This window comes from Delphinus delphis, chromosome 4 (genome assembly GCF_949987515.2).
Source record: "Delphinus delphis chromosome 4, mDelDel1.2, whole genome shotgun sequence".
Lineage (NCBI taxonomy): Eukaryota > Metazoa > Chordata > Mammalia > Artiodactyla > Delphinidae > Delphinus > Delphinus delphis.
In genome coordinates, this window is record NC_082686.1 from 103269264 (window position 1) to 103341352 (window position 72089).

At 37.8% G+C, this 72089-nt stretch overlaps 1 protein-coding gene across 1 annotated transcript; it reads right to left on the bottom strand.

Moving 5' to 3' along the window:
- Positions 1-6186: 6186 nt before the first annotated feature.
- Positions 6187-46010, bottom strand: NMD3 (NMD3 ribosome export adaptor). The gene is made up of 16 exons (XM_060011189.1): positions 45908-46010; positions 45295-45351; positions 44621-44755; positions 42390-42486; positions 38066-38146; positions 35305-35433; positions 34937-35027; positions 27372-27450; positions 26571-26667; positions 23630-23747; positions 17464-17609; positions 11130-11242; positions 10250-10322; positions 8880-8986; positions 7881-7951; positions 6187-7557 (listed from the first exon to the last, which is right to left on the bottom strand). The coding sequence occupies exons 2-16, from the start codon at positions 45336-45338 to the stop codon at positions 7427-7429; spliced, it is 1512 nt and encodes a 503-aa protein (XP_059867172.1). The 5' UTR covers positions 45339-45351; positions 45908-46010; the 3' UTR covers positions 6187-7426.
- Between the last annotated feature and the right edge of the window lie 26079 nt (positions 46011-72089).

Genomic DNA, 72089 nt, shown 5'->3' on the forward strand with positions numbered 1-72089 from the left:
ACAAGCCCAGTAGGGTTATGTCAAAGGAGCACAGGAGCCAACCAAAAGAGCTCCCAATGACCAAATCTAGAACAATTCAAAGAGCAAAGTAAAATAGTATTAGCTAATAACCCAAAATATAAAATAAGTACTCATGAGTCCATGTTGCTTTAAATAAATGATTGAACAAACTAGTACAGTTGTCCCTCAGAGTCTGCAGGGGATTAGTTCCAGGACTCTCCATAAGTACCAAAATCTGAGGATGCTCAAGCCCCTTATGTAAAAGGGCACAGTATTTGCATATTGGACACACCCCGCTATATACTTCAAATCATCTCTAGATTACTTAAAATACCTAATATAATATAAATGCTATGTAAATAGTTGCAAATACAATGTAAATAGTTGCTGGCATTTGGCAAATTCAAGTTTTGCTTTTTTTGGAACTTACTGGAACTTTTGTCCCAAATACTTCTTTTAAATTGAAGTATAGTTGATTTACAATGTTAATTTCTATTGTACAGCAACTGATTCAATTATACATGTATATACACTCTTTTTTTTTTCCCCAAATATTTTTAATCTGAGGTTGGTTAAATCAGTGGATGCAGAACCCAAAGATATGGAGGGATGACTGCAAATGGGAAAAAAGAGACACATCTCCCATATAGAGGAATTCAAAATAATTTATGTAGATATCCCACCCTCAAGAAAAAGCAGCATGACTCACTACTTCGTAGGTGTGGAGTGTGCATAGTGACTTCCTTCCAAAGTGTACATTATGCAAAGGGGAAAAATAAGAGTAACTCTACAGTGGAGAAACCTGACAAACACTATCTCAGTCAGATGACCATGACCAACATCAACAGCGATAAATCATGCTAACAGTATATACCCTTGATAATGTCATGGAAATAGCACTTTGCATGTGGTCTTCCTCCCAATAACCCATAATCCCATTCTTATCATGAGAAAAACATCAGACAAACCTCAATAGTGGGGCATCCTACAAAATCTGTGCCCAGTACTCCTCAAAACTGTTAAGTTCATCAAAAAAAAAGAAATTCAGAGAAATTGCCCCTGCCAAGAGGAGCCTAAGGAAACAGGACAACCAAATGTAACATGGTATCCTGGATAGGATTTCAGAAAAGAACAAGTACATTACATAAGAACTAAGGAAATCAAATCAACTATGGACTTAGCTAATAACAATATATCAATATTGGTTTATTAAGCATAACAAAGTATATAAAATGTTAAAATGTAAAATGTTAAAAACAGGAGAAGCTGGGTTTGATATACTCAGTACTATCTTCTCACTTTTTCTGAAGATCTGAAACTATTAAAAATTAATGTCTATTAAAAAAGAAAAAACAGCCAAGTGTTAAATGATAGATCTCTCTCTACTGGAAATATGGGCAATTTATTATTTGTCTTTATAGTTCTCTGTGCCATACACATTTTCTAGAATAAGCACTATGTTGCTCTAAAACATATAAGCATACAAGATTTGTTTGCTCAACTTAAATACTAAACACTAGAACTGTGATTATAAATTTTAAAAGCAGATACTATTTATTGAAAAATTACAACTTGTTGCATATTGATTGTGCTAAGAATTTTTTTCTTTTTTTTTTTTGCAGGACGCGGGCCTCTCACTGTTGTGGCCTCTCCCGCTGCGGAGCACAGGCTCCGGATGCACAGGCTCAGCGGCCATGGCTAACGGGCCCAGCCACTCCACGGCATGTGGGATCTTCCCAGACCGGGGCACGAACCTGTGTCCCCTGCATTGCCAGGCAGACTCTCAACCACTGTGCCACCAGGGAAGCCCTGCTAAGAATTTTATCAATACTCTGTGAACACTACTATTCCGTTTTAAAAGAACACCACTGTGCCTTTTTAAAAGATAAGGAACTAGAGGTTCAGAAATTTTAGGCCACAGAGCTAACAGATGGCAGATAAGCTGACTTCAAACATGCTTTTATTTTTAGATAATATAGCTTCCCTAGAATTACTCGTTCACTAGTGCCATATATTATCTTAAAGTACTTCACAACAACACTATGAAGTCAGTTTTAAATAACCGTATTTATGTGAAACTGTGTTAGAATAAAAATGTGACAGGCACCATTGCAGTGCCAACTCCACCAAAGACAAAACAAAACCTCCATCAGATAAAACAATGGGTTTAGGTCCTGATAAACACATCATAAATTGAAAATATCATTAGGTTGAAAATGCATTTAAATACACCTAACCTATCAAACATCACAGATTAGCCTAGCCTACCTTAATGTTCATAATACTTAATTAGCCTACAGTGGACAAAATCATCTAACACAAAGCCTATTTTATAATAAAGTGTTGAACACCTCATGTAATTTAATGAACACTGTACTGAAAGTGAAAAACAGAACCGTTATATGTGTACAGAATGACCGTAAGTACCTTGACTGTTTACTCCCTCATGGCACTGGGAGCTATGCTCTCTGCCACTGACCAACATCACAAGAGAGTATCGTACTGCATATTCCTAGCCTGGGAAAAGATCAAAATTCAAGGACTGCCCTGGTGGTCCAGTGGTTAAGACCCCGTGTTTCCACTGCAGGGAGCGTGGGTTCAATCCCTGGTCGGGGAACTAAGATCCTGCTTGCCGCGTAGCGCAGCCAAAGGAGGAAAAAAAGAAAGAGGAAAAAAAAGAGAGAGAAAAAAAAAGATAAAAATTCAAAGTATGGTTTCTATTGAATGCGTATCATTTTCACACCATGGTAAAGGTGAAAAATCCTAAGTTGAACTATCGTAAGTCAGTGAGCAACTGTACAAGCAGCACTGCTACAGAAACACAGTGACTGCCAAACCTACTTCTAATAACTTTAAAATACTTAGATCTTGTTTTACCAGGAGGCATCCTCAAGCATGCCTCTTTCCTAGGCAATAAGGTGGTTCTTTCAAAATGTATCAAATCAATTATTCTCCTTACACTACTGTTAAGTTCAAAGAGATATTGAGACTGATTTCTTGCCTTCATCAAGGCTCACCACCCTACTGCTCAAGCTATTTTAACATGTGACAGAATTGATAAACTGAGAATGAATAGCCTATATCTGTGTTTCTTATGATGCTATTTCATGATTCCTTAATTCACAGGCTGACTCAACTAAGGCTGGCTTATTTTTAAGAAAATTGGTCTATTTTTAGGAAAATTGGTCCCATCATGAAAATAAGCCAAGAGGAGACTGCACACATGTCCTGAACAAGGGAAATCCAAAACCTACTCAAAGAGTTACATTATCAGCATCCATGAATAAACTCAAATATATGGAGAAGAACCTGGCAAAAGGGCACAGGAGCCACACTGATGGGGCACCCATTAGCCAATTCTGGGATAATGTGAGCAACGAAAGAAAAGATTAACGAAAAGAAAACAAACAATCTGATTTTTAAAAGTAGGCAAAGGTTTTGAACGGCCATTTTACCAGTGAAGATATACGGATAACAAATAAGCATATGAAAAGATGCTCAACATGATAAGCCATTAGGGAAATGTAAATTAAAACCACAAAGGACACAACCAACCACCTATTAGGATGGTTTTAAAAAAATGACAACATCAAGTGGTGGTGAGGATGCACAGTTACTGAGATGCTGATACACTTCTGGTGGGAAAGCAAAAAGGCACAAACCACTTGGAAAACAAATATACAAATACTATAAGGATCCAACAATCGCATCCTTAGTTATTTATCCAAATAAAATGAAACCTGTATACAAATATTCAAAGCAGCTTTACTCCTAATCATCAAAACCTGGAAATTCAAATGTGCCTCACCAGAGGAATGAATAAAATGTGGTACATCCATACAATGCAATATTATTCAAAATAAAAAGTAACAAACTCTTGATATATACCACACCTTAGATGAATCTCAAGTGTACCACGCTAAGTGAAAAAAAACCACACTCAAATGGTCACATACTGTATGACTGCATTTACATATTTTGGAAAAAGCAAACCATAAGGTTAGAAAACAGATTGGAAGTTGGCAGGAGTTAAGGATGGGTGAAGGGTTTGAAAACAAAGGGAATTTAGGGGGACTGGGGAGGATGATAGAATTTTTTTTGTATTTTAATTGTAGGGGCGATTACATGAATATACACATGTTAAAATTCAAAGAACTGTAAATCAAAGCATAAGCTTCACCATCTATAAGTTAATGAATTTAAAAAGAAAAATCAAGTTAAAATAACAATTGCAAAGGATTAAATCCTTTAATCCCTTTAAACAGAAAACCAACTAATATAACCCAAAAACATTTGGGAACATCTGGACTAATCGACAGCATACGTCTCCTGATGCAATGCATTGAGAATTTAGCATTACGTCTGGGGAAGTCCTGCTAAAAGGGCTTAACATAAATTTAATCAAGAGGAAAGTCAGACAAGCCTAAGCTGAGGTCACTCTATAAAACAACTGGTTTGGACTCTTCAAAAATGTCAATTACGGGCTTCCCTGGTGACGCAGTGGTTGAGAGTTCGCCTGCCGATGCAGGGGACAAGGGTCTGTGCCCCGGTCCGGGAAGATCCCACATGCCGTGGAGTGGCTGGGCCCGTGAGCCATGGCCGCTGAGCCTGCATGTCCGGAGCCTGTGCTCCGCAGTGGGAGAGGCCACAACAGTGAGAGGCCCGCGTACGGTAAAAAAAAAAAAAAAAAAAAAAAAAATGTCAATTACATTAAAAAAAATCAGGAATGGATCCAGATGAAAGAAGTCTAAAGACATAAGAGAACCCAATGCAACATACAATCTTAGATATTTATTTTTTCCATAAAAGACTTTACGGTTGGGATAACTGACAAAATCTCAATGTGGTTCATCAATTGGATAACAGTATTGTGTCAATGTTAATTTTCTGATTTTGATCATTACACTGTGATTATGTAAGAAAATTCCTGGTTTTGGAGGGGAAAAATCAAATATTTAGGGGGGTTACTCTTAAATGGCTCAGGAAAAAAATAATTAAAAAGAGGAAGAAAGAATATAAGGTTATGTTCACGTTTGGCAAATCCGAGTGAAGGGTATCAAGGAATTCTCCGTACTATTTTGCAACTTTTGTCTGAAATTATGTCAAAATTTAAAATAAATTACTTTTTAAAGTAAACGTCCTCTGGGCTAAAAATAACAGATCAAGTTGTCTAAAGGATGGGAATCGGACTTCTCTGGTGGCATCCAGAGAAGAATCCACCTGCCAGGTTTGATCTCTGGTCCGGGAAGATCCCACATGTTGCGGAGCAGCTAAGCCCGTGCGCCACAACTACTGAGCCTGAGCTCTAGAGCCTGGAAGCCACAATTACTGAGCCCATGCATATAGAGCCCGTGCTCCACAACAAGAGAAGCCATCGCAATGAGAAGCCCACGTACCACAACGAAGAGCAGCCCCCACTCGCCGCCACTAGAGAAAGCCCGCGTGCAGCAATGAACCCAACGCAGCCAAAAATAAGTAAAATAAATAAATAAACTTATTTTAAAAAAAATAAAGGATGGGACTCAACATGAACACATTTACTAAAATTTTAAGAGTCATGGGAAAGCTGGCACTTACTCAGAACTGATCAGAGAAGTGTGCTCTAGCACAAAGTCTACAATTCTGGGTTCCACTGCGGCAAGGAATTAGCTTGATGCTGTTAAACATCTAACCACACAAGCAACTCTCTCCCCTCAACTGTTTCCTTGCTCATCAAGTGCCCCTTGCCAATAAAACAGCAGCTTCAAATGCAGATTTGGCCACAAAAAAATAATCAATCATACTGACTTAGAATATTTATAAATTGGGTTATAAATCAGGTTCCTGTTATTCTGATTAATACCAGCATCCTCAAGTTGTATCAACTCTGGGACATAAGCCTGGAAATTATCCTCTAAAATGGTAGATTTATCAAGGCTATATAACTGTGTGCACTCTTGGCTAACAGCTTTTCTTTTAGCTATACTCCCTCATCTTGTCACAGCCTTCTTTCAACCAACAGATTTCATTACTCATAAAGACACAACATGAAAACAAGAAAGACTAAATAAGGTTAGTGAGAAATTACATGTTTTAGTGGGAAAGCCATATGACAATACTTAAATAACATTAATTCTACTTCAGAAACCTGCATGAAATTTAAATATGACACCCACATAATCACTTCAAGGACACAAAAAAGGGGGAGAACGTTTTTATTTTCATGCTTTTTAAAGTCTTGACATAGAAGAGGTAAACACAGACCACAGGTAAAAACTTTAAATATGCAGACAGAAGCCACTTTAGAAAGCACAGGCCTTTATTCAAAACTTCAGAATTAGGGAGTCTGATCTTAAAAAAAGGAAAATGTTCCATTCAGCACTTACTCAATTTCCTTATATAGTGGTATGTATAGAATTTATGAATTAGCGCTTAGTAAGTCTGATCTTGCTTATAGAAATAGGATCTTAATACTTCATTTTCAGAACACTTTAAAACCCAAGCCAATGTTTATCCTTCAAGGATGTGGAAGGCATTCCTCATTCAAATCTGATTCGTGGTTTTATAAAGCATGAAGATCATTTTCATTACTTCATCAACTATATGCTGGATTCTAATATTCTTTTTGATAGTGATGTGTTCAGTGATAGAAACTTATAAAAAGAGAATTCTTTCTCAATTTGTAAACCAAAATTTTAAAAGTAAAATCCCTGAAGTGATAGGAAGACATTTTTATGACATAAGTAGCTACTTCACTAAGCTGCTGGCACAAGCCAAAACAACAAAGGTACAAATTGTTATTTAACCTTTAAATACTGTTTGCTACAAATCTACAAATATTTTAAATATACTTTCTTCTTCAATGAAAATTAAGATAATCTCCAGCTTAACAGCTTTTGAAGATGTAAATATTACAAATAAAAAAGACAGCTTTCCTACTGAATGTCCAACGATAAACTGAACCCCAAGTTTTCTATCCCAAAGACATAAAAATGATCTAAAGTGGACTAAGTGCATGGCAAGTTCTTATTAAAAATGATTCTTCATATGCTCTTCTACTAAAGCAATCAATATAAAAAGAGTATGAAAGCTTGTTTTCTGCTTGAAGATTTAGGTAACCTCCAAGGAATCAGAACTTGTGAGCTTTTAAACCCAGAGCTATCGTATGTGAAAATACTAGTGTCTGATAAAAAAGCAAACCAATAAAATTCCATATGTAAAATGGCCTAAATATCAGTAATAATTACATTCTGCATTTTTAATCTAAAACTTCAAAGCCATCAACCTTTATCAGTGCTTCAAGTGAACAATCAAAATAGTCATATTCAGGTTTAAAACTAAATTTCTCTTCTCTCAATATGAAGGCATAGACAGAATAGACAGTAAAAATTATTTTGTCCAACATCCTGAGCCTACGGATGTGGAAACCATCTACAACATGATCTCATTATGTCATCATCGATTCACCTTCTTCACCAGTAGCATCTTGGGAAATGTGAAGGTCTTCAAGCATCTCAGCCAGACTAATTCGAGGTGCTCCTTCATCATCTGTGTCACCTTCCACAGGAATAGTTGAATCTAAGAAAAAATACAAAGAGGATTTCAAATACAACTATGGAAATATACAAATATATTTGTATAGGGGTCAGCAAATTAAGGAAGGGATCATGCTAGGATGCAAATGATATCAAATGTGGTATAGTAAACAACATTTTAATAAGTTTTACTGTTGTGCAAGTTTGGGATTTTTTTGGGGGGGGTAAATGTTTACAGTAGTTTTAAAGACATATGACAAAAGTCATTTATGGAATCAGAGTTTAAGATACCAAAATACTCATACTGGGTTAATATATTTATTTACAGAAGCTACAACTTAAATCAAATACTCCTAATTCACCAACCTCTATAAATGTTCACATTTTTTCTAATTGCCTCATCTTCTTCAAGATCTTCAAGGAAATCTTGGTATTGCCTATAGAAGGGTAAAGAAACATTTAAGTATTTCACCTTTACCAAGAAAGTATGAAGTTAATGTTTTCTTCATTTTCAGCATTGTAAGTGTGTTCCAATTATTAAAATCTTTAAAAATAGTAACTGAAGGTCAAGTATGGATGTTAATTAAATACTAACAGGTTTTTAAAAATTCTTTTCTTTCAAAATTACATTATTAAAAAAACACACACCTGAATATAGGTGACATTAAATATAAGACAATAACAAGACCCCTTCATACTTTACCCTCCCCCCAAAAAATGTATGGCCAAGTTGAAATACACACACTTTAAGACTATAGATGAAATAGTCAAATATGTACTTACAATATCTACTTAACATTATATACTTATATATACGTATTTTAAATTATACTATGAGACTATATTTTAGAAATATTGCTGTTTCGCACTCACATTTCATGACACAACTTTATTTAAACTTTTTGGTTTTTTATACATCAGTGTCATTAATGTCATCATTAAGGCCACTTTTCCAATCATCCAATAAACTTTTCTAGAACACAGTATCTTCATTTCTCCTTAAGTTGTATGAAAAACAGCATATTTGATATCAATGTGGTATTTTCTTTTTATGCTAAATCATAAGTAATACTTTGCTATTTGTGATATCCACAAGGTAATTGCTCATTATATTTTCAAATGAATCATCAATAATAACACTGCAATTGTCAGGTCATAACCCAAGAAATAATAACTAAATCTGTGTTAAATGTCATTACATCTGTTCATACTGATCCAAACAACATATTGATAAGAACAGAAAATTAATACTGAGTGCAAGGAGCAAGTATGTGGTGACTATTTCTTTATGATAAAATAAACCCATAAAGATTTATCATAAGAATTTCCTTTGAGACAACATATAAAATATAAAGAAAGTGGGACCTTTCATCATCTGTATCCATGTTTTCTCTATCTCTTGCAAGCTCTTTCAGTTTCCAGTTTCTACGACGCTGACGTTTGGTACGGTCATAGCTCTTTTTGATTAACACCTAAAAGTAAGAGAAATATTTGCAAAGTTACAATAAATGGGAACTAGGACACAGGACCTCAAAATCCAACAAAATTTTTAAAATGAAAGCTTATGGGAATGCCAGGAAGACACTAAACTAATGACAGTGGTTATACCTTAAGGGAAAGGAGTAGGGATCAAGAAGTGGTGTCAAGAGAACTTTTAACATTTTTATTAATGTACTTAATATTTTATGAGAATTCATTTAGCCATTATTTGTATAACTGTTAAAATTTACTAACTGAAATTTTCCAGTGACTGAAAATTAAAATTTTTTATACCAAAAATTTCATTTCTGGTGGTTTTTTTTCTTCCTTTATACCAAAGTTCCCTTTTCAGCTACCATTCACATAAATCACTCTGAAACATTATTACAGGCAGACATTTTTCTCCCTTTCATTCCTACTAATAAGCACTTATAGAATTATATATATATATTTTCACAACTGTATATCCTAGAACAATTTAATAGTGTGGAATAAATGAAAATAACTTTATAATACAAAATCTATGTAAGACCATTTGATCTTCTCTTATGACCTTTTTGAAAAACACCTATTTAGAATTACACCGAAACCATGCTCCTATTTCCTAATTTATTAATTAATAAAAGCACAACTGGGTGGTGAGGAGGGGAGCCTTTCTTACACCATGACTTTATTTTTGCCCACAGCTAAAGAGATCAATGTTTATTTTAAAAGATTAAGTAAAGCAAACAGGAGATAGGGTCTTTCATATTTCACATTCACTGTTACTCAGGATTCTGATAAACTCATGTTAGAATTTAACAGATTTTTTTCAGAAGTAACATTCTTTCTCTAAGACCTAACACTGTGAAGATTATTTTCAACTACAATTATATTCAAACCTGAATGATGGTTTTAACTCTAAATGCCTTCTTAACAATACATGGAATAAGCTGAGCCTAAAAGAATGAACAGGGATAAATTCTAAAGGTCATCATTTTTAGCTGCAAATTTATTTTTACTCTAAAGATACTATCAAGTATTTTGACAGAATGAAAATTTGATTATAAGAGCAACCAAAAAACTCAATAAATCTTGGATTTTATCCACTAAGAATAATTATCTTAAATGAAGGTTTTGCTATTATACCTTAACTGCAATTTCAAAAGAAACCTCTAAATTGATTACTTTCAAAAATGTGAACTCATGCATCTTACTCATAAGAGTTACATCAATCGTCTTCAACACATGAGAAAGAGGAAAATCTAAAGCCTTACCACATCTGGGACTCTATCTGATTTCATTTTGTTGACATGCTCATCATTTAAGTTACAGTTGGCCAAATCAAACCTGAAATGAAAACAATGAAACACTTAATGACAAAAACACTTACTCTTTCCATGTAACTTTTTAGTTTATAGATGATCACCTAACAGTTCCTCCTAAGATCAAACATTTAATACGCTTTCCCATTTTAGAAGTTTTGCAGTGTACTATACAGTGAACAGGCTTCTACAGACCTGGTAAAGATAATAATGCACTCTATCTTTCAGTTTCACATGTCATCCATTATTGTCCACCTTACTATACTCTTGTAAAAGAAGCAAAACAGACTTATGTATCAGTCTAACATTAGGATTCAGTTACATGGTTCCATTCAGTTTATAGACAACAAAAACAAAACACCCCTCATTCTCTAGTAAAAGGAACTGAAACCCTAAGAGCAAAAATAACGTTTAAGGCATGCTTATAAGCTCTGCATCAGAATGGACTATCCTATGCCTATAAAGACCCGTTACATATATAGCTGCCATATTTTAAAAGTGAAATATTTTAACAACAGCATATGCATAATAAAAAACTACCTGCTCCCCCCCAAAACTACAAACATAATCTAATCATACTACTTCAGGGTTCAATTACTCAAAATCTTGTAATAAATGACTCTTTAAGATGATGGCCAAAATGGAATAACTATGGGTTTCTGTCCAATTAATAATTTCATTTAGTTATCAATAATAAAGTGAGCTATATGGTTCCTAAGAACTCTTAAATTCTTTTTAAGATAAACAACTTTATTTTAGATAGCTTTGCTGGCTCCCAGAGAAAATCTGCAATGCTAGTCGGCAGTTTAAAATAATATAAAATAATACAAACCCCAACACCAGGTCTCCAGGATTCAGAAGATGTCCCAAATGAGTGCGACAAAAATACTGCTTATCTGTATTCATTTCAGACGTTTTCTGTACCCAGACTTCCCCGAGGGTATGCTTAACAGGAAAGAAAATGAACTCTTCAATAATCTAGGCATAACTTAAAAAGCATCTCATAGAATAGTTAAATACAATGTTGATTTTGGTTTTCTGATTTTCGTTTTAAAGACAGAAATTGTTTTATTTTCCAGATCTCTGAAACACTGTCAAAATTAACAGATTACTGAATTATGAGTACAGAAAAAGACTCATAAGTAATTCATAAAATAAATATTTTTGTTAAGATTTTATTCAAGGCTTTTATAAAACATTAACATTGTCACCTAAAAACAGACACATATGTAGAATTTTCAAAAGAAATGTTCTCACAGGGAGATGGGCCAACACAGACTGAGCAAAAAGAATAACTAAAAAAGTAGGGGAATCTTAAATCCAGAAAATAACTTAAGCAACCCCTTGTTTTACACATAAGGTTAAAAAAAACAGCCTTCAGAGAAAATAATCTAGCAATCCCAGCAGCACCACGACCACCACAACAGGTTAACCCAAATCTTCATCAGTTTTTTGAATGTCTACTATTTTGAGGTATAACTTTTTTTTTAACTATTTACCATGGAAACATCATCTCAAGTTTGAACTTTTAAAGCAGAAAACCATTAATGTCCCTTTCCAACATGGAATTTTAATTTTACAAGCAATTGTAACTGACATTTCCAACTTCCCGGCTGAATGAAGTATAGCACATGCCAATACCTTTTACTAACAAAAACAGAACCAAGTAAAATGGGATCAAGAGCAAAATACTAAGAATTATAGATAGAATTAAGGATCTCAAAGAGGTGAAAAGAAGAGGTAGAGAGAGGGGAAGAAACTGAAATAACAGACAGGTCCCAGATTTAGGAAAAAACTGGAAAAAAAATCGAATTACCAGGGAAACACTAAATTCTAGCTAAATGCATTTTTTGAAAGCAAAGAAAGTAGCTTGTTTTTTGGGGGGTTTTTTTGCAGTACGCAGGCCTCTCGCTGTTGTGGCCTCTCCCGTTGCGGAGCACAGGCTCCGGATGCGCAGGCTCAGCGGCCATGGCTCACAGGCCCAGCCGCTCCGCAGCATGTGGGATCTTCCCGGACCGGGGCACGAACCCGTGTCCCCTGCATCGGCAGGCGGACTCTCAACCACTGTGCCACCAGGGAAGCCCAAGAAAGTAGTTTTATATATGCCTGAGGGGAAGTGGTGGTGCTTAAATGATAAACATTTCTTTTTTTTTTTATAACTTTATTAATTTGTTTTTACTTTCGGCTGTATTGGGTCTTTGTTGCTGCTCATGGGCTTTCTCTAGTTGATGCAAGCGGACGCTACTCTTTGTTGCGGTACGCGGGCTTCTCATTGTCTTGGCTTCTCTTGTTGCAGAGCACAGGCTCTAGAGCGCAGGCTCAGTTGCTCCGCAGCATGTGGGATCTTCCTGGGCCAGGGCTCGAACCCGTGTCTCCTGCATTGGCAGGCAGATTCTTAACCACTGTGCCACCAGGGAAACCCTAAACGTTTGTTCTTAATCATATCATCAAATTTTTTATTTTAAAAATATGAAAAGTAATTCTTCCATTCCCATTGATTTTCTCAAGTTACTGGAAGTTATTTTTGTCTCAGGACACAATATTACCTCAATAGAAATAGCACTCAATAGAAATGAGCACTGCTACTATACAGTTTGGGGGGGGCCTCTAAATACTATTTTATAGTAGAAGAAATCAGACTTACATCCTTGAAGAAACACCTGATTTCAGATATGGGGTAGGAATTATGTGATTTTGTGATTTTGGAACACCGAAATGTTGTGGTGTTGTCCCACCAAGTAAGGATGCTTTCAAAGACTAGGAAAGTCATGTCAAAAGAACAAAGGAATAGACCTATATCTATTAAAGAAATTGAGTCAATAATTAGTAATCTTCCAAAATAGAAAGCACCAGGCCCTGATGGATTCACTGGTGAATTCTAGCAAACATTTAAGGTAGAAATTATACAATTCCTCTAGAATCTTTTCCCAAAGGCAGAAACAGAGGGAATACTTCCTAACTCATTTACAAGGTCAACATTACCTTATAACCAATACCAGACAAAGACATTACAAGGAAAGCAATCTACAGACCAATCTCTCATGAACACAGATTCAAAAATCCTCAACAAAGCATAAAAGAACTGTACACCATTACCAAGTGGGATTTAACCCATGTATGCAAGGCTGGTTCAACATGTGAAAATCAAATTAATGTAGCCCATTAATCAATCAACAAGTTAAAAAGGAAAAAAAATCACATGATGATATCAATAAAGAAAAAGCATTTGACAAAATCCAACACCCATTCATGATTAAAAAAACCTCTCAGTAAACTAGAAATAGAGGGGAACTTCCGCTACCTGATAAAGCATATCTATTAAAAAAAACCTTAAACCTAACATTATACTTAATGGTGAGAAACTTGCAGCTTTCCCACTAAGATCCGGTACAAGGCAAGAATGTTCCCTCTCACTACTCATTTTCAATATCTTACTGGAAACCCTAGCTAATACAAAAGATAAGAAAAGGAAATGAAAGGTATATATAAATTGGAACGGTAAAAATAAACTTATCTTTGCAGATGACATGGTCATCTACATAGAAAATGTAAACGGACCAAAGAGCTCCCGGAATATAGCAAGGTTATAGGATACAGGGTTATAAACGAAAGTCACTTTCCTATATACCAACATAAAAAAGTGGAATTTGAATTTTAAAAATACCTTTTACATTAGCACCCCCCCAAAAATGAAATACTTAGGTGTATTTCATTAACAAAATATGTATAAGATCTGTATGAGGAAAACTACAAAACTCTGATGAACAAAATCAAAATCAAATCATGTTCATGGACAGGAAAACTCAATATTGTCAAGATGTAAGTTCTGCCCAACTTGACCTACAGATTCATGCAATTCCAATCAAAATCCCAACAAGTTTAGCCACAGAGGCATAATATACAGCATAAGGAATATGGTCAGTAATACTGTAGTAACTTTGTATGGAGACAGATGGTAACTAGACTTATCATGGTGATCATTTCATAATGCATGAAAATATCAAATCACTTGTATAGTACACCTGAAAATAACATACTGTTGTATGTCAAGTATGTTTCAATTTAAAAAAATTTCCAATAAGGTATTCTGTGGATATCGACAACTGCTTTTAAAGTTATACCAAGACAAAAGATCCTGAACAGTCAACACAATTTTAAAGGAGAAGAACAAAGTTGTAGGACTGACACTACCCAACTTGAAGACTTACTATAATGCTACAGTAATCATGACAGTGTGGTACTGACAAAAGAATAAACAAATATTATACATCAGTGGAACAAAATAAGAGAGCCCAGAAATATACCCAAATAAATACAGTCAACTGATCTTTGACAAGGGACCCAAATAAATACAGTCAACTGATCTTTGACAATGGAACAAAGACAGTCTTTTCAACTAATGGTGCTAGAATAATTGGACATTGACATGCAAAACAAAAAAAAGTCAATCTGGACACAAACCTTACACCCTTCATAAAAATTAACTCAAAATGGATCATAGACCTTAGTGTACAACATACAACTATGAGACTCCTAGAAGATAACAAAGGAGAAAATCTAGCTGACCTTGGGTTTGGCAATGACTTTTTCAATACAATAACAAAGGCAGGATCCATGAAAGAATAGTTGATAACCTGGACTTCATTAAAATTAGAAACTTCTGCTTTATGAAAGACAATATCAAGAGAATAAGATGATAAACCACACTGGGAGAAAATATTTGCAAAAAACATATCTAACAAAGGACTTTTAACCAAAATACACAAATAACCCTTAAAACTCAAAAATAAGAAAACAACCTGATTAAAAAATGGGCCAAAGACCTTAACAGACACCTCACCAAAAAAGACATACAGATGGCAAATAAGCATGAGAAAATACTCCTCATCACGTGTCATCAGGGAAATACAAATTAAAATGACAATGAGATACTACTATATACCTATTAGGAAGGCCCTAAACACTGACAAATCCAAAATCCTGACATCAAATGTTGGTGAAGATGTGGAGCAACAGGAACTCTCATACATTACTGGTGGGAATGCAAGATGATACCACCACTATGGAAGACAGTTTGGCAGTTTCTTACAAAACTAAACATACTCTTACCCAATGCTCCTTGGTATTTACACAAAGAAGCTGAAAGCTCATGTCCACACAAAAACATGCAAAAGAATGTTTATAGCAACTTTATTGATAACTGCCAAAACTTGGAAGCAACCAATATGTTCTTCAGTAGGTGAATGAGTAAACTGTGGTACATCAAAACAATACTATTTGGCACTTAAAACAAAAAGAGCTATTAAGCCATGAAAATACATGGAGAAAATTTAAATGCACATTACTAAGTGAAAGAAGCCAATATGAAAAGACTGTATGAGCCCAATTATATGACATTCTGGAAAAGGCAAAACTATACAGACAGTATTAAAAAAAAAAAAAAAAATCAGTGATTGCCAGGGGTTAGGAGTGAGGGAAGGATGAAAAGGCAGAGCACGGAGGATTTTAAGGGCAGTGAAAATATCCGGCATGATACTATAATGATGGATACGTGTCACTATACATTTGTCCAAACCCATAGAAAGTACAATACCAAGAGGGAATCCTAATGTAAAATATGGACAATGGGTGATTATAATGTGTCAATGTAGATTCATCAATTGTAACAAATGTACCACTCTTTTGGCAGGAGAAGGGCACGTGATAATGGTGGAGGCTATGCGTGTGTGGAGGCAAGGAGTATACAGGAAATCTTTTACCTCCTCTTAATTTTGCTGCGAACCTAAAAGTGCTCTAAAAAAAGTAAGTCATTAAAAAATATTTTTTTGAAGGAAACAGAAACTATTCTGAAGGGGCTCCTACTGGCTACATTTGAGGCCATCTGAGAGGGAGGGAGGGAGGGAGGAGGGAGGGAGGGAGGAGGGAGGGAGGGAGGAGGGAGGCAGGGTAGTAGCAAAGGGAAAAAATTCTTAAATTACAATGGAGACCCCTGGCTATCAGATAAACAGCCAAACATTACTTGCCTCTTGATATATCATAAAAGGTACATAGCATCACCTCTGAAATGTTCTGCCAAAAAAAAATTAACCTAAACGTAAATAGGACTTTAGATCCATTTTCCAGTTTAAAGGACATATAAGAGAGTACGAAGCAAGTTAAATGACATCATGAGGGGCTTCCCTGGTAGCGCAGTGGTTGAAAATCTGCCTGCTAATGCAGGGGACATGGGTTCAAGCCCTGGTCTGGGAGGATCCCACATGCCGCGGAACAACTGGGCCCGTGAGCCACAACTACTGAGACTGCGCATCTGGAGCTTGTGCTCCGCAATGAGAGAGGCCGCGGCAGTGAGAGGCCCGCACACCACGATGAAGAGTGGCCCCCGCTCGCTGCAACTGGAGAAAGCCCTCGCACAGAAACGAAGACCCAACACAGCCAAAAATAAATAAATAAATTTTTTTAAAAAATGACATCATGAGGAAACAATAACACTAGATCCACAAGATAAATAAATGCCCTAGTTGCATTAGGAAGTTGGTATCATAAAAAAATGAATGAGAAAAAAAGGGGGGGCTGTTATTAAATATTTAAAAGGTACAATATTCACATTCAATATACAGTCCCCAACTAGACACTGGTTTAAATGAACCATAAAAGGCACTTTGGGACAAATAAGGAAACCTGGCAAACTATGCAGTTTATATGTATGATAGTACTTTGATTATACAGAAAATGTTTCTATGTTTTAGAGATGATTATTGAAGTATTCAGTAATTAGTGATAATATATATATATTTAATTCAACATGTTTGAAATTTTTTAAAAAGCAAAAGAGGGTTAAGCTTGTCATTTGGTGCTTCTGTACAAAAGGAAAGGAAATGCTTTTTCATAATAATATTTTTTTTAATTTTTCCAATATTAAAGAGGAAAAGTTAACTTACTAGATAGTATAAGTCTGACAGTTTTCACCACAATGACCACATGTTAAAAGCAAATGTTATACAAACACACAATGCATTTTTAACTGAATGTGCTGTTAGCTTATTTGGAACCACATTTTGGAATTACCAACAAATTTTTAAAAACAAAGATACAAAAAAAAAGAGAGAGAGAGTGAAACTAAAACAGTAAGTTGGGGGCTAGGGGGAGGTAAGCAGGATGGAACTCACCTTTTTTGATATCATCCCAGCACCTGCATTGCGTTTTAGATCTCGGACTATGCTGCATTCCATAACAATAAACTCCTCTAGCTGTTTGGGATGGCATAAACTATTGAAAGGGTGACTCCAAAAAGTGTTGCCATCAATATCTGCAACTAAGAATAAACAAAGAACATTAAAGAACAAAAGAACTGAAGTATTTCAAAAGCCATTAAATGCAGTCCCAGGTGAACGACCAGAGCGTCTGAGCCCGCCTCCAGGGTTTCAGCAGCAGCAAGGCAGCAGGCAGATTTCAGACACTCAGACTCCACCTATACTTTCATCTACAATGGCGGCCCCAAAAGCCATGTGGCTGACAGGGTCTTGGTGCTCTGGCCAGGTGTCAGGTCTGTGACTCTGAGGTAGGAGAGCCAGGTTCAGGATATTGGTCCAGCAGAAACCTCCCGACTCCACGTAATATCAAAAGGCTTTGAAAACTCTCCCAGAGGTCTCCATCTCAACGCTAAGACCCAGCTCGACTCAACGACCAGCAAGCTACAGTGCTGGACACCCAATGCCAAACAACTAGCAAGATAGAAACACAACCCCACCCATTAGCAGAGAGGCTGCCTAAAACCATAATAAGGTAACAGGCACCCCAAAACACACCCCACACGCAGTACTGCCCACCAGAAGGACAATACCCAGTCTCATCCACCAGAACACAGGCACCAGTGCCCTGCACCAGGAAGCCAACACAACCCACTGGACCAACCTCAGCCACTGGGGGCAGACACCAAAAACCGGGAACTACAAACCTGCAGCTTGCAAAAAGGGGACCCCAAACACAGTAAGTTAAGCAAAATGAGAAGACGGAGAAACACACAGCAGATGAAGGAGCAAGATAAAAACCCACCAGACCAAACAAATGAAGAAGAAATAGGCAGTCTACCTGAATAAAAAATTCAGAATAATGATAGTAAAGATGATCCAAAATCTTGGAAACAGAATGAAGAAAATACAAGAAATGTTTAACAAGGACCTAGAAGAACTAAAGAGCAAACAAACAATGATGAACAACACAATAAATGAAATTAAAAATTCTCTACAAGGCATCAATAGCAGAAAAACTGAGGCAGAAGAACAGATAAGTGACCAGGAAGATAAAATAGTGGAAATAACTACTGCAGAGCAGAATAAAGAAAAAAGAATGAAAAGAATTGAAGACAGGCTCAGAGACCTCTGGGACAACATTAAACACACCAACATTCAAATTATAGGGGTTCCAGAAGAAGAAAAGAAAAAGAAAGCGGCTGAGAAAATATTTGAAGAGATTATAGTTGAAAACTTCCCTAATATGGGAAAAGAAATAGTTAATCAAGTCCAGGAAATGCAGAGGGTCCCATACAGGATAAATCCAAGGAGAGACATGCCAAGACACATATTAATCAAACTATCAAAAATTAAATACAAAGAAAAAACATTAAAAGCACCAAGGGAAAAACAACAAATAACATTCAAAATCCTCATAAGGTTAATAGCTGATCTTTCAGCAGAAACTCTGCAAGCCAAAAGGGAGTGGCAGGACATATTTTAAGTGATGAAAGGGAAAAACCTACAACCAAGATTACTATACCCAGGAAGGATCTCAGATTCGATGCAGAAATTAAAACCTTTACAGACAAGCAAAACCTAAGAGAATTCAGCACCACCAAATCAGCTTTACAAAAAACACTAAGGAACTTCTCTGCACAGGAAACACAAGAGAATGAAAAGACCTTCAATAACAAACCCAAAACAATTAAGAAAATGGCAATAGGAACATACATATCAATAATTAACTTAAATATAAACGGATTAAATGCTCCAACCAAAAGACATACACTTGCTGAATGGATACAAAAACAAGACCAGTATACATGCTGTCTACAAGAGACCCACTTCAGACCTAGGGACACATACAGACTGAAAGTGAGAGGATGCAAAAAGATATTCCATGCAAATGGGAAACCAAAAGAAAGCTGGAGTAGCAATTCTTATATCACACAAAATAGACTTTAAAATAAAGACTATTACAAGAGACAAAGAAGGACACTACATAATGATCAAGGGATCAATCCAAGAAGAAGATATAACAATTGTAAACATTTATGTACCCAATGAAGGAGCACCGCAATACATAAGGCAAATGCTAACAGCCATAAAAGGGGAAATCGACAGTAACACAATCATAGTAGGGGACTTTAAAACCTCGCTTTCACCAATGGACAGCACACGCAAAATGAAAATAAATAAGGAGACACTAGCTTTAAATAATACATGAAACAAGATGGATTTAATTGATATTTATAGGACATTCCATCCAAAACAACTGAATACACATTCGTCTCAAGTGCTCACAGAACATTCTCCAGGATAGATCATACCTTGGGTCACAAATCAAGCCTTGGTAAATTTAAGAAAACTGAAATTATATCAAGTATCTTTTCTGACCACAATGCTATGAGACTAGATGTCAATTACAGGAAAAAATCTGTAAAAAATACAAACACATGGAAGCTAGACAATACACTACTTAATAACCAAGAGATCACTGAAGAAATCAAAGAGGAAATCAAAAAATACCTCCAAACAAATGACAATTAAAACATGACAGCTCAAAACCTGTAGGATGCAGCAAAAGAAGTTCTAAGAGGGAAGTTTACAGCAATACAATCCTACCTTAAGAAACAAGAAACATCTCAAACAAACCAACATTACACTTAAAGCAATTAGAGAAAGAAGAACAAAAAACCCACAAAGTTAGCAGAAGGAACGAAATCATAAAGATCACATCAGAAATAAATGAAAAATAAATGAGGGAAACGATAGCAAACATCAGCTGGTTCTTTGATGACATAAAGAAAACTGATACACCATTACCCAGACACATCAAGAAAAAAAGGAAGAAGACTCAAACAACAGAATTAGAAATGAAAAAGGATAAGTAACAACTGACACTGCAGAAATGCAAAGGATCATGAGAGATTACTACAAGCAACTATATGCCAATAAAATGGACAACCTGGAAGAAATGGACAAATTCTTAGAAATGCACAACCTTCCAAGACTGAACCAGGAAGAAACAGAAAATATGAACAGACCAATCACAAGCACTGAAATTGAAACTTGATTAAAAATCTTCCAACAAACAAAAGCCCAGGACCAGATGGCTTCACAGGCGAATTCTATCAAACATATAGAGAAGGGCTAACACCCATCCTTCTCAAACTCTTCCAAAATATAGCACAGGGAGGAACACACCCAAACTCATTCTACGAGGCCAACAACACCCTGATACCAAAACTAGACAAAGGTGTCACAAAAGAAGAAAACTAGAGGCCGATATCACTGATGAACACAGATGCAGAAATCTTCAACAAAATACTAGCAAACAGAACCCAATAGCACATTAAAAGGATCATACACCATGATCAAGTGGGGTTTATCCCAGGAATGCAAGGATTCTTCAGTATACGCAGACCAATCAATGTGATACACCATATTAACAAACTGAAGGAGAAAAACCATATGATCACCTCAATAGATGCAGACAAAGCTTTTGACAAAATTCAACACCCATTTATGATAAAAACCCTGCAGAAAGTAGGCATAAAGGGAACTTTCCTCAACATAATAAAGGCCATATATGACAAACCCACAGCCAACATCGTGCTCAATGGTGAAAACCTGAAAGCATTTCCACTAAGATCAGGAACAAGATAAGGTTGCCCACTCTCACCACTATTATTCAACATAGTTTTGGAAGTTTTAGCCATAGCAATCAGGGAAGAAAAAGAAACAAAAGGAATCCAAAAAGGAAAGAAGAAGTAAAGTTGTCACTCTTTGCAGATGACATGATACTATACATACAGAATCCTAAAGATGCTATCAGAAAACTACTAGAGCTAGTCAATGAATTTGGTAAAGTAGCAGGATACAAAATTAATGCACAAAAATCTCTGGCATTCCAATACACTAATGATGAAAAATCTGAAAGTGAAATTAAGAAAACACTCCCATTTACCACTGCAACAAAAAGAATAAAATATCTAGGAATAAACCTACCTAAGGAGACAAAAGACCTGTATGCAGAAAATTATAAGACACTGATGAAAGAAATTAAAGATGATACAAAGAGATGCAGAGATATACCATGTTCTTGGATTGGAAGAATCAACATTGTGAAAATGACTATACTACCCAAAGCAACCTACAGATTCAATGCAATCCCTATCAAACTATCACTGGCATTTTTCACAGAACTAGAACAAAAAATTTCACAATTTGTATGGAAATGCAAAAGACCCTGAATAGCCAAAGCAATCTTGAGAAAGAAAAATGGAGCTGGAGGAATCAGGCTCCCTGACTTCAGACTATACTACAAAGCTACAGTAATCAAGACAGTATGGTACTGGTACAAAAACAGAAATATAGATCAATGGAACAGGATAGGAAGCCCAGAGATAAACCCACACACATATGGTCACCTTATCTTTGGTAAAGATGGCAAGAATATACAATGGAGAAAAGACATCATCTTTAATAAGTGGTGCTGGGAAAACCGGACAGGTACATGTAAAAATATGAAATTAGAACACTGCCTAACACCATACACAAAAATAAACTCAAAATGGATTAAAAACCTAAATTTAAGGCTGGACACTATCAAACTCTTAGAGGAAAACATAGGCAGAACACTCTATGACATAAATCACAGCAAGATCCTTTTTGACCCACCTCCTACAGAAAGGGAAATAACAACAAAAATAAACAAATGGGACCTAATTAAACTTAAAAGCTTTTGCACAGCAAAGGAAACCATAAACAAGACCAAAAGATAACCCTCAGAATGGGAGAAAGTATTTGCCAACAAAGCAACTGACAAAGGATGAATCTCCAAAATATACATGCAGCTCATGCAGCTCAATAACAAAAAAAAAAAACAACCCAATCCAGAAATAGGCAGAAGACCTAAATAGACATTTCTCCAAAGAAGATATACAGATTGCCAACAAACACATTAAAGGATGCTCAACATCACTAATCATTAGAGAAATGCAAATCAAAACTACAATGAGGTATCATTTCACACCGGTCAGAATGGCCATCATCAAAACATCTACAAACAATAAATGCTGGAGAGGGTGTGGAGAAAAGGGAACCCTCTTGCACTGTTGCTTGGAATGTAAATTGATAAAGCCACTATGGAGAACAGTATGGAGGTTCCTTAAAAAACTAAAAATAGAACTACATATGAACCAGCAATCCCACTACTGGGCATATACCATGAGAAAACCATAATTCAGAACGAGTCATGTACCACAGTGTTCATTTCAGCACTCTTTACAATAGCCAGGACATGGAAGCAATCTTAGTGTCCATCAACAGATGAATGGATAAATATGTGGCACATATATACAATGGAATATTACTCAGCCATAGAAAGAAACGAAATAGTTATTTGTAGTGAGGTGGATGGACCTAGAGACTCTCATACAGAGTGAAGTAAGTCAGAAAGAAAAAAACAAACACCGTATGCTAACACATATATATGGAATCTAAAAAAAAATGGTCCTGAAGAACCTAGAAGCAGGACAGGAATAAAGATGCAGACATAGAGAATGGACTTGAGGACACGGGGAGGGGGACGGTAAGCTGGGACGAAGTGAGAGAGTGCCATGGACATATATACACTACTAAATGTAAAATAGATAGCTAGTGGGAAGCAGCCGCATAGCACAGGGATATCAGCTCGGTGCTTTGTGACCACATAGAGGGGTGGGATAGGGAGGGTGTGAGGGAGATGCAAGAGGGAGGAGACACGGGGATATATGTATATGTATAGCTGATTCAGTTTGTTATAAAGCAGAAACTAACACACCATTGTAAAGCAATTATACTCTAAATGGAATACAACTAATAAAAATTTAAAAGTTCACAGAAATCTTTCTTCAAACAAAAAAATACAAGGATAACTTATTAAAAGCTTTAAAAATTCCAGTATTTTAAAACACCGTATGGTAAAAATTTTAACCACTGTATAGTACTTTTTTAAAACAATGTTACTAAGAATGCTTAATAAAATTAACAACATTAACAAATTATTACTGCTTGCTGGAGAGAACTGTCAAGGCAAATAGCTTCGAAAACTTACCTTGTAGGGTATTTGGATCTATGAGATGGATGACGCTGGTTACTCGAATACACACACAAATCTGGTTCATGTTTCCCAGGCTTTGTGCCAGTTTTGGAGACAGACAAACAACATTATCCTAGGCGTAAGAACTAACATTTAGTATGAAGGAAATCCTAAGTAACAGTCTCCAGTAAACAATCATCAATGTAAAGCTGATCCAAGCGCATTTGCCCAAACCAAAATGTCATTTTTAATTCTATGTATCAACAAAGGGCCTAAAAAAAAGAATCAGACCTTAAAGAAACAGAAAATAAGCTACACCTTCTTAAGATGGGAATATCTGTCTTAATAAAAATGCTTTAAAAAATATTTTCCAGATTCTTCACCAAACTATTTAGTTTGTTTCAATTTTATTAAAGTGTGAACGCCTGCTTTTTACTCTATGTTAATATAGTTTACATTCCAAGCAAAGTATTATAAACACCAGAAGGAGAGTGATTTTCTAATCTATTTGTGCCTTCATTTAATCTCTATAAAAATTAATTTCAGGGACTTCCCTGGTGGCGCAGTGGTTAAGAATCCACCTACCAATGCAGGGGACACGGGTTTGACCCCTAGTCCGCAAAGGTCCCACATGCCGTGGAGCAACTAAGCCTGTGCACCACAACCTGTACTCTAGGGCCTGCGTTCCACAACTACTGAAGCCCGAGCCCAGAGCCCATGCTCTGCAACAAGAGAAGCCACTGCAATGAAAAGCCTACGCACCGCAACAAAGAGAAGCCCCCGTTCGCCACAACTAGAGAAAGCCCTCGTGCAGCAATGAGGACCCTACACAGCTAAAAATAATTTTTTTAAAAAACATAACCATTATTAAAAAAAAATTAATTTCAGAGGAGCCACGTGTTCCTCCTTCTTGTCTACATGTACCAATATGAAATCAAAGATCTAATGCCCCCTTAAAAGCACATATGCCTATGTGTGCATCAGGAAGTATTACCACCAATGTGGTTTACTGCTTTTAAGCTGTTATTGAAATATAAAAAGGATCTGGGTTATATTTTAAGCTGTATCTGTTCACAAGCCTCCCCCACTGAAGGAACATTCTGTGCCTCCCTAATGGCACCTAGTTCAGTCCTTTTCCTTTTTTTTTTTTAACGTAGTAAGAGTCTCCAAAGATTAATGAAAAAACTTCTTTACACTGTGTATTTATCCAGATACCTGTATGAGTCTCTCAAAGCACTTAATACACATGGCCTAAATATGCCCTCACACCTAGATTCATATTTCCCCAGTTTTACACCAGGAAAATGTTCACTGTTTTAAACCAGGAGTCTGCAAATAAGATTCTCAGGTCAAATTTTTGTAAATAAAGTTTTGCTGGAACACAGCCTCAGCCCTTCATTTACCTATTATCTATGGCTACTTTTGTGCAACAACAGCACAGTTGAGTAATTGCAAAACCGATTATATAGCCTAAAAGCTGAAAATATTTACTATCTGGCCCTTTACAGAAAAAATTTGCTGACTTGGTTTTAAGCCATCATTTCATCCCTGGTACTGTGCTACACCATAAATTAGTGATAACTTTAAAGCCTCAGAGTCACAGACCTAGACACAAATCCTGGCTTCATCATTTTGTAGTTATGTAACTTTGGGCAAGTCATCTAACCTCCCCAAGCTTCAATTTCCTCATCTTCAAATGATGATATGACTTACTCCCGTTGTTATGAGACTTGAAGAGGTGAAATATACTTATAATAATAAGTATAAGAGATAATAACTTTATGTAGAATGCTCACAATAAATTATGGCATTTATTATTAGTGATTTAAACATGGACATGCAAGTTCCTACGTGGCAGAGACCTCTAGTACTTAATCCTTAACACACAGCCTTCTATACAATAGATCCTCAATAACTATTTGTTGAATTTTAATTCATTTATATTTTTGAAGCAGAGTTTTACCTTAGTACAATTAATGAAATGATAATCTATGTCTTAAGTGTTATTCAGATTATATTTTTAAAATCACAAGGATTTCCCTGGTGGTGAAGTGATTAAGAATCCACCTGCCAATGCAGGCAACATGGGTTCGAGCCCTGGTCCAGGAAGATCCCACATGCTGCGGAGCAACTAATCCCGTGTGCCACAACTACTGAAGCCTGCGTGCCTAGAGTCCATGCTCCACAACAAGAGAAGCCACCGCCATGAGAAGCTCGCACACCACAATGAAGAGCAGCCCCCCGCTCGCCGCAACTAGAGAAAGCCCACGTGCAGCAACAGAGACCCAACACAGCCAAAAATAAATAAATAAATTTTTTTAAAAATCACAAAAATAATTCTGTGATCTCCTTTCCACAATACTGTTTAATTTTATCATGCCAAAATCCAGTTTGCATATATTCCACAAAGTGGTTCACTGATAATTATTTTAAAGTAATTTCCTGTATTCAAAGTTTCACAGAACTGTCAAGTGTCCACTAGGACTGCCAAAGTTTAAGGAATTCGCACCATAAAAACTGCAACCAGGCCTTTTAATTAGTACACCAAAAATTTATAATTTTAAGCATGATTACTTTTAAACATCTTTTTAACATGGCTGAAATGTGTCAGCAACCATTAAGAAGGAGGTTTTCTAAATATTTAACCAATCCCAGAAGGAAACCAGGACCTAATAATTACATATAAACCAATTAAGAAGGACATGGATTAAGCTGGGCTTCCCTGGTGGCGCAGTGGTTGAGAGTCCGCCTGCCGATCCAGGGGACACGGGTTCATGCCCCTGTCTGGGAAGATCCCACATGCCGCGGAGCGGCTAGGCCAGTGAGCCATGGCCGCTGGGCTTGCGCGTCCGGAGCCTGTGCTCCGCAACGGGAGAGGCCACAACAGTGAGAGGCCCGCGTACGGCAAAAAAAAAAAAGAAAGAAGGACATGGATTAATTAAATGAGAAAAAGTACCTTGCATATTGGAACAATTTCCACAGAAAAAGTGCTTTTGTAATTGTATGTGTTACTATGGACATCCTGAGAGATCAGTCTCTGTGAGGCTTTGTATCTGTTAAGAGAAAAAGTTAATCATATAAAAAAACAAAGGTCCTTACTTGTAACAAGTCTCGAGAATATAAACATCAAAACAAATCATTACTGTCCAAGGTCTGAAACAGCAATGCCTGCTATGGTGAACCCTCATTTCGTCCACTTCATTTAAAAACCTCACCAATCTGACTGCACCCTACCTATTTTCAACTTTACCTACTGAAAACCTCCAAAACATGCCCTTAGCTTAGACCAAAACATGCCCTTGGCTTAGACCAATCTAGTCTACATATAGCATCCATTAAAAGCCACACTAATGCCTGCCCAAAGTCATTGTTCACACTAATCTCACTTTTCAATACAAACTCTACTTTTGAAAATTTCCCCATTTTATGAGCTTAAGTTCTTCCTCTTCCATGAAGTTTCTCCCCAAAGTCCTCTACCCCGTTTTTCTTCTCGCTTATTTAAACATATTCAATCAGTGGTTCAGTACTACAGTGCTTACTATTGTGGGGTGAGGTCTAGCTCCCCAAAGAGATTGTTAATGCTCTTTGGCTAATACTTCCCTTAAAATGGTTAATCCAATAAATACTTACTGACTGTGTAAGTATCCCTACTATAATTTAAATATTTTAAGATAGGATGCCAAAGCCTGAAGAATGGATGTGACCTAAGTTCATTCCCAGTTCCCTGGATTTAATCACATGTACGTTCAAAACATACCTAGTGGGAACCGTACACTGAAGAAATTCTACCATCTTCTGAGCATGTTGTTTTGAGGAATAATAGAAATCCAGACCATCTTTTAAAGAAAAAAGCCATGTTAAAATAATACCACAAAGTAAGATTTTCCTCTGCTAACATGATTATACCAAAAATTCAATGCATATTAAACAATTACAATATTCTAGCCATAGCACAGGAGGAATACCGTTATCACTTAAAGGCTTGTTTGACAAAAGGATAGACAAATCCGATAAATACTAACAAAACAAGATGCCCAATTTAAATTTCAGACAAAATAAAATTAAGGTTAAAAGAAAACAATATTAAACAGAAGGATATTTTATGTAATAAATGGAACAATCTACCAAGAAGACAATAGGAATTCATCTAATAACATAGCACTGAGATGAAGAAAACAAAAACTATTAAAAAGAATAAAATTAACAAATGTTAATACACATGCAATCATTGTGGGAGACCAGTATAAGACTATCAAAACCAAAATGACCAAAATGACCAAAAATAGGGAGGATACATAGAACTTGAAAAACCAAGTATCAAGGTTGATTTAATTGACATTGTAGAACATGGTCCCAAGAAAGACTATTATTTTCAAAAAGTCATAGAATATTCATAAAATAATCACATCTAAGAATAAAAAAATTCAATAAATTCCAAACAGCAGAAATTACTACAATGTTATCTGATCACAATGCAGTACCATTAAAAATAAGCAGCAAAGAGATAACTAAAAGCAAACTACCTGCTAAGAAATGTTTAGAGATATTCTTCCAAACAACTCAGCTAACTAGGAAGACTAAAATAACTTCGAATAGCCAAAACAATTTTGAAGGCGACCAAAGTTGTCAGGAATTTACACTTCCCAATTTCAAAACTCAATAACTTTAGGTAGTCAAGACAGTGAGGTACTAGTATATTAAGGATAGATTATACAGATCTACAGAACAGACTTGAGAATCCAGAAATAAACCCTTACATTTATAGTCAATAAATCTTTGACAGAGGATCCAAGGCAATTCATTGGGAAAAGAATAGTCTTTTCACTAGGAAAACAGGCTATCCACATGGGAAAAGATGAATTTAGACCCTTACACCATGCATAAATATTAACTCAAAAGGGTTAGACTTAAATATAAGAGCTAGAATTATAAAACATTTGAAAGAAACAGGAGAAAATCTTTCTGATATCAATTAGACAAGAGTTCTTAAACATGACACCAAAAGCATGCTATCTAAAAAATGATAAATTAGACTTCAAAATTTAGAAATTTCACAATTCAAAAGACACCATTTCATGCAGGCATCACACGTCCTAATTTCAAAATATATTACAAAGTTACAGTAATCAAAACAGTATGGTATCGACAAAAAGACAAGTCTATAGAATCAATCCACACATACAGTTAACTGATCTTCAACAAGTGTGCCACAAATACATGGTGGGGAAATGATAGTCTCTTCAACAAACGGCATTGGGAAAACTGGATATCCACATGCAAAAGAATGAAATTGAACTCATCTTACAAAAATCAACTCAAAACAGATTAAAAAGACTCAAATGTAAGACCTGAAACTATAGAACTTCTACGAGAAAACATACAAAAAAAGCTTCATGACACTGGTCTTGGCAATGATTTCATGGATGACACCAAAACAAAAACAAAAATAAACAACTGAGACTACATCAAACCCAAAAAGCTTCCACACAGCAAAAGAAACAATCACCACAGTGAAAGGGCAACCTACAGAATTGGAGAAAATATTTGCAGACCATGTATCTGCAAAGGGGTTAATCTCCAAAATCTATTAGGAATTCCTACAGCTCAACAGCAAAAAAAACTAATAACCCAATTAAGCAACAGGCAGAGGAACAAGACATTTCTCCAAAGAAGATGTGCAAATGGCAAATAGGTATATGAAAAAAGCTCAATGTTGTTAATCGTCAGGGAAATGCAAATCCAAACCACAATAAGTTTACATTTCACACCTGTCAGGATGGCTATTACCAAAAAAACCCACAAAAGACAATTAGTACTGGCGAGAACATGGAAATACTGGAACCCTTGTACACTACTACGGAGAATATAAAACTGTGCAGCCACTATGGAAGATAGTCCAGATGTTCTTCAAAAAATTAAAAATAGAACTACCATATAATCCAGTAATCCTATTTCTAGGTATTTATTCAAAAGAAGCGAAATCAAGATCTCCCATGTTTACTGCAGCACTATTCACTACAGCCAAGATGATGGACATTTAAGTTGTTTCCACAACAGATGAATGGTTAAAATGTGATATACACCTCCAATGGAACATTATTCAGCCTTAAAAAGGAAGGAAATTCTACAATGTACAAAAACATGGACTAACCTTGAGGACATTATGCAAAGTGAAATAAGCCAGTCACAGAAAGACAAATACTGCATGATTCTACTCATATGAGGTATCTAAAATAGTCAAATTCATTGAATTAAACAGTGGAATGATGGTTGCCAGAGAGGAGGGGGAAATGAGGAGTGACTAGTTAATGGGCATAAAGTTTAAGTTAAGCAAGAGATTAAGCTCTAGAGATATGCTGTATAACACTATACTTACAGTCAACTATAATGTATTATACACTTAAAAATTTAAGAGGGTAGATTTTATGTTAAGTGTTCTTATCACAATTTTAAAAAAAGACCCATTAAGAAAATGGAAAGATAAACTAGGAGAAAATATTTACAAATCATATGTGATAAGGGGCTTGTATCCAGTGTATATTTTAATAACTCTTACAACTTCAGACAACCCAGTCAAAAACTGGGCAAAATATTTAAACAGCTATTTCACCAAAAAAGATACAGAAATGGCTAATAAGCTCATGAAAGATAATCAACATCATTAGTCATTTGGGAAATGCACATTAAAACCACAATGAGATACCACTTCAAATTATCCTCTAAAACGGCTATTTATAAAAAGAAACAATAGCAAGTGTTGATGAGGATATGCAGAAACTAGAACCCTCAAACACTGCTGATGGGAATATAAAATGATACAGCCACTTTGGAAACACTTTAGTAGTTTCTTAAAAAGATAAATATAAATTTACCATATGACTCAGCAATTCTACACCGAGGTATGTACTCAAGAGCATCAAATAGCTGAGATACTTGGTGAGAAAAAAAAGGAATATGCAATGGGTAGTGGAAAAAGTCAGCTTTAAGTACCAGCTACAGAGCCAATATGATACTCAGAAAATGTATTAAGTCTACATATTAGCAACTGAAAATAAACTAAGCTTTCAATTAATTCAAACAAAAAACTAAAGAAAGTAGAAGGGAAAAAAATTGTATAACTATGTATGGTGATGTATGTTAACTAGACTTAATAGGGTGACCATTCAGCAATATACACAAATATTCAATCAATATATTGTATACCTGAAACTAATATAATGTTTTATGTCAATTCTACAATTCTATCTCAATTAAAAAAATTTTTAAATAGAAGGATTAGTAACAAAAGCAAAAATTAAGAAAAAGTAAGACTTTCTTGATAAAACTAACTTTGAAAAAACTAGAATAGACAAAACTTTGGCAAATCTGATGGGAACGGGGAGAGAGAGGAAGTGAAGGGAGATGAAAAAAGACAAACAACATTAGCAAAAATAAAGAAGATACAATGATAGTTATGGATGAGATTTAACACTATGATATATATACCACGTTCAATTTTATGCCAAGTATGTGAAAAGCTAGACGAAATGGTGAATTTCCTTGGAAAATGCTATTAAAATTGATTCAAGAAGCAGTATAATACCTGAAAGACTAACGTCCTAATAAAAGGAGTTGAAAAGCCTTTACACCCTTTCCTCATACCAAACTGGATGGCTTACTGGGCAGGTTCTTACAAAACTTCAACATGTTGATTAATAGTATGCAGAAAGAGGGGAAAACTCCAACTGTTTCAACGTCACTAACGTAACTGATAGCATGATGGGACAGAACAGTTTAAATATAACTTTGTATGCATATGTATCAGATAGAAATCTCAACAAATATTCTATTTAGGGGTGAAACACAGAAAGATGGTAATGCCTGATACATTATCACTCAATGCTATTCTCCACTCCTAGCCAAAGGGGAAAAAAAGAGGGAATAGTACTGCAAAGGAAGAAATAAAACTACCGTTGTGTACAGATAATAATTTACCTAGTAAATTATCATGTATATGACAAGAATATAATGTAAACTATTAGTGATTAAGAAATTTCAGAAAGATCAACATACAAAATCAACATTTCCAAAATACTAGCAATAATCACTTAGAAAACATAATGAAAACAGTTGCCATCCACAATAATAAAAAGCATAGAATAGTCAAAAAAAACTAGAAACATTCAAAATCTTCACGATGAAAACAATAACATGTCACTGAAATACAGAAAAGAACTAAATAAACATGATTATGCACCAGGCACAGTTCTAAGTGCTTTACACAAATTATTTAATCCTCATTATAATCCTATGAGGTAGTGTTATTATCATCCTCTCTATTCTATTAATGGGAAAACTGACGCTCAGAGAAGTTAAATAACTTGCCTAAGGTCACACAGCAAAAAACTGGTGGGACAGAGATTCAAATTCACAAAATCTGGTTCCAAAATCCATGCTCTTACTCACTATCAACCAAGGTTTACAAAAGAATTAATAAAAGGGCACATACTATAAAGTATAATTTACATACTGTAATAAAAGCAGTGGGACAAAATAAACCAGAACTGAGCCATGTGTACAAAGGAATTTAGTATATATAAGAAAGGAGATATTTCAAATCAGTGGGGAAAGGACAGACTACTTGGTAGGTAAGTATTGAGACAATGCAAGTTAACTTTCTGGGAAAAACTCTTACCAGGTAAGATTAAAGATCCAAAAGTAAAACAGAAATTTACTTTCTAAAAATATCTTTGGAGTATAAAAAACTTTCCTATGTAAGACAGAAAGTCATAAGCCATAGCTATACAAAACCAAAAAATGAAAAATTTAGGGCTTCCCTGGTGGCGCAGTGGTTGAGAGTCTGCCTGCTAATGCAGGGGACACGGCTTCGTGCCCCGGTCCGGGAAGATCCCACATGCCGCGGAGCGGCTGGGCCTGTGAGCCATGGCTGCTGAGCCTGCGCAACTGGAGCCTGTGCTCCGCAACAGGAGAGGCCACAACAGTGAGAGGCCCGCGTACCACAAAAAAAAAAAGAAAAAAGAAAAATTTAGATGATAACAGACATGAGACATTGTAAGAAAGTATATGCTCTCTCAGGCTCACACTCAAACACATGCTCTGCATGCTCCTCTCTCTCTATATGTAATAATACACACACGTAATGAGATTGATATACTAAATAACAGACACAAAATATGTAAGGAAAAAACAGATATATGCAGAACAGACAATTCACATTAGATAAACATAAATAGCCAGTACATATGAAAATGTTAACCCTCATTAGTAATCAAGGAAATGAAAATAAAAACAAGATGCCTTTATTCTCTTCATCAGAACAGCAAAAATTAGAAAGTCCAATACAATCTTATGCAGTGTTGGCAAGTGTTTGGAAAAACAGAAATTCTCACAAGTGACTGGACTGTAAGCTGGCACCATTTTGGAAAACAATCTAGCAGCACATGTATAAAATTTAACATTTGCATACTTTTGTCTAGTAATTTCAATTCCTGAACTCAGTCCCACAGAAAAACCACTATGCACAAACATAAGGATGTTTATTACAGTACTGTTTGTAGCAGCAAAAAAAACTAGAGCATCTTGTAAACCAGTTAATAGGAAACAACTAAATAATTAAAAACATACTGATTAACAAATACACAACCATAGTGGTGAAAAATAATAAAATAGGATTATATGCAATGACCTGGAAACGTTTCTAAATATATTAAGATGGCAAGTCACAGAATATTACAGAACAGTCTCATATATGAGGGAAAACCAATGCTATCACAATTCATATACAGAGTACACATTGTAATACCTTGTTTTAAGGGGCTACATCTGGGAATAACAAGTGGATAAATGGGACAGAGGTCCTTTATTCATATATACTTCTGTTTAAATTTTTACAATTGTTATGATTTTAAAAACAAAGTTACAAACAAACAAGCAAACAAACAAAAGATTCATTTACATCAAATCAAGAACCAGTAGGGGGAAAAAAATAGATTAATTCCTCTGGATGAAAAAAAGGACTGTTAAACTTCCAGCATTTTTGATTTTTAAAGTGACTGCAAAGGTATGTACCAGAATGTATCCAAGTCTTTTGCTACAAAAAATTCTGTGTAAGGACATTTCTGCCCTGGTGATGAACGATAATCAGAGTTTTCTGCTTCCTTTTCTAGAATATTAGGATCCCCTAATCCCCAAAAGTTACTCAAAACAAAGTTACTCAGAACAAAGGTGTATTTTTGCCTGATGGCTAGCCACAAATATCCAGGCACCATGTTAAACAGGCTGCAAAGTACCTTCCCCACAGTAAGTATTCAGTAAACTATGTTTTACAAATTTAGACTGTTAACCTTATAGTGGTAATGCACTCAAATCAGATACAAAGCTTAAAAGATTTTCTCCAGGTGACATAACTGATACTCATTTCTTCCCATTTAAGGACCTAAAATTACACTTCTAATTACTTTCCTCAAGACATATGAGATAAATGACTAACAGATCAGTAAGTAACAGAGGAGCTTACACTTTTAAAATAAGTAGTACAAGAATTTGGTCATTCCTTCAAGAATAGCTATCTCTAAACCTGTACTTTAACAACCAGGAAAATTATACACATGTCCTACAACTAAAAATATTAACTTTTAGCAAGAGACTTAAGAGTTTGCTAAAGAATATTTACTTTTTCTATTATTAAAGAAATATTTATCCATCGGCTAGTATATAAAAGTGTGCTACATCAATAGTAAGTGCTAAGACAGAACACGCTGTGAGGAGCCATTATGAAATTACACATTTTTAAATTCCATCTTCAAGAAATCTAATTATATCATTTGTATATCACTATTTATTATTACTGAGTTTAGCCTTTTGATTTAATGTATCCAGCACAAATGCAGCTAGGCATATGAAAAACAAAAATATTACAACTCACAGATCTCAAAAATAATTTTCTTTCAATCAGAAAACTGACCTCTACATAAAATAAGTTTTTGATGAATTTCTATCATACCACTTTACATTCTATTAATGTAGTTACTGGTTTACTCATCTGGTAGCTATTTAGTGTAAATTTCAATTAAAGTAGAAAAAAATTAAAAATTCAGCTCCCCAGTTGCACTAACCACATTTCAAATATTCAATAGCTACATATGGCTAGAGGCTACCAAACTGGTTGGACAGTGCAGATAAAGAGCTAAGATTTTTTTCTTCCTAACAGAAATTTCTTTTGGACAGTACTATTCTAGATACTATCAGTAAAGATAAAAGACTCCTTAGGATAGCTGCAATAAAATTCTGACATCATTTCAAATGCTTTAAATTTTAACTCACCATGAATGTCTTTGATACGAAGTGTATTCTGGTACATGCCATATTTCAAAATCAACTGTTCCAGATAGTAGAAAGTTTTTTTGTGCAAAGTCTAAACATAAATGCATTACTGGATTAATAAATGAAATGCAAAAAAAAAAGCCATCTACAGATATAGGACACTGATTTTTAAAACAAAAACAACCTTTAAAGATTATCTAAAATGTGGCAGTGATCTCTTTCTAAAGGTGAATGCCCCAGAGACCTGGATATCCCTACTGCCTGAACGATTTGGAAAGAGGGGAAAGGAGAAAGTTTTACTCGCTATTTATAACCGACAAAGATGAAATACAAGATGGAGGATTCACACATCATCTTTCTCTCATTACCTTTTGCCTGACTTGAACCACAGCCTTCCAGAAATCCTTAGCTTCCACTCTGTGGCAATCTCCACACATCTGGGGCTGAACAACATAATCCACCACAAACACTTGCTGAAGGATAGCACCATTCATCACCTGACGAAGAAAACAATCACACTCCTTCATTCTTTCCTTTCTGTTTAATAGCATAGTTTTCTTAAAAGAAGATCCTTCAATATTTAACTTAAAATCTTCTTCCATGAATGCTTTGAGGAAATCAACAACAAATGAGTTACATTTAAAATCGTAAGTCATACTATTTCAAGAAAGATATATAGGTTTAATTCATAGGATTTATTAGATTAACATTTCAAATTTACCTTTAGTTGAAGTGTTGTAAGGATATTTTTTGCAGAATTTTAATAGCTATATATTCATGTACATGCGTGTGTGCGTATAAAGTTCTTCCTTAGGAGACCAAGAAAACTCAAAAAAGAAGACATTCCTTAATTTAATTGTCCCCAAACATAGGCAATCATCAGAAATCACCTGGGAAGCTTTAATAGATTCCTGGATCTTACATCCAATTGAATCCAGTTTGATTCAGTCACTGTGAGTCAAATGATCAGCCAAGTTTGAGAAGCACTGCCTTAGCTCATGTTTTTACTTCAATCTTATTCCAAATAAAAATGACTTTGAGAAGATTAACTTAGCCCACTATCATGAACAATGGCTGCTTACTATCAACCTGATCATCTGTGCAGATGATCCAAAAGAAAACAAAGGGTTAAAATTAAGAGTGCCTTTGTTTCCTTTTAAGCTGTTCAAGTCATAATTTACCAATAGCCCCTCATTTTCCTACCTATACTTTTTTTTTTACATCTTTATTGGAGTATAATTGCTTTACAATAGTGTGCTAGTTTCTGCTCTATAACAAAGTGAATCAGTTACACATATACGTATGTTCCCATATTTCTTCCCTCTTGCGTCTCCCTCCCTCCCACCCTCCCTAACCCACCCTTCCAGGGGGTCACAAAGCACTGAGCTGATCTCCCTGTGCTATGCGGCTGCTTCCCACTACCTACCTTACATTTGGTAGTGTATATATGTCCATGCTGCTCTCTCGCTTTGTCACAGCTTACCCTTCCCGCTCCCCATATCCTCAAGTCCATTCTCTAGTAGGTATGTCTTTATTCCTGTCTTACCCCTAGGTTCTTCATGACATTTTTTTTCCTTAAATTCCATATATATGCGTTAGCATACAGTATTTGTCTTTCTTTCTGACTTACTTCACTCTGTATGACAGACTCTAGGTCTATCCACCTCATTACAAATAGCTCAATTTCATTTCTTTTTATGGCTGAGTAATATTCCATTGTATGTATGTGCCATATCTTCTTTATCCATTCATCCGATGATGGACACTTAGGTCATTTCCATCTCCGGGCTATTGTAAATAGAGCTGCAATGAACATTTTGGTACATGACTCTTTTTGAATTATGGTTTTCTCAGGGTATATGCCCAGTAGTGGGATTGCTGGGTCATATGATAGTTCTATTTGTAGTTTTTTAAGGAACCTCCATACTGTTCTCCATAGTAGCTGTACTAATTCACATTCCCACCAGCAGTGCAAGAGTGTTCCCTTTTCTCCACGCCCTCTCCAGCATTTATGGTTTCTAGATTTTTTGATGATAGCCATTCTGACTGGTGTGAGGTGATACTTCATTGCAGTTTTGATTTGCATTTCTCTAATGATTAATGATGTTGAGCATTCTTTCACGTGTTTGTTGGCAGTCTGTATATCTTCTTTGGAGAAATGTCTATTTAGGTCTTCTGCCCATTTTTGGATTGGGTTGTTTGTTTTTTGTTATTGAGCTGCATGAGCTGCTTATAAATTTTGGACATTAATCCTTTGTCAGTTGCTTCATTTGCAAATATTTTCTCCCATTCTGAGGGTTGTCTTTTGGTCTTGTTTATGGTTTCCTCTGCTGTGCAAAACCGCTGAAGTTTCATTAGGTCCCATTTGTTTATTTTTGTTTTTATTTCCATTTCTCTAGGAGGTGGGTCAAAAAGGATCTTTCTGTGATTTATGTCATAGAGTGTTCTGCCTATGTTTTCCTCTAAGAGTTTGATAGTTTCTGGCCTTACATTTAGGTCTTTAATCCATTTTGAGCTTATTTTTGTGTATGGTGTTAGGGAGTGATCTAATCTCATACTTTTACATGTACCTGTCCAGTTTTCCCAGCACCACTTATTGAAGAGGCAGTACATTCACTATACAATCCACTGTACATTCCTGCCTCCTTTATCAAAGATAAAGTGACCATATGTGCGTGGGTTTATCTCTGGGTTTTCTATCCTGTTCCATTGATCTATCTTTCTGGTTTTGTGCCAGTACCATACTGTCTTGATTACTGTAGCTTTGTAGTATAGTCTGAAGTCAGGGAGCCTGATTCCTCCAGCTCCATTTTTCGTTCTCAAGATTGCTTTGGCTATTCGGGGTCTTTTGTGTTTCCATACAAATTGTGAAATTTTTTGTTCTAGCTCTGTGAAAAATGCCAGTGGTAGTTTGATAGGGATTGCATTGAATCTGTAGATTGCTTTGGGTAGTAGAGTCATTTTCACTATGTTGATTCTTCCAATCCAGGAACATGGTATGTCTCTGCATCTATTTGTATCATCTTTAATTTCTTTCATCAGTGTCTTATAATTTTCTGCATACAGGTCTTTTGTCTCCTTATCCTACCTATACTTTAAACCATGCTGAGAAAATTATGTATAGCTTACCTCTTTCTGAATAGTTAGTTTAACCTTAAGTCTCTTAGAATGGGGCTCAGTCCAAACAAAGCTTGCATCTACAAGCCGTACCTTAACAAAACACAAACAAAAAGAAACGTAAGTTCCCCTCTGAGGAGAAAAGAAATGAGAGAATAACTCATTAATAAACAGATTTCATAGATGCTTAAGGAATCCATGATTAATCTACCCAACATCACCAGTTTAAAAAAAAAAGTTATCATCAGAGGTATGGCAACAAAAACAGCAAATAAAGGGAAAATCTAATGACTATATTGATGAAACTGGTATAATTCAAGCAAAAATTAAAATACTTGCATAGAAAAAAACTCCTTTCCCCTAAAAACAGTATACAGTTTTTTGAATGGAAATTACACTTTTTAGAAGAAAACAAAGACCTGATGACCTCATCATCTACTAGAAATCTCATGAACAAAGGTTTCTACTTTTATTATTCTCACTATAATATGTATGTGGCTTAAAAAAAAAATGAACATTCATTACAAGGAGTCTCATGCACTGAATACTGAATCCACAATGGTAACTCACTGCTAAATCAGCAGAGGCCAGAAACAGTTTGCCATATGTGACAAAATGAATGTAGCTCAATATGGCTAAAATGGGTGTTTTGAGGAAGCGGGTGGGAGAACAAAAATGGAGGTTGTTTCAATAATTTGGGCAGGAGTTGTAGCTGACCTGAACTGAGGGGTCAGAAATAACAGCAGCATAAAGATCCAAGCCAAGAGCTATTTAGGAGATAAAATCTGTAGGATTTAATAATAACTGGATATGGGAAGGAAGAAAAGAAGATTCTAGAATGATGGTCAAGTATCCAGCTTGGGCATCTAGGTAACACTATTTTTCTGACACAAATAAAAAACAGATTAAATGGGGAAGGATGTGCTATATTTGGTTTCAGACATTTAAGTTTAAGAGGATTTATCTAAGATATCCAAGTGAAGCTGTTCAGTGGATAGTGAGATATCTATTTGGTCTGGAGCTCTTGGAGAAATCTGAGCTGTAGATAACAAATTTGGGAGACATGAGCAGGCAGATAATTTTATCAAGACCTTTCTGGTGAGAACTAGATAAGCTAGTATAGGTACAGCCATCCAGAGTAAAACCCTCCTCATTCGACTGGTTCCCTAAAGCAAAGCCTAGTAGTCAACAAGCGACACCACGTACAGAGGGTGACAGAGAGCTTCTTACTCCCTCAGCCTCCATCTGCATTCCCCATTCCTCAGCCTCACCACACCATCTGTCCTCAGACAACCAGGAATAATCCATCTTATCGAGCCCTTTAATTCTTCTTTACCATTACCTCAGTCACTCCCTCATCTCCCACACTCCGATCTCCATATGGTTCCACATATGCCCTTTTCTCTTTTTTTTTTTTTGCGGTACGCGGGCCTCACTGTTGTGGCCTCTCCCATTGCGGAGCACAGGCTCCGGACGCGCAGGCTCAGTGGCCATGGCTCACGGGCCCAGCCGCTCTGCAGCATGTGGGATCTTCCCAGACCGGGGCACAAACCCATGCCCCCTGCATCAGCAGGCGGACTTTCAACCACTGCACCACCAGGTAAGCCCACATATGCCCTTTTCTATCCCATCTAACACTCCTCCCCAAATCCTGAAAACCTTTTACTGGCCTCTGGAATTCAACATTCACTAACAACAAAACCTCCAAAATCCTCAATCTCTTTCCTGAACATTCCCCTCACCTTCTAGATCTCCTGATTATATATATTGCTCTCCCTGCAGCTAATTAGAAGTACTGACTGATTTTTTTTCTCATCTTCTCAAACTTTTATCATTAAAGGATCCCAGGATTCAGTCCTGAAATTTCTCCCTTTCTCTAAACTCTCTAGGAAATCTCATCTAACATTATAGCTTTAAATACCATCACACCCCAAATTTATTATCTCTGGTCTGGACCACTCCCTTGCTCATTTATCCAGCTCCCCACTATTTCTACTTCCATGTCTAATGGACATCTAAGCACCACTTTGAGATGAGCTTTGATCTCTCCTGCCTGACCTGCTCCTTTTTTTTTTTTTAATTTAATTTATTTATTTATTATTTATTTTGGCTGTGCCAGGTCTTAGTTGTGGCATGCGGACTCTTAGCTGCTGCACGCATGCGGGACCTAGTTCCCCGACCAGGGATTCAACCTGGGCCCCTTGCATTGGGAACAAGGAGTCTTACCCACTGGACCACCAGGGAAGTCCCCTGACCTGCTCCTCTTAAAGCCTTTCCTACTTCACTATCAGTAACTCCCTCCTCTGGTTGATCAAGTTAAGAACCATGGAAGTCACCCTTGACTATTCCAACTCATAAACATACATCCAGCTTCATGAGTAAATCCTACTGACTACCTTCAAAATACAGCCAGAACCTGTCCACTTCTCACTTCCTCTACTACTGATCCAAATATCATTTCTCATGACTACTACAATCGCTTCCTAAAGGTGCCCATGCCCCTCACATCTATTCTAAACACAGCCAGAAGGAAGCTGATAAACTGTAAATCATTCATCTCACTATTCTGCCCTATACCCTGTATACCAGCGGTCCCCAACCTTCCAACCTTTTTGGCACCAGGTACCGGTTTCACAGAAGGCAATTTTTCCACAGACGGGGGTGGGGGGTGGGGCGGTTGTTCAGGCGGTAATGCCAGCAATAGGGAGCAACAGGGAGCAGATGAAGCTTTGCTCACTCACCCACCCCCGCTGCTCACCTCCTGCTATGCGGCTCAGTTCCTAACAGGCCACCAACCAGTACCTGTCCGCGACCTGAGGGATGGGGACCCCTGCTCTATACCCACTATACTCAGAGTAAAAACCAGGCCTCAAAAGGGCCTACAAGGCCTGACCTACCGACTTTCCATGCCTTCCCTGGCTTCATCCCCAATTACTTTTCCCTCCCCACTCCACTCTAACCACACAGGTATTCTCCTGCCTTTGGCCTCTACACTTGTTTTCTCTACCCATAATGCTCTTCTCCTCCAGATTGTGGCTCCCTCCCGTACTGCCTTTAATGTTTATTCAAGTATCACCTTATCAATGAGGCCTCCCCTAACCATTCTATTTTAAATTGCAACTCTTCCCTGCACAGTGCTGGCTTTTTCCTCCACAGAATTTATACCTCTTAATATACCTATTTATTTTGTTCATTGACTACTCTACACCCTCCCCTTCAACTAAAATAAAAGCTCTCTAAGACAGGGATTTTGTCTCTCTCATTCACTTCCATATCCCTAACACCAAAAGTAGACTGGCACAGAGTTGAGTTAATAAACATCTGTTGAATGCTAATGAATTATTAATGAACATCTGACAAAAGCCTGAAGTATGAAAACAAAAGACCAAATTACACAAAAACTGACTCCAGGAAAAAAAAAAAAACTAAGACAAATCAGGGAACAGAAGGAAAGTAAAAAACAGTAACAGCATATTATTAAACCTTCAGAAATATTCAACAGACTGTATCAAGAACATTAAAAACTCTAAACTTAAAATATTACTACTGAAAGAAAATTAATACAAAAACTGGAAGATAAAAGAAACTGTCAGGAACACAGGGAAAAAAAGATTAAAAACAATACAAGGACAAAAAGGCAAAGTTTTCAGCTAGTAGGGCCAATATTTGACTGATACAAATTCCAGGGAGAAAAAACAAGGAAAATAAAGGGAGAAACTTCAAAGAACTCTTACATGTAATTTTATCAGAGTTTTAAGAGAATCTGAAGCTCGTCAAACCAAAAGAGCCATTTCAATTACAAATATACCTGATGGAAATAAGTCATAAAGTTTAGCATAAAGAAAACTGAAAGTGGTATGTAGAGAGCCTAACTACACTAACAAACCCTATTTGTTTTCTGAAGATGTTTATACCCTGACTTTAAGTAATAGGCACAAATATTTTCTTTGCAGAGCAGTAACGAAAAATTTTTTAAAACCGAATACCATAGCCCTAATACTATAGCCTCCAAATTATGTTTAGCAATGGCTTTATATAAACATTTTCAGTAAAGATTATTGCACATAAGAGGTTCTCAAATAATGAATGAAAAAAATTTGATTCTAAAGCAAAAAGATTTTCATTTCCATTAAAAAAGAATATATACAACTTTAAAAATGAAAACAGCATTTGTAGTAGTGTGCTTACCAACAGTAGCATTTAACAGTTATTTTGGAAAATCTACTCAAACAAGGATTATCTGAAAATGAGAGAACACACACACACACACACACACACACACACACACACAGAGAGAGAACCCCCCACAAAAACTGGTTTTAGCTATTTGACCTACCTTACTCAGAGGGGCTTTGATTTTTTTCAAACATAAAGCAAGAAGTTCCCTAGATTCTAATGCACATTGTACCCAAGTTCCTGGTGGCTGGAAATATCTGAGAGAAAATATATTGAAATTCAGGATCTCTCAGGAAAAAAAAAAAATTTCCACGTGAATATGCAGACGTAACAATGATTATTAAATTAATAATACCCAAGGTTGATCTGAGGCACTTAACCAAAATATATTTTAGAAGTTCCAGAAAACTTTCGGTTAGACAAGTAATTTAGTTAAAAAGATAAAATTCTGAGTATTTGAGAAAGTCAATCAGAAATAACTTATTAAAAGGTCTTATTACTTCAAGCACCAATAAGCATTCCAGTGAGGATGACAAAATGCCCCAGTGTTCCTTGAAGCTATACTTTGAAACACAGGTGAAAAAATCACCTCCAAATAGCATTAAAATGGTTTATAATGTACATCTAAAATGCTTAAGAACTGCTTATTTCTCACACACAAAAAAGGTAAATTAGTACCTAATACTATGTATCAATAATACCTCAGACTATTTATCTACTTCAAAGTCCCTTTTCAAATTTTAAATTGTAAAATTTAAAATCTTATATAAAACCTGACTAAATTAAAATTGAAATCCCTTATGTATGTACTTAAAGTTTTTTAGCCCAGTCAGCTCAGGACTTAGGACAGTGCCTAGCATACAGCAAATGCTCAATAAATTAATACTTCTAAATGTATTATGTGAATGCTTTTTTTTCCTTACTTGTTAAGTAAATAGTCTGATTTTCACTTTTAAAGTTTCACTGAAAAAAATTATTTATATAGGTCCCTTTGTTATAAGCATGTTTTTGGAGTTAGAAAGGGCTTCGTATATCATCTAATAAAGCCCCTTCATTCTGATGAGGAAATTAAGGCTTAGAGAGGTGAAGTGGCCAAGAGTATCAAAGAGCTAGTTTGTGAGAAATTCAAGATAAACTGGGTCTCCTGATTCTTTGTCCAGTGTTTTTTTTCCACCGATGCTCTTAAGAATAGCGAATATTTATTATAGATTAAGCCTCACACCTGCCAAGCTTACAAACTATAAACTCCCTGAAACAGTACACAAGTTTCATGTCTTTGTTTTATGTATTTTTCTGGGAAGATGCAGTTTTTAAATTCTTAAAGGGATTCATGAACCCCTCCCTCCCAAAAAAGTTAAGAGCCACTAGAGTCCTAACCCATTTGGGAAATCACAGGCATATAATTTTATGGGTAGTTTCAATGGGTAGTTTTGTATTACTCAATGGCCTCCTAGACATAAGCTATTCATGCCAACGACTAAAGAAAACATAAAAGGAATAAAACATTAACTTTCAGAAGAAGTCTGCCTTAAAATCCAGTCTTCATTTCAGACCATGCTAGATATGATATACTGAGCTGTTTTTCCATCAGCTATAGTCATTTTAGTTACATGGGAACATTAATACATGATTTTTAATTTAAAACACACCACTAAATTACTTAAAAAATAAGGTGCTTTTTATCATACATGGCTTCTAAATGACTGAAGCGGAAAACAAAAGCTTCATGGTAATTAATAGTAATATGTCTTTAAAATCTGCTCTCACCCTTAAAAACATAAACTTGTATCTATTAATTGTATACATCAAACCTATTAATCTCTTAACAGAAAAAGAACAGATTCAAATACCTTTGCACTAACTTTACCAAATTAGCAGAGAAAAATAGAAAAGAACACTACAAAATTGCCAATTCTAAAATCTCTAACTAGGCCAACATAAATAAAACTTAAATCTCAATTACATGCACTTTATTACATATATCTTATCGCATGTTATTTTTAAAGGATGGAAAGAGTATCATGTCTAGTGATTCACTATTATGGGAGTGTCATAACCCTAGGTGTACTGGGAACACAAAATGTTTAAGAATCATTGCCGTGTTATCCAAAATGAAAGTTCTATAACCTCTGATGTCCACTATGGTAACCACCAGGCACATGTGACTACTGAGGACTTGAAATGTGGGTAGCAGACAGAACTGAATACTTAATTTTATTACATTTTAATTACCTTAAACTTAAAAAGCCACATATGGCCAATGGCTGATGCCAATCTAGAAGAATGTACAGTGAATATCTTAACACTCTTAAAATATTGTCAGTATATCCTGGTGGCTCTCCCACATACAAATTTCAACTTTAAGCAGGATAAAATAGTACCACACCGTACCTTTGGCACTGTTTGCAGAAAGATACAGAGACTTGTTTTGGAATGCCTTGGCTGATATCTACTTTACTTCGCAGACAAGCCACACAAATATTGGCAGGATTTGGACTGATCGGGACACCGCAATCGCAGCACAAGCTTAAATAAACAAAGCATACGTTTTTCAAATTAGATTTCATAAGTGCACAGGTTAAATTAAAAAACTATCAAACAGGGAGTAGCAGATACAAACTATAATACTATATATAAAAGAGATAAACAACAAGGTCTCACTGTATAGCACAGGTAACTATATTCAATAACCTGTAATAAACAATAATGGAAAAGAATATAAAAAATATATATAACTGAATCACATTGCTAGACAGAACAAATGAATACATAATTTTATTACATTTTAATTACCTTAAATTTAAAAGTCAATGGCTGATGCCAACATAGAAGAATGTACAGTGAATATTTTAACATTCTTAAACCAGTATTTACTACCACAAACTTCCCAGCGAAAAATGAACTCGTTTTTCTCAGGAAACAAGGCTTTTCATTTTCCCACTTAAGACAAAAGAATCCCCCCGACCCCACCCCGCAAAGAAAAGCTTTCCCCACAGTAAGTTTCAAAGAGTCACTTTTAACATTTTTAAACTTAAGAGGGATGGGGGAAAAGGGACGCGACTCACATGTGTCCAGGTGTGTGCTTCGCGGGTTCTGTCATATACTCCATTTTTCTGTATATCCTGATTTTAAAAAGAGAGAGAATAGTAAGATTTAAGACATCTGTTACTCATCTTCCTTTTGCCTCTCTGAATAAGGCAGCCAAGCCTCGTAAAGCCGCAAATAAGAAAAACCAATTCCACCTGGAACCTTTGGAAGAAGTAATTTCTTTAATAACACAAATAAGCGAATTCCGGAGGTTCCCGTCTGCAAGACCCTCGAGCCACTAAACTGCGCGCTGACCTCAGGCGGCACCTGGACGCCAACCCCGGCGAACCCAAGGAGGGGCCAGAGGGGGCCGGGGCCGCACCGGACACCCCACGCCCTCACCGCTGCCGCGGGCGTGCCTCGAACCTCACTGTAAGAGTCCGCGGGCGGTGTCACCGCACCTGCGGGCCACCCACCACCCCACTCCGACCCCGCACCTCACGGGTGAGACCTCACGCGGGCTCCCGCCGGCGGCACACACGCTCCGCGCACGCGGCCCGAGGAAGCCCGAGCCCAGGGAGTCCGTCCCCCTCTCTCCTTAGGGGCCCCGCACGACTGCAAGCCGGGTCTCGGCCCCCAGAACCTACTTACCGCCTCTGGGCCAGACCCAGATGTGCCGAAAAACCGCAGCAGGACCACCTCCTACCGCCTAGTCAGCGGCCACCACAGCTGACTCCAGTACACTGAAGATCTCGCGAGAGAATAGCTCGAAATCTCGCGGGCCGACAGCGCGAATCACAGCGGCGTGTGGGGGACCGAGAAAGGGGAGGGTGCTGGCGAGCGGAGGGCGGAGAGGGCAGGGCGGAGAGGGCAGGGCGGAGAGGGCAGGGCGGGGCGGGGCGGGGCGGGGCGGGGCGGGGCGGGGCGGGGCGGAGGCCAGGCTGGTGGAAAAGATGAGGGAGAGAAGGCAGCGGGCTCTCTGGCTCTCTCGTCCTATGGCGCCTGAGACTCACACAGACTTTACAACTCTTCTATTTGGTTATCGTCCTTCCCGATCTTCTTGGCCAGAGTTCACTCAGAGCCACTTTTTAGATACCCCTATTGGGAGCTTGCTTCTTGTTTAAATGATTATATAAAAGTTATCTATAAACGGTACCACATTGGACAAAAATTACAGTAACCTCCATCGAGGGCAGTGCCTTTGTCTATTTTGTTCACCGTTATATGCCTAATGCCTGCCACATCCTAACTGCTCCAAGGAATATTTGTTGAATAGATGAAAGAAAAGTAAGAAATAACTATTTGTGAAGAAGTCTATGTTATTTTCAGACCACTCTAATTATTAGAATGTGTTTCCCCATAGTGCACTTAATATTTCCTTATGACTTTATACCTTGATCCTAGAGCAGCTCAGAAAGAGTCTAATCACTTTCTTATGACAGAATTTCAAATATTTGAAGAGTGCAACCATATTCTTTTTCTGTCTTCTCGCCCCAAATTTCAAGAAATAAGCAAGGTCGTCTTATAGAAGGTCATTAAAGAAGGCCTCCCATTTCTTGCGTAGGGTACTTAAGTAGTCTCCCATTCCTTCTTATTTCCACACTCCAATCCATCCTTCTAAAATGCAAATTTGATTTTGTTACTCTCCCCTGCTTTTAATCCTTCAATGGTCTCCACTCTGGATTATTTCCAGTTTCTCTGCATAGAAAAAGGACCCTTCAGGATCTGACCCTGACGTAACCTGTCACATTCCTGAGAACACAGCCTTTCAAACCAACTGGCAGGTCCTACAGGAAATAATCTTCCTTTGCTGGCCTACCTGTGAGTACTGACCAGCTTCAGAATGTCAAGGGCTGTTCCTTTTTTCTTTCTCAATACACCCCTTCCATACCCTGTTTGATTTGGCAGCAAGTGCCACAGTGCCAGTCTTGTTAGGCACTGGATCAACACAAGACATGGTCCCTGCCCTTATGGAGCTTATGTTTTACAGATGAGGCTGATATTCCAAAAAACTAGGTAATTTGCTGAGAGTTCTGTAGCAAGTAAGTGGCAGAACCAGGACCTGAACAACAGTCTGTCTAACTCTGTGTACATGTACCACCATACCAGGCTGCCAGCCTTCTGAGGCTCAGGTCAGCTATTCCTATTCGTGGGCTTTTTTTCGTTTTTTTTTTTTTTTTTTTTAAGAAACTTTATTTTCCATCGACCTTATTTCCATCTTCTGTTTAAGAGTCTGTGGAAGGGCTTCCCTGGTGACGCAGTGGTTGAGAGTCCGCCTGCCAACGCAGGGGACACGGGTTCGTGCCCCGGTCCCGGAGGATCCCACATGCCGCGGAGCGGCTGGGCCCGTGAGCCATGGCCGCTGAGCCTGCGCGTCCGGAGCCTGTGCTCCGCAAAGGAAGAGGCCACAGCAGTGAGAGGCCCGCGTACCGCAAAAAAAAAAAAAAAAAAAGAGTCTGTGGAAGAGCAGCTTTGAGACCACTCTGGTTGTTTCTCCCCATTTAGTGGTCTGAGCGGCGGCGGCAGACCGGCCTTCAGAGGCTGACTGCGCGCCGCGGTCCTTCCGGAGGAGCTGCTAGAAGGTGCTGAGGCCACCTGCGCCTTCAGACTCGTCTGCAACTTCGGGTTGAGTAGCAATAAGTTCGGGACCTGGAGCGACTCATTCACCCCGAAATTCCTCCGGGGTCTCAGCCTTTTCAGCAGCCGCCTGCTCTTCCTTTTCAGTCTCTTCACGATCCCTGTAGAAGCAGAGACACGACCTGACTTCCCACGAGCGCGCACCGGAGATGGAGCCGCGCAGGCGCACAATCCCCAGGCCAGCACCACCACATCACACCCGCCGGGAGCTCCCCTCGTGCTGAAGGGATGGCAGCGTCCACACAGCGCAGGGACCATAAGACGCCTCTGTGAGGCTGGTGGTCACCCCTGATAACCGCACAACACACAGCGGAAGGCTGCCTGGATCCGGTTAATGAAGCTGCCAGGAGTGGATGGAGCACCTGCAATAGAGAGGCTCCCGTGGCAGCAGCAAACTTCAGCACAGATCGCTGGTCCGCATTCCTGGAGGGTATGACACTGGCGTCTGCTGGGTTTTCAATGTCGACAATGGCACGAGCTGCTGGCAGAAGCTTCTCCCGGGTTCTCTTCAGATTTATGAGGTAACGCCATCACTTCTCCTTTTGTAGATGTCCTGTTCCATTTGGAAGTCAGGTTGGTGCCGTCTAAGTGGGCTCCGCTGTGAGGGATTTGAGGACACGCTCCTCCTTCATTTGCAGGACATCAAGGGCTCCGGTTATTGTGAAATTTTCCCTGTAAGTTACAAGGGGGAGCCAAGAACAAGGCCTCCATATGGACCCCTCTCTGGTTAATGCAGAAAGGCCACAGGCTTTTTTTTCTTTTTGGAGTATAGTTGATTCACAGGCTTTTGATAAATGAAATATGTACCTATATCTCTCCTCCCACTTCCCACCCCTCAGTACTAAGATCTCCAGATGTGAGAAGTAAGTGCTTGCTGTTAAACGTCTGCCACAAACCAGGATGACCTTGCTAGGACTGGTCTCACAGTGGGATAATATAGGCAAATTACACCTGAGAGAAACTCATTTTGCACTTTTTATTTAATCCTCAAATCTCACCTTGAAAAAATGTGTTCTCTTGTACCATAGTCCTTACATTCAGGATATCTGTCCTTATTTGAATCTTAGCTTTCATTTGTTTTCACAAACTTAAATTCAGACCTCCTAGGAAGTTACAGTTTCACCAGATTCATCATCCACAAACTCATTAAAAAAAAGTTTAGATCAGAATCCATAAAATCTCTTTCTCAACCAATTAAGGTAAATATAAATATTGATTTTCATCTGTTTTGTTTTAGATTACAACATAACTTTCTTGGAGACAGACTGAATAAGTGTTTTAAAAGTAGAGTTTTATTAATTTTAAATATCTTCAATACCTAGCAAGTAGTAAATGCTCCATTCATATCTGTTAATCACTGAAATTCTACACAGAACTTTCAGATGCAGAGTGTGGTTTTTTCACACCATCAAATGTGGTAGCACGTGTGGGATATCAAGATCTCATTGGTTGGAGATTAGCGCAGGAGAGGTTTATTAGGGAGTACATTTAGAATCAACACCTGTGCAAAGGAAGGAGGGGAACCACAAGTGGGTAGAGAAAGAAGCCGAGGTGCCTTGCAGTCTGATGGAGGCCTCAGCAACCATAATGCCAGAAGTTCTGAAGCTGAGATGACTTGAGGGTTTTCTTGAGGGGGCTGGGCCATTGTTCATTGATGAGTCATTGGATGTGACCGCTCAAGGAAGGAGGCGTAACCTCAGGTGAGGTTTCCTTCTTCAGCCAAGGCAGTCCCAGAAGTGGGTGAGACTCAGAGCTTTCTGCCAGCAGCAGGAATAAGGAATAAGCCATTCAGAGGAATAAGTCCTTCATTTCTGAAAGGGGATCTGGGATGCACCACACAAAAGCAGTTTATCTATAGAATTGATACTAGACCTGGACTCTCAGGGCCTTGCTTCATGTCCATAACTTGCGACTTATAGACCCTCTGCCCGCAAGGGGTTGCTTCACCTCTCTGAGCCTTAGTTTCCTTCTTTTTTTTTTTTTAATTTTTATTGAAATATATTGTAGTTGATTTACAATTTTGTGTTAGTTTCAGTTGGACAGCAAAGTGATTCAGTTATTCATATATAAACATATATATATATATATATTGTTTTTCAGATTCTTTTCCATTATAGGTTATTACAAGATATTGAGTATAGTTCCCTGTGCTATACAGTAGGCCCTTGTTGGTTCCTTCTTTCTAAAACTATGTGATAATCTGTCCCTCATAAAATATTGTGAGAAATGATTGAGATAAGGTATGTAGAAATGTTAGTAAGCTGCAAAAAGAAGTGCTTAGTAAACTATAAAAAGCTGTTATGGACAGTTATGTTATTCTCAGGTGAAGCTCCTTAACAGCAATTGAGTTAAATGGCAAGGAATGGTTAGTATTTGATACATCCAATGTATAGAATTTGAAACATCACACTTGTGATCTTGCTTCACTCTTAATTTACAGATAAAGAAATTATAAACAAAATAAAATTTGAGTTTTCATTTTGTGAAATTCATTCACCTATAACATCCGTGCATATGTCTGCGTGTGTATTATACTTAACAAAAAGTTTTAAAAATACAAATAAACTCTCACATAGAATCCCAGTAAATAAAACAGAAAAAATAAAATAATAAAATTACTATAATAGTACTTGAGAAATTTCCCCACTTTTGCAAATTGCAAAATATTGGAGATTAAATTTGTAATGTTCTACTGTAGTTTTTCAAAGATGTAATCATGGACTTCTCGCTTTAGATGTTAGTGATGGGAGAGAACTACTATAGTAGTAGATGAGGAAATATTTTACAAAAATAAATTTTATAGGTATTATAAAAGAGAACATGAACAAAGGAAAAAACATGAACAAATTTAGATGCACCAAAATAACTTTCAACAATAAAACTACTATATATAAAATAGATAACTAATAAGGACTACTGTATAGCACAGTACAGTTCAGTACTCTATAATGACCTATATGGAAAAGAATCTAAATAAGAGTTGATATATGCATATGTATAACTGATTCACTTTGCTGTACAGCAGAAAGTAACACAACACTGTAAATCAACTATACCCCAATAAAAATTTTAAAAATAAAACTTTATATGCGCTGGGTCCCAATGAACTAAGAATTGGGGGATATGAAACTGACATTTTTGCTCTGATCCTTCTTTTCAGTACTTGCTACCATGTCAGTGTCTCATTGGTCTAAAAGCCTGCTCACCTCTTCCTCTCAGATGATCTCAAAGATACTTGGTGCTCTGGTTTTTATTTCACTCCTGTAGCAAGAATGGGGAAGATACACAAAACTGTACTTGTCTGGAGGTGATGGGGAGAATTTTCCTGCCAAAACTGTTTAGAAATAAACTTACTTTGCCTATGTCGGCATTTTATAACATCTGAAGTTGAGTTTCAGGGGAGTTGCCAAGGATGTACAGGGAGTGTATGTAAGCAAATTTGGATGTCAGAAAAAAGCACTTTCTAAAATGTCTGGCTCTGTAGCTGATTTACTTTAGGATACTTTTCAGTTAGTTGAACCATGACCTCCTAATAAACTTCCCAAATTATTATAAAAATTATTATTATTGAAGAAATAATACAAGAAATATTTTTGCAGAACATAAGGACAAGAATGTACAGATTGAAAGAATCCACCGTATTCTCATCAAAATGGAAAAAATTGGTACACACCAGAGATCATTGTCATGAGGCTTAGAACACTAGTGATGAAAACATCCTTGAAGTTTCCAAGTAGAAAAAAACAGGTCACATACAGAGGATCAAGATCAGAATACCTTCAGACTTCTCAACAGCAACAACAGAAACAAGAAGGTAATAAAGATATACTTTGAAAACTTTGAAGAAAAATTATTTCCAACCTTGAATTCTATCCTAGACCAAACTGTCAATAAAGTGTGAGGATTGAATAAAGATATTCTTAGTTTCACCCTTCTGAGGAAGTTCCTGACAGATGTAAACCGAGAAAAAGGAAGATACAGGACTCAGGAAACAGGAGAAAAGTTAAGCAAAATCCCAAGGGGATAGTTATATGCTACACAAAGGGAGCTTCATCTGGATTGGAGCAATCAGATGGCTCTGAGAGAGATCTCTACAAGAAACTAAAAATCGATGACATATACAATGTTTCTGAATATCTTGAAGAGTTAGACATCTGGGAAATAGTTGGATATTGATAAGGGAATACTATGAAAAAATTACCACGCAAAAATTTGAAAACTTAGGTGTAATAGACCAATTCCTCAAAAAGCACAAACTACCACAACTCACACAAAATGAAGTAGATAGTTTGAATAACCTGATAACTACTAAGAAAATTGAATTTGTAGTAATTTTTTTCACAATGCTTCAACACTTTTTTCTTCATCATCAGTTGGCTGACTTAACCCCAACCATATTCCCCTTCTCCCCAGTCTCTTTACCACTAGGAACAACCACAAGACACAGTTTGGGCCAGCAGGTTACAAGGAGAAATCTATTGGGCAATCTTCCAGAAAACTTTAGCTATCTTAATAAAAAGGCACAGACTCAATGGAAGCCATTTTGCCCTCACTCTTTGCTCCTTTGCCCTTTTGTCTGCCTCTCGTCTGGAATGCAAATGTGATGCCTGGAGGCACAGCAGCCATCTCCTGTCCATAAGGCAAAGAGCAATAAGGGCAAATGCTATCAAGCAGACTATGGTGAGGCAGAAGAGAGCTAGAAAGAGCCTGTGTCTTGGCTGTGTTATTATGTGGTGGCACCAACCCTGGAGTTCTTTCTCTTGAAGGATAAAAAAAAACAAAACACTTTATTTGTGTAAGCCACCATTGGCCAGGTTTTCTATTATTTGTAACCAAACACACTTCTAACAGATTCCTTACTCAGGAGATTCTCATCAGGGCTGATACACTTCACCTATTATAAGACTATTATAAGGATGAAAAACAGGATAGCTGCTTTATATTCTCTGTGTGTTTCAGAAACCAAACTGCTGATACTGCCTTTTTCTTTCTTCTTTCTCTACAATATTTTATGTTTCTTATTCTCCTCAGCTTGGGCTAAATTTGTATTATAAACAGATCCTTGCCAGTCACTCTCCTAATTGAATTGGACTTTTGTTCTAGCTCAGACAGCTCAGAATTTTTTAATAGTCTTCCTAAACCATCCCAGTCCAAGGCAGTTGCTCCCTTCTTTGACCTCATAGCACTTACTGTCTGCACCTCCCAACTGCCAATTCATCATGCACTGCCCCATGACACTTCTGTTACAGCTGTCATAGAATAATCGATGTTTAGAGCTGGACATGACATTAAAAATCATCTTCTCCAGCCACCTCACTGCATGTGAATTGTGGCTTAAATCTTGGATTTTTCTTTACCTCTTCAGGGGTTTACAGCTTATCATCCCAACTAGATCTTAAGCTCCTAGAGAAAAGAAAAATGAGTAAGTGTTTAAGTTACCTCCTATAAGCCAGACACCTGACACTCACTGTTTAATTTTCACAACAATCCTATGAAATGGAGACCTGATTGAAATAAGAAGGTGTTCATTTGGGGTTTCTTAGGACTGCATCCCATGAGACACAGATCCAAGAAGCACTTGAATTGTTTTCTACCAGTCTACAAAACGGGAGAGGCGTATAAAGGCAAAAACCACAAGGTAACAGTTAATTACATGAGTTGTTTATCAAGAATTATAATTGGAGCTGGCAAGAAGTAAGGGTGATTGTTATGTAAGGAATGGTTGGGGTCTGAAATGGTTTCATAGTTATAAGGGGAGACCTTGAGAACATAAAGTTGCACTTGGTAGGTATTGTTCTGAATACAGCTGGTTGTGTCCTTGGATCTGGTACAGTTTAAACAATGTTCAGTTCTCAGTGGTTCAGGGACATGTCTGAGACCAGAACCTCCATGGCCGCCCAACCCCATTTTTGTATACCTGAACTGTGATCACTCCACTATAATTTCAATTTGTCATCAGTACAATACCTAGAAAGAGAAGAAGCCCATTCTGACTCAGGTCTTAAGATATTTAAATGTCTTTAACCTCCTCCTAGGCTGCTAAACCACTTGATTGGATTTTGCCTTTGGGGGTTCTTCAACCTTTAAACCTCAAGAAATTCTGCATTTTCTTCATAGGCTTTCTCTCTAGTAAGAGATTTAAAATATATCTGTGATTTATAATAAGAAATATACATTTGGTCTTCATCTCCAATCCCTGACCCAGGGCTTCTAAAACCCTTGTAAATTCCTAAGTGGTAAGAGCACTAGAAGCATCTTTCATTCCATTCAGGAGACTCTGGGTAGGCTTCTGGCTGGCTTCTGCATGAATGGTGGTCATCTGAAAGACCAAGCCATGATTAGAATTTTGGAATTTTCAACTCACCACCCATCCTCCAGAGAGGGGAGAGGGACTGGAAATGGAGTTAATAATTGACCATCCCTATGTGAGGAAGCCTCCATAAAATCCCAATAGTTAAGGGTCCACAAAGCTTCCAGGTGGGTGAACATCCACATACCATACCAGAGGTTGACACACCCCACTTCATGGGGACAGAAGCTCCTGTGCTCAGGACCCTCCCAGGTTTCACCCTATGTATCTTCATCTGGCTGTTCACCTATATCCTCTATTATAGCTTTAATAAACTGGTAAACGTGTTTCCTTGAGTTCTGTGAGCCACTTTTGCAAATTAATAATACCCAAAGAGGGAGCTGTGAGAACCTCCTATTTGTAGCCAAGTCAGATAGACATCGGTAACCTAGGGACCTAGTACTTGAAACTGACATCTGAAGTGGGACGGGAGCAGTTTTGTGGGATTGAACCCCTTAACCTGTGGAATCTGGCTCTATCTCCAGGTAGACAGTGCCAGAATTCAATTAAATCATAAACCCAGCAGGCTTCCTGGAGAATTGCTTGGCGTGGGGCAAAAAAACGCAAACATTTGGTGACCGGAAGTGTCAGAAGTGTTATGAGTGTGGCAGTAGTGTGAGGGTAAAGGCAAAACACAGAACTGTAGGTTTTTCCAACTCAATATCTAATAACCAAATAAGATAATGGTTCTTTGTATTTAATGTTAACATTTTTAAGATGCAGTGCTAATGGAACAAAAATATTTTACTGTTTTGTCTTAATGGAAAAACTATTAGTTATCCATCATGATAAAATCTTGTAACAAATATATATATATTGTTAAGTTACCGCAGAACAGTTTTTGTTCTTTCTGAATAGCAGCAAACAAAAGTGCTTTGTAGAGAATAATTTTGTAAGCTATTTGAGATAACTCACACCACTAAGAAAAAATAATGGAAATATTTAAATAAATGAAATTTAGTAGTTCCAAGGTTCAGAGAAATGTCAGCAATTTTTTATTCCATTCAGTAATCCAATTGTATCTTTATTTTTCATCTGCAGCATTCCATAATTTAATCTGGGCCTAGCAGATTTTTAATTTGGAGTTTGGAAATCTTTCGGTTACATTACCTTTTTCAGAACTAGCTTAACACTAGATTGACAATTAAAATGCAGGTGTGGGCTTCCCTGGTGGTGCAGTGGTTGAGAGTCCGCCTGCCAATGCAGGGGACACGGGTTCGTGCCCCGGTCCGGGAAGATCCCACATGCCGTGGAGCGGCTGGGCCCATGAGCCATGGCCGCTGAGCCTGCGTGTCCGGAGCCTGTGCTCCGCAACGGGAGAGGCCACAGCAGTGAGAGGCCCGCGTACCACCAAAGGAAAAAAAAAAAAATTGCAGGTGTAATTTTCTTCTAATGCCATTGCTATTGTTTAGGTAACAAGAAAAATCTTAGGTAATTGGCTTTGATGAGTGCAATCCTATAGCTGTCATCCGTCTCTGATATAAGCCACATTTGATTTTTAAAGTGTATAGATAATCTCTTCACTTTTAAAAAAAGGGTAGGGCCTCCCTGGTGGCGCAGTGGTTGAGAGTCCGCTTGCCGATGCAGGGGACACGGGGTCGTTCCCCGGTCTGGGAAGATCCCACATGCCGCGGAGTGGCTAGGCATGTGAGCCAAGGCTGCTGAGCCTGCGCGTCCGGAGCCTTTGCGTTCGGAACCTGTGCTCTGCAACGGGAGAGGCCCCAACAGTGAGAGGCCCGCATACCGCAAAATAAAAAAAAGTGTAATTTTACATTTCTGCATTTTAAAAAGAGCTCGGTCACAATTTTAGATGCCTGCTTTTAATAATGTACTTGTACGTGTCACCTTTGGGGACATACCTTTGCCTGTATAATCCGAGTTTATTTATAACTTTTCTGATTATATACTGCTTAAATCTGTAAACTCAAGATATGCAATGAATATCAATTTCAAAAAACACCACAAGTTATGGTAATTGGTTGTACATGCTTAAAATGTTAACCAAAAATAAATAAGCTAAAATATATATATATATATATATATATATGTCTAATAGGTGCCTGTATGTCACAAGGCCACACAGGTCTCTAGTCATGTGGATGTTTATACTTATTAACCATAAGCCTCCATAGAAAAGGACTATACCTTGTAGGCCTTTATATCCATCAGGTCTAATATAGGAGAGTCTAATAAACATTTGAAAGATGAATGAATGAATGAATGAGTGAATGAATGAGTTTCCTTGAAGGGCAGTCAGGTGATTCATACTTCTTTGAGTTTCTTCAGATTGCTAGCACAATGTTTTGCCCAAAGTAAACAACATTTACTAATTGGCATGTGTTAAAAGAAGGAAAGAGAAAAGCCTCCTTTGTCTTTCTCACCAGGCTACCCCATTGTTCTAAACATTACGGAATATGCATTTTCCTGTCAGCATGGTGTGTCAAGGACTCAGGCAAACTAGATGTGCCCTATGACCCAGCCATTTTCCCCCTGACCTTTGCATTTTCTTTGATCCTATAAGTTTGTTAAAGAATTACTTTATAATTATTACTCTGTTAAAAATACTGTTTTAAAAAGATAGGATGATGTATTACTTTGATAATGAGGGGAAAAATGAAGAAACCCAACTTGTATGAATTCTCTTCATATTTTCTCTTCTCCCACTTTATTTATGAAGAAGCTTACAATTTATTTATTTAGCCATACCGTGTGGCTTGTGGGATCTTAGTTCCCTGACCAGGGATTGAACCCGGGCCATGGCAGTGACAGAGCGGAGTCCAAACCACGGGGCCACCCGGGAATTCCCAGGAGCTTATAATTTAGAAGGGAGGACTCAAAGTGGTGTACTACAGCAAATCCAATGCATGGGAATTTTTGACAATGTCTAACATTGGCTTTTAAAAAATTGAATGAATTGCTTTATCCTATAATATTCTTAAATACAAGCATGAGAAACTGACTGTGGCTTAGTTGGCAGAAAGGAATTTGTGACATGCTCTTGGTAGGGTTCAGAATCCAAAGGAAGGAGGAAGACAAGACTCAGAGTCATGCAGCAAGGAGCACCACTCAAAATCACACAACTCATCCAGTCAAAACCACGCAGACATCACTCCCACAGGATACACACTGCAGCCTGCCCTGCAGACACAGCTACTGCTGCTAGAACCTCAGTCCCTGCTTCCCTAGGAACTCTGTGTGGCTACCATAAGGCTTCCTGCAGTCCTGATTCTTTGCATCATTAACTCAGAAGTTCAGAGCTGGCAGCTGTAATCAGCAGAACCTAGATCGTGTGGGCAGATGAAGGAGATGGGGCAGTAACTAGAGGCTGAGTCAGAGTTTGAGCCACTGACCACTACAGTCCAGTCCCTTTCTTGCTAATTTTCAAAGAACTACCTCCTACGCCCCAACCTTTGCCCCTTCCAAGTTTAGAATCCCTAAACAAGCTTAGCAATTTGCACATTCATTGCCGAAATTAACATAGCTGGATGCTTTAAGAAGTCTAATAGCCAGATGTTCTTGGTAAATGTTTATTGGGCTATTTTTAGACAGTGGTGATGTATTCAATTAATATTTATAAATGTAAAACAGAAAGCCCTAAATGGTCATGATTGCACTCCTTCAATATTCTTTTAAAATTCAGAATTAGCTCCTGAATAGAGTCTGCAAGTGCCTTGAGAAACCAATTAAAATCTTAATCCCTGTATGGCATGATTTTCCTTCTCTTCATTACTGTACAGGCTTATTGCTTCCTGGCCCATCAGCAGCACTGTCAACCTTGGCCCCTCTCTAATAACCTTTAATCCGTCTAAAAGACTGAGCAATCAAACAGCTCAGTGAAAATTTACTTGAGTTCAACAAATTCTTGGTTACACTTACTAATTTTCTGAAAAAGCTTCCAAGAGGGTAAGTGGTGGCCCAGAATATGATATTGATTCGTGAGTCGCTTGGCATGTAGTCGCAAGCCTTAAGTTCACATACAAGGAAATGCTTTTAGCTGCAAGCACTTTAATGTCTGTTCAGAGCTCAACAAACTCATCCTCTAAAATCCTAGCAATTATTTTATTGCTGAAATTTAGAGATTTTTCAGTAAAACCCATGCATGTCAGTAAAAATTATAGACAATAAAGAATTTTTACACGTGAGATATTTCAAATACTGAACTGTCAGATTTAGACTCAATTTATATTTATTGAGCACAGACTGTCAAGCACCATTCAAGGCAAGGTTAACAAACATTCTCTGAACTGTCGCTACAAACTCATGAGGTAGATTAAATCCCACTTCACTGATGAGGAAAGCAAAGCTCGAGGTCTATGGGACTTACTGAAGATCACAAGCCTAGTAGATGGTAAAGCCAGGGTTTGAGCCTGGCTCCTGATCTAAATCAGCTCTCTGCCTCAGCAGAATGATCCAGGGTGAGTAAGGGTTTCAGCATGAAGGAGCAGTTAAGGTATATTAAGCTTTAGGCAGAGACATGTAACATCTAGTAATTCTTCCCTAATGAAAATGTCATTGATTAAGCCCAAATTGCAGGGATTTCATTGCGACGCTGCAATTTGGCATCCTATCATTCAAAACTGAGTTGAAAGGAAGGACACCATCCAAAGCAAAAGGGTGTTTCACCTGTTGAAAGGATGCCCCCAGATGATGAAGGATGGCTAGATAGAAACCTTCTCATGTCTCAATGCATAGGTTTAGAAGGCAAAAACAAATAAGCAAAATAAAAACACATGTAAAACATTATGACGTAGAAAAGTTGTCTTACAATGCTTAGTGACTCCATAATTGGACTGTCTATGGTTGGGGCATATATTTTGCAGTCTTTTTTTCCTTCTTCAATCTCATGATTCCTTGTCAACATAAGTCTGGACTTGTAGATTAGATCCTAAAACTGGTCCAAGGGTACATTAGCATGACTCCCAGGGCCATATGGGTGACAGATCCTTACTCTAGCTCCATGGCATGGAATTCAGGATTATATCCAGCCCAGTGGAGCCCTATGTACTCCTGCAAACCTGGCGTGTGTACTATGACTCCCTGATAGATGCAGTACACCTGGCCAAGGTGCAGTTGTCTACAGTGTGTACCCAGGCAAGACCAAGACCACATCTTGGACTGCTTTAGCACCATGTATGCAAGACTAGGTCTGAAGGAGGCAGCTGATCTTTGCAAGGTCTGATGTGAGCCTCATTTGCTCAAACTTAGCACCCCCAACTGTGTATCTGCTGGTGTGGCCCCTTTGAGGGGTCCTCAAGTAAAAGGACTTCTGTCCATTAATAGGAAATGAGAGCTGATCTCTCTACTGCACGGCCTACCTGTTCTGACTTCATGCTGCACCTTTAAATACGTAAACCTTGTTTGATTTACCCAAATGTTGTCGTCTTCTGGTTGTCCAGTCAGTCTGAGCCTATTATTCACATTTGTCAAGTCGGTGTGTGTGCAGAGCTAAATGTCTAGAATAATTCTAAGATCTTTGCTGATTATAGACTCTTTTCAAAGGAGATGGGTAGATTTATGGTGAAACTGATGCTCTAGTGATGGTTCTTATCCTTGAACAAAATGTAAGGCTCACAGGAACGAACCTTCAAGAAAGGATCTCTTTCTATCACATCCATTACTCTTTTAGACATATCACATATTCTTAAACTAAGTTCTGCTAAGTAACTCACATAGAAAGGAAAGTCTAGGGCAAAACAGACATGAAAATTTATGAAATGTGAAATGTGCTATAGCAGTAAAACTTCTAGAAGGAGGGTCTTTATGTAGCAACAGAGTGTAATGTCTTTTTGTATGTAATTTTTTTTTGCGGTACGCGGGCCTCTCACTGTTGTGACTTCTCCCGTTGCGAAGCACAGGCTCCGGACGCGCAGGCTCAGCGGCCATGGCTCACAGGCCCAGCCGCTCCACGGCATGTGGGATCCTCCCTGACCGGGGCACGAACCCGTGTCCCCTGCATTGGCAGGCGGACTCTCAACCACTGCGCCACCAGGGAGAGTTTAACTATTTTTAAGATTAGTATAGAGATTTGGTAATCTCTGTCTTTCAGTAATTTTCTGGGTTTTGTAATTCACTGCTGTTTTGTAGTAGAAAAGGTTGAGTCACAAAAGGAATAAAAATCCTTTCACAGGGTCTCATGGTGAGACAATGGGACTCCATGACTTAACCTTCTGGTTTCTACTCCCCTACTCCTTTAGTTATGGATAATTAAATTAGCCAAGTTAATTTTACCTTGGAATTTTCAGTTAAGTCAGTTTTACTTTTTTAAATCTAGGGAGTGGGTTTTAAAAAATGTTTTAAACTCTGAAATGCAATATCCACAGAAAATCACACAGATCTTAAGCTGTACAGTTTAATGAATTTTCACAAACCGGACACACCTGTGGAAACAGTGCCAGCTGAGAAAAAGAACATAGCCAGAACCCCAGTTGTCTCCCTGTGCCCTGACCCCAAGAGGTAGCCACTCTCCTGATTTGACACTGTAGACTACTTTTGTCTGTTTTGAACTTTATATAAATGGAAACAAACAGCATGTATACCTTTGGGTCTGGCTTATTTCACTCAACATTACATTTATGAAATTCATCCATGCTGGCACATGTAACAATAGTCTGTTCATTCTCATTGAATATAGTATGATTTGCTTATCTGCACTACTGTTGATGGCCTTTGGGGTTGCTTTTTGTTCAGAGCTGCCATGAATAGTACTGCTGTGAACATTCTTGTACATGTCTTTGGTGAACATATGTGTTCATTTCCGTTGAGGATATATCTAGGAATTGTCAGGTCATAGGGCCTCATGTGGTATTGGCTATCTTTTCATTCTGGTAGGTGCAAAGGTGAACCTACCTTATGTTCACCTTTGTTGGAGTTGGCTTAGATCGGCTCTCAGGGGCCAAAGGTTAAATTTGTAGTAATTTTGAGAGCTCGTTATTAAACACAACCATTATTAAAAAAATTAACTTACATAAATATAAATGTTATATTAAAACAAAAATAATAAGTATTCAAAATTCACCACCTCTTAATTATTTTACTACATTTGACTATCATCTATGCTATTAAGGTTATTTACAGTAATTGTATCTGTATGGTGGAAATACTATATAGTGCATAATACTATATGCATCTCTTCAGCGATATCCTCTAGGTAGTTTGAAATTGGCCACAGTGGAGTATTTACACTATGGAAACTGGGAAGTGCTACTAATCAGAGCTTGATTTATTGTTCTGATGATTTATACAGACTTAAGCTAGGGATGGGGGAAACGTTAATAATGCAGATTAAACTTAAAAGTGTCATGTTTGTAGTTGATATCTTGTGAATAGCTAAAAAAATTATCGAAGCATGGTTGAATTACAACTGTAGATAAGGATACAGAAGTTCATCAAAAATCAACAGAAGCATTCTGTTGGCTATATGGAATTTACAATGAAGAGTATATATTATGTTGTATATTTTATTATTATTTGTCAATTTGTGATACACACACATACACACTTTTTTGACCCTCTGGAAAGCCAATTGTCTAATATTTACCAGGATACCGTTAGTTATATTGCTGTCACACTGTGATTTAAGTTTTCTTTCCCTGATGACTAAGAAAGTTGAACACATTTTCATAAGTTTATCAATCAATAGAATGTCTTTTTTTATAAAGTCCCTATTAAGTCTTTTGGTCATTTTTCTACTGTGTTCATTTTCTTATTGATTTGTAGGAATTCTTTACGTATTCTTTTTTTTAATATTTATTTATTTGGTTGCACCGGGTCTTAGTTGCAGCAGGCAGGCTCCTTAGTTGCAGCATGTGGGCTCCTTAGTTGCAGTATGCGAACTCTTAGTTGCGGCATGCATGTGGGATCTAGTTCCCTGACCAGGGATCGAACCCGGGCCCCCTGCATTGGGAGCGCGGAGTCTTAACCACTGCGCCATCAGGGAAGTCCCTTCTTTACATATTCTTGATAAAAGTCCTTTATTGACTATATGTATTGCAAATGTCTTCTAGTGGTGTTTTTTATGTAGAGAAGTTCTTTTTTTAATTTATTTATTTGATTTATTTATTTTTGGCTGAATTGGGTCTTTGTTGCTGCGCACGGGCTTTCTCTAGTTGTGGCGAGCAGGAGCTACTCTTTGTTGTGGTGCGCGGGCTTCTCATTGCGGTGGCTTCTCTTGTTGCAGAGCACGGGCTCTAGGCACATGGACTTCAGTAGTTGTGGCACGTGGGCTCAGTAGTTGTGGCTCAGGGGCTCTAGAGCACAGGCCCAGTAGTTGTGGCACATGGGCTTCGTTGCTCCGCAGCATGTGGGATCTTCCTGGACCAGGGCTTGAACCCATGTCCCCTGCCTTGGCAGGCAGATTCTTACCACTGCACCACCAGGGAAGCCCTATGTAGAGAAGTACTTAATTTTCAGTTAGTACAACCTATCAACCTTTTCCTTTGTGGTTAGTGCTGTTCATGTCCAGTTTGAGAAATATTTGCTGTCCCTGAGGTGCCTGTGTTTTCTTCTAGAAGCTTTGCTGTTTTACCTTTCTCATTTAGATCTGCAATCCACTTGGAATTGATTTTTCTTTATGGTGTGAGGTAGAAGCTAAGATTCATTTTTTTTGTCCAGATGGCTATCCAATAGGCCCAGAACCATTCGTTGAAAAGACCATCTTTCCACCATTGTATTTCAGTATTTCTTTTGTCAAAACCAAGGGAATGTCAACATGTAAGTCTTACAGGACAGTTTTAGATAAATGAAACAATGGATTTTTGCATTTTACAGATATTTTACCACCGCAATCATCTTAGCAATTCATCCAGAAGAGATTTTATTTCAGTTGGTTAGGGAACAACTTTTCTCACCCCCAATCAACAATGTTTCTTTATTTCCACTGTGAACAAGACCCTGGGCTGGACTCTGAGAGTATAATCTCCTGCCCACCACCCCTACCAGCTCTACACACTCAGTCCCTTCATTCTTTTCTCTTTCTCAAGCACCTTGACACTGAAAGTCATAAAATAAGCATTTCTGTCAACATCTTATTTTTCTAGATATTTATTATTAGATCTTTTGATAACTTTGCAAACTATTCTCTCTCAAATATTAATTTTATAAAATTAAAGCAAATTTTGATAACACATTCAGATTATCTATTGAACAAGTCAATATTTATTTGTATAAACTTGTGAGAAAGAGTAGATTTATTTGTCAATGCAGAGTGACTAACCCTTTTTTTCAAAATAGAAAACAACAGATTTCCTGGACCATGACAATTTGGCTATTCTGATTTACAGGATAATGCACCCTAAAAGTAATTAAAATAAATAAAATTCATTCAGGAAGAACATATGGGACTTCCCTGGTGGCACAGTGGTTAAGAATCCACCTGCCAGTGCAGGGGACACGGGTTCAAGCCCTGGTCCACAAAGATCCCACATGACGCAGAACAACTAAGCCCGTGCACCACAACTACTGAAGCCCACGTGCCTAAAGCCTGTGCTCTGCAACACGAGAAGCCATCACAATGAGAAGCCCGCGCACCGCAACAAAGAGTACGTCCTGCTGTGGCAACTAGAGAAAGCTTGCGCGCAGCAACGAAGACCCAACGCAGCCAAAAATAAATAAATTAATTAATTAAATTTATTTTAAAAAAGAACATATGAATGAGAATTAATTTCTTACACAAGGGAATTAATTTCTTAATTCTGTTATTGATTCTATTGTTCAGAAAGAAAGCAAAATCTCCGCATCGCAATTGCAATGTTAACTGTGGATAGATTTTCTGTTCTTTCAGTTTGATTGTAGAAAGGACCTAACCTTCCACTAGAGGGTGTCTTTACTCCATTTGGTCTTTTGTAAAAATGAACAACAGCAACTAATACTTTGCTTAATGTTGTCGTATTACCTTTTAACTACTCCTGACCCTAAAGAGAAAGTTGTGAATGATCCTCATATTAAAAGAACTCTTAGAAACACGCACACTATCTTTTTCATTAACAGTTCTAGCATTAATAACTGTTACTATTATGAAATTATCTTTGGAACTAATTGTCATTCTTCTTTATCCTCCTCTTTTCCACAAAAAAAGCCCTTTTCAAACAAATTTCCCAAATTTCCCCCTTCTAAGTTCTGTGATAAGACCCCCAGTAATAAAAGACAGATTAATAAGCGAAAAACACACAGAAGTTTATTAACACAAATACCTCATGTATACATGGGAGATATCCAGGAAAACTGAGTAAAAAGCCCCGAAATGGCCCAAGCCATCACTTTAAATACTATCTTCAGCTAAAGACAAAAGAAAGATATTGGGGAGTAGAGGGGGCAGTTATGGGAAGTTATCAGGAAAGACACAGTAAACAGGGTTAGGTTGTTATGCAGATTTAAGCCAGCACCTTCTTCATAGATGAGTCTTTTGTGATTTAGAGTCATTCTTCTCTTCCTGGTACAGAGAGGGAGACATCCTAACCAATGGAGATTTCCCTTAAAAAAGGGTAAATTCAACTCTGTTTTAGGAGCTTCTCCTGTGTCTGCTTTTTTTAAAAAAAGATCAGCTCAAAATAAACCTTAAGCCAAAGAGGTATATTTTAGTGTGGCATATTCTGCTATTTTTCATTCCTGCCTTTGAAACTTCCCTGCTAAGTTTCACAGCCCTTGTGAAGTTGGTAGATTCCTCCATGTTACTGAACCAGTCTCTTAGTACTGAGAATAGGTCAGTTAGGTTGAAGAGTTGTGTCTCATTTCAGGAGGTGGTGTAAGGGAGGAAAAATAATTTCTCCTCTACCCTTCTAGGTTCTTGGCTGAGACCCACCTGTAATAAAAAGATTAATAGGAGATAAACAAATGTAATTATATGGGAGCCCCACAAAGAAGTAAACAAAGCAGGATGGTTTTATACATTTTAGACAAAGAAACAATAAATTTGTGAAGATTGACAAGACAAGAGGGTTTGGGCTTGGGTTAGTAAAATGATGAAGTAGCAACATTTGTTTACATAGCCTTCTTGGCCCTAAATTCCCTATCTCTGTTGATAAGGATGACTTCTACCCTCCTGGTACAGGGAGGGTAACTTTCATGGGAGATTTATCTCCTACTTTTAGGGGGACAAAGGAGAGTCAGAGTGTCCTTCTTGTACCAGTTGTTTCTCAAGTAACGTTAGTTCAAAATAATCAATATACTAACATGTCATATTTGGGGGTGACAAATTCTGAACCCCTATAGCAGTGATACAGGTGGGCTCCCAAAGTTAGGCTTATATGGTTCAAGCAATCAGGTATTTAATAAGAGGTATTTCTATGGAAACAAAATAAAAACAAAGGTTAATGATTAGAGCAGACTGTGAGTCCAGTTTCTGAGTTCTGAGGGCAGCCAGTGATTTCAAGATGTTGGGCTTGCAGAATATTTTGTGGTTTGAATCTCTCTGGTGATGTCATCAGGTGTTCCAGGGAACCTTATGCGTGGCCCACACAGCAGTAGGCATAAAGGTTGTCCACACGTGAGCTGTTGCAGTGATTTCTCTGAAGTTTATATCAAGTTGTCCAGCTTCAGTTTGCTGAGAAAAGGGCAGCCTTTGTTCTTAGTGACTTCAAGTCAGAAGGATGGAAGAAATTAGAAGTTAGTTTGTAGCCAGATACTTGGGGAAATTAGAAGAATTCAGGATACAGCCCAGTTTACAGGTATATAACAAAACCGCAAACAATTAACAGGACTAGATTCTGATATCCACCAAAGGTGTGCTACTGCACATAATTCTTCTCACAGGTTGCTTATTGGTAACAAGAGAAAAAAAAAAAAAAAAAAAAACGGCTATGTGAACAACACCTTGACCAGAAGATGAAAACTAACACCACAAATGAGGGTCAGATGGCACACACATTGTATGCCTCCAGCTGTGGTCTCCTGAGGATGCAACGCCATTAATGTACTATTCTAGCCAGGATGCATAATCTGAAACTAATGATGAGACAATATTAGACAAGCTCAAAATAAGATGTATTCTACTTTTTTTAAAAAACGGACTATTTTTTCCCAAAATGTCAATATCATAAAAGACAATGAAAAGCCAAGGAAATGTTCCGTATTAAAGGAGACTAAAGAGACAACTAAGTACAGTTGACCCTTGAACAACGAGGGAGTTAAGGGAGCAACGTTCCCCACAGTCGAAGATCTGCGTATAACTTTACAGTGGGCCGTGCATATCCACAGTTCAGGATCCTCGGATTCAACCAACTGCGGATCATGTAGTACTGTAGTACAGGGGTCCCTGACCCCCGGGCCACGTACAGACTGGTACCCGTCCACGGCCTGTTAGGAACCAGGCCGCACAGCAGGAGGTGAGTGGCAGGCGAGTGAGCCAGCGAAGCTTCACCTGTATTTACAGCTACTCCCCATTGCTCGCATTACCGCCTGAGCTCCACCTCCTGTCAGATCAGCAGCGGCATTAGATTCTCATAGGAGGGTGAACCCTACTGTGAACTGCGTGTGCGAGGGATCTAGGTTGCGTGCTTCTTATGAGAATCTGATGCCTGATGATCTGAGGTGGAGCTGAGGCGGTGATGCTAGTGCTGGGGAGTGGCTGCAAATACAGAGTATCATTAGCAGAGAGGTTTGAATGCACAGAGACCATAATAAATCAATTGCTTGCAGACTCATATCAAAAGCCCATCAGTGAGTGAAAACAGGCTCAGGGCTCCCACTGATTTTGCATTATGGTGAGTTGTATAATTATTTCATTATATGTTACAATGTAATAATAATAGAAATAAAGTGCACAATAAATGTAATGTGCTTGAATCATCCCGAAACCATCCCCCTCCCTCCTGTCTGTGCAAAAATTGTCTTCCACAAAACCAGTCTCTGGTGCCAAAAAGATTGGGGACCATTGCTGTGTAGGTATTTAGTGAAAGAAATCCCTGTATAAGTGGGCCCATGCAGTTCAAACCCATGTTATTCAAGGGTCTGCTATATGATACCTGATCCTAGATTGGATCCTCTGCTGGAAAGGATAAAATTGCTATAAATACATTATTGGGTCAATTAACGAAATTGGAATGTGAATGGTAGATTTAGGAAATATAATTATATCAGTGTTAAGTGTACTAAAGTTGATAACAGTAATGTGGTCATGTAAGAGGGATACCCCTCTTCTTTGTAAAGTTAAATTAATTAAACAAGGAAGCCATTAGACTGAAGGGGTTTGCCTGTGTAAGCAAACCAAAACCTAAGCCTGTAAATGCTTCAAGGTGAAGAAATCAAAACCAAAGGACAACCAATCACCAAAGCAAAGTAGGCTTTTCCAAATAAGGCAAACTTAAGTTCTAGCCAATCAAGTAATTTCCTTGCTTTGTTTCTGCCTTTTCTCTATAAAAGCTTTCCCGGAGCTCCTGCTGGTGGAAAGCTCCTTACCACTTGGAGTTTGGTGCTGCCTAAATAGATTGGAATAGATTTTTGCTCAAATAATCTCTTTAAATTTTTAATATGCCTCAGTTTGTCCTTTAATAGTTCATACAGGGCTTCCCTGGTGGCACAATGGTTGAGAATCTGCCTGCCAATGCAGGGGACACAGGTTCGAGCCCTGGTCTGGAAAGATCCCACATGCTGTGGAGCAACTAAGCCCGTGAACCACAACTACTGAGCCTGCGCTCTAGAGCCTGTGAGCCACAACTACTGAGCCCTCATGCCACAACTACTGAAGGCTGCATGCCACAACTACTGAAGCCCGTGCGCCTAAAGCCTGTGCTCTGCAACAAGAGAAGCCAAGACAATGAGAAGGCCACGCACCGCAACCAAGAGTAGCCCCTGCTCACCACAACTAGAGAAAGCCCGCATGCAGCAACAAAGACTCAACACAGCCGAAAATTAAATAAATAAATAAATAGTTCATACAAACTGAAGTATTAGGGGTAAATGTGGTGGAAAAAATTGGTTCAGAAAATATACACATTTGATGAGTTTATATCAATATATCTAAATTGATATTGATATAGATATAAAGATATAGATATATAGAGAGATGAAGGGACTAATAACCCATCAGAATGGCATAAAGATAACTTTAAATGAGAAACATTTGCACAAAAGATGCATAAAGAAATCTTATCTGAACCGCCCTTATCTGACTAAAGCAGAGCACCCCAACCCCCAAATACAGCAACCATTAACACCCCTCCAAGGGAGTTGCATGTTTGGGAGAAAATGGAATCCCAGCACCATGAGGTGAGAATTCAGCTGCCATAAATTCCCCTCCAGGGGAGTTTCCAGCCAGGAAGGAGGCTGCCCATTAGCACCAGGATGAAAAAGCCCAGTGGAACCTTTTGTACTTTCCCATTGAAGCCCTTAACCACCCCCAACCTTTTCCTCTATTAAGCTGCTCTACAAACTGTTATGAGTGGTCCCACATGTTTGTAAATAAGCCTTGTCTTTCCTCCTGTGAATCTGGCTATTGTCAATTAATTCACAGGCCTCCACCACCCCACTCTGAGGTGTTAGAGGAACAGTTTTTCCCCCAACAAAGAGCAAACGATAAAGCAAATGAGGCAAGATCTAAATAATAGGTGAATCTGGTGGAGGGTATATGGGTTTTCTTTGTACTATTCTTGCAAATTTTCTGTGAGTTTGAAATCATATCCAAAAAAAAGTTTTAAAAAAACAAAAAACAGAGCTATTCATTGAAAAATTATCTATAATAGCAAAAAAAAGGAAAGGGAAAAATTATTAAGTACACTTTTATGGATCCATTCAATGTTGTCATCAAAACTGATGTTTTAAAAAATGTTCCTTTACATGGGAGAATGTTACATATATATTCTTTTAAAAAAAAAAGAAGGTAGAAATGAAAAAAATCTATACAGCATGATCCCAATTAGGTCAAACATTAAACGGTTTATGTATTTATCCCAGATGTTAAAGTAAGAAGAGCCTAATAAAATTGGTTCCAACTTCATAACTGGAAACCCAGAGTTACTCTGAACAGCTCTAGGAGTTAAGATATGTTTGGAGGGTGAGGAGCGGGAAGGGAAAGTAGAGGAGCAGTACTACATTTCTCCTTGTCTTCTCTGGCTCCAAACTTCTGCTCCTGAGAACTTATTTCTGTGTAAGGATCCCATCTCTATTCTCTACAGCATGGTCCCCAATATAGGTCACATCTTCTTTTTCTTGACTTGCTTCTAAAGCATAAAATAAGTCATTTGCATGTATTGGGGAAGTAAAAGTCCTACCAATAAACAGAGACCCCTCCACATCAATGCAGAAAAGAAAACTGGTTTAGTACTTGAGATATTGTGATTTATAAGAAATATATATTTGGCCATTCAGATGACCAAAATATATTTATCATATCTATTTGGTCTTCATCCACAATTCCTGACTCACAGCTCCCAAAACCCTTAGAATTTCATCAGTGTGGAAAGTGATACATGTGTCTTTTATGTTAATGAGGTGACAATGGAGCCAACCATGAGATTAGAGTGTTGGAACTTTTAATCCCACCCCCTGACCTCCAGGGAGGGGAGAAGGGCTGGAGGTTGAATCAGTGACCAATGACCAGTGATTTAATCAATCATGCCCATGTAATGAAGCCTCCATATGAACCCAAAAGGATGGGGTTTGGAGAGCTTCCAGGTTGATGAGCACATAGTGATTGGGGAGAGTGGTGAGTCTGGAGAGGGCATAGAACCTCTGAGCGCTTTCCCCACACTGTGCCCTATACATCTCTTCCATCTGGCTGTTCCCGAGTTATATCCTTTTCTAACAAACCAGTAATCTAGTAAGTAAAATGTCTCTCTGAGTTCTGTGAGCTACTCTAGCGAATTAGTTGAACCGAAGGAGGATGTTGTGGGAACCTCTGATTTATAGCCAGTTGGTCAGAAGCTCAGGTACCAGCCTGGACTTGTGACTGGCATCTGAAGTGTGTGTGTCTGGGAAAGGGTGGGGTGGGGCGAGGATGGACTGTCTTGTAGAACTTGTTAAAACACAAAATTCAATGGAGTAAATTTAAAGATTTAATTGGCTGTATTCAGTGATTCATGCATCATGCAGCATCCCACCTAGCAGATAGAAAGGAGCTCCGAGGAGCTGTACAAAATGTAAGGCTTTTATAGGCAGAAGGGGGCTGGAAGCAGAAGTTTCCAGCAAAGAGTGGATTATTTCAGGCAAGGTCACCTTCCTTTGTGGGAAGGTGGGGTCTATCAGGCAGATTACCTCACTAGTGCTGTCCAGGTACAGGCATACCTCAGAGATTACAATTTGGTTCCAGACCACGGCAATAAAAGGAGTCACACGGATTTTCTGGTTTCCCAGTGCATATAAAAGTTATGTTTACACTATACTGTAATCTATTAAGTGTGCGATAGCATTATGTCTAAAAAAACAGTATACATACTGGCAAATGAAACTTGGCCACTGTGCACCGGTGCCAAATCAAATCTCAGAGACAGAGTTTTGGGTGAAGTAGAAAAGAATAGCTTTATTGCTTTGCCAGGCAAAGGGGGACACAGTGGGCTCATGCCCTCAAAAACTGTGTGTCCTGGGACTTCCCTGGTGGTCCAGTGGTTAAGACTCTGCATTTCCACTGCAGGGGGAACAGGTTCAATTCCTGGTTGGGGAACTAAGATCCCACATGCTGCATGGTGTGGCCAAAAAAAAAAAAAAAAAAAAAAAAAATATATATATATATATATATATATATATATATATATATATATATATATATATATAAAAAAAAAACAAAAAACAAAACTGTTTCCCCACCCAGGGGGGTTTGGTGAGTTTTATAGCAGTGGTTCAAATGTGGGGTTGCTAATAAGGATAAGGATGTGTGCAGGGTCTGCATTCCTTTAATCTGGTTCTTGAGGTTATAAACTGTGACGTCTCTCTGGAATGAAGAATGCTTCATCAAGTAGTTAACATCTTCCATTTGTTGGGGGTTTTAATTCTGCAGAAGAGCTCAAAGATATTGATATGTGTATCACTGGAGGTGGAGCCAGGACCCTGCCCCAAGGCTGCACTATTGTTTCATGACTGCTCCTCCCTTGTCTCTGCATCTTCTGCCCTCCCTGGTTAATAACTGTTTGAACCTGCCCTTTGGAACTCAGGGAGGGTCGTGGAGACTGGAGTGTATTCTCTACCAACAAGAAATGGGAGACAGAATGGTTTCTGTGCCCAGGAGCCCCACAGGGTCCTGCTCAGTTTCAATACCTTAATTAAAAAGTACTTTACTACTAAAAAAAAACACTAACCATCATCTGAGCCTTCAGTGAGTCTTAATATGTTTGCTGGTTGAGGGTTTGAAGTATTGGGAGAACTAACAGAATGTGACAAACAGACACCAAGGGAGCAAATGCTGTTGGAAAAAAGGTGCCTATAGACTTGCTCAATGCAGGGTTGCCACTAATCTTCAATTTATAAAGAATTCAATATCTGTGAAGCACAATAAAGCGAAGCACAGTAAAATGGAGTACGCCTATAATTCCAGATTGGTTAAAGTCACATTCCTGGGAGAGGCTGAAACTGCAGTTAGGTTAGGGGTTAAGTCTTGGTTTGGTGATGTGAATCTTAGCACAAATGATCTCATTTTGGGCCTGTTTCTTTTATTAACAGAGTGAACCCTTAAGCTGTGGAATCTGATGCTCTATCTGGGTAGATAGTGTTAGAAGTGAATTGAATTCTCACACTACTGGTGTCTGAGAATTGCTTGGTGTTGTGTGGGAAACCCTCCACGCAAACACACACATGTTAGAATTGGGTCCAGGAACCTAATTGAGTACTGATACTGCACAGGGCCCTATGGGGCTCCTGGGCACAAAGCATTTCTGTGACCGCCATTTCTTTGATTATAGGAAACAGCCTTCATTCAGCCTCCATGAC

Coding starts and splice junctions, on each gene's coding strand:
- NMD3 (XM_060011189.1), bottom strand. CDS start 45,338: ATGGAGTATATGACAGAACCCGCGAAGCACACACCTGGACACAT. Junction 38,147..42,389: donor TCAAAGCCCCTCTGAGTAAG/GTAGGTCAAATA, acceptor TGTTTTGTTAAG/GTACGGCTTGTAGATGCAAG. Junction 10,323..11,129: donor CCTGGAGACCTGGTGTTGGG/GTTTGTATTATT, acceptor TTTTCATTTCAG/GTTTGATTTGGCCAACTGTA.